The sequence below is a fragment of the Sander vitreus genome, chromosome 16 (genome assembly GCF_031162955.1).
Source record: "Sander vitreus isolate 19-12246 chromosome 16, sanVit1, whole genome shotgun sequence".
Lineage (NCBI taxonomy): Eukaryota > Metazoa > Chordata > Actinopteri > Perciformes > Percidae > Sander > Sander vitreus.
The window spans coordinates 691,539-763,627 of NC_135870.1; the positions used below are offsets into that span (position 1 = coordinate 691,539).

General features: G+C 41.0%; 3 protein-coding genes and 2 pseudogenes across 3 annotated transcripts; all 5 read right to left on the reverse strand.

The window, feature by feature from the left end:
• Nucleotides 1-4,072: 4,072 nt before the first annotated feature.
• Nucleotides 4,073-15,499, reverse strand: LOC144531633 (interferon-induced very large GTPase 1-like). Its single transcript, XM_078271881.1, is given in 3 exon segments — nucleotides 4,073-7,401; nucleotides 7,404-9,293; nucleotides 13,835-15,499. Coding segments are annotated over 3 exon segments (6,351 nt in total). The 5' UTR covers nucleotides 15,485-15,499; the 3' UTR covers nucleotides 4,073-4,590.
• Nucleotides 15,500-19,139: 3,640 nt separating this feature from the next.
• Nucleotides 19,140-20,028, reverse strand: LOC144531634 (uncharacterized; annotated as a pseudogene).
• Nucleotides 20,029-30,418: 10,390 nt separating this feature from the next.
• LOC144531250 (interferon-induced very large GTPase 1-like) lies at nucleotides 30,419-49,530 on the reverse strand. The gene is made up of 4 exons (XM_078271287.1): nucleotides 48,571-49,530; nucleotides 45,353-45,651; nucleotides 41,279-41,536; nucleotides 30,419-36,946 (listed from the first exon to the last, which is right to left on the reverse strand). The coding sequence occupies exons 2-4, from the start codon at nucleotides 45,624-45,626 to the stop codon at nucleotides 32,268-32,270; spliced, it is 5,211 nt and encodes a 1,736-aa protein (XP_078127413.1). The 5' UTR covers nucleotides 45,627-45,651; nucleotides 48,571-49,530; the 3' UTR covers nucleotides 30,419-32,267.
• A 3,445-nt stretch (nucleotides 49,531-52,975) lies between these two features.
• Nucleotides 52,976-55,601, reverse strand: LOC144531821 (uncharacterized; annotated as a pseudogene).
• A 297-nt stretch (nucleotides 55,602-55,898) lies between these two features.
• LOC144531785 (uncharacterized) lies at nucleotides 55,899-59,882 on the reverse strand. The gene is made up of 3 exons (XM_078272084.1): nucleotides 59,855-59,882; nucleotides 58,616-58,673; nucleotides 55,899-58,409 (listed from the first exon to the last, which is right to left on the reverse strand). The coding sequence occupies exons 1-3, from the start codon at nucleotides 59,865-59,867 to the stop codon at nucleotides 56,831-56,833; spliced, it is 1,650 nt and encodes a 549-aa protein (XP_078128210.1). The 5' UTR covers nucleotides 59,868-59,882; the 3' UTR covers nucleotides 55,899-56,830.
• Between the last annotated feature and the right edge of the window lie 12,207 nt (nucleotides 59,883-72,089).

Consider the following 72,089-nt stretch of genomic DNA (forward strand, 5'->3'; position numbering starts at 1 on the left):
GGTCTGAGAGACCTCCAGGTCACAGCGAGGTGTCTGTGTGTGTGTGTGTGTGTGTGTGTGTGTGTGTGTGTCCGGTCTGAGAGACCTCCAGCTCACAGCGAGGTGTGTGTGTGTGTGTGTGTGTGTGTGTGTGTGTCCGGTCTGAGAGACCTCCAGCTCACAGCAAAGCTGTGTGTGTGTGTGTGTGTGTGTGTGTGTGTGTCCGGTCTGAGAGACCTCCAGCTCACAGCAAGGTATCTGTGTGTGTGTGTGTGTGTGTGTGTGTGTGTCCGGTCTGAGAGACCTCCAGCTTACAGCAAGGTGTCTGACCATGACTGGCCCAGCGACGAGCTAGCGGCCAGGGCAGGCCCTGCTGGCTGTCGCCTCCCTTCATGGAGCTTCTCAACTCCTTTGAAGCACATTGTCAATTCAGCGACGATTTTAAGCGACTGTAAGTGTAACTTTCATCGGCTCTCTTCCAGGTTGAGTCTTTTTTCTAGAAGTGTATTGATTGGCTAAATTGATTCTGAGTAGTTTTTCCACGGCTCTGATTTGGATCAGTTCTTAAATGTAGGACCAGTAAAGTTATTTAGGCAGGAGTTCAGACACTGAACCATTGGACTAAAACCAAAAATATGGACAAAGGACACTAACACTACAAGTCTGTTCTGTGAGCTCATGCAGAACATTAGCGAGCAAAAAACAAAAGGAAATGCATGACATGATTTGGGGTGCTTAATATTGTGAGCATATAAAGAAAGAAGCAGAACATAATAACATTATAATAAATCACCTGGGGTGGGAAAAGTTTGACATAATGAACTTACCTTTTTCCACTCAGTAACATCTCATAACATTAACCTTCACAGTGATAGGAAATAGTTTTATATAAATATGTCTAATGTTTTGTGGATTGTTTGTTTAATATATTGTATTTGTTTTAAGTTTTAGGATGATCTGGTTTCATAAAGTGCTACATTTGTGTGTGTGTGTGTGTGTGTGTGTGTGTGTGTGTAGTCCTACCTCAGTTGATGAAAAAGGCGTAAAGAGATGAGGAACTCCTGTGAGAAATAGAGACACTTGTTTTTCTGTTCTCTGATGCAAAGAAGAAATGATGCTAATTTCTTGTAGTTTTCCTGACAGTTATAGTTGACATAATGTTGAAAATCAGAAGGCAGAAAACAGCTACTTTTTATGTCTATCAAAAACCAACTGACAGACAACACAAAGGTGAGATTTATGTTTTATCAGAAATGTTTTCAAACAGTTTCTTCCAGTTTTAGAAGAGAAAAGATTTCAGTGATGAAGACTATGATGGTAGTTTAGTTAAATGAACGTCTGGTATCTTCCTCACCTCCAATAAACAGCTTCTCTGTGTCAACATTCAGGACTGTCTACCATGCCGTGATGAGACTGAACAGAACATTTCCCCAAATTTACATTTACATTTCAAAAGATTTTCTTACTGACATTCTCAATGTTGTTCAATATTTAAACATTGAACTCTTCTGGATAATGTAACGATCATATAAGTTCTGAATATCTTTATAGTAGTATGTGGGGTTTTTGTTATGGGTCATGTCCGTCTCAGTTTCCCCTTCTGTGTCCTTTGGTTTGTCCTAACCAGTATATATGTCCCCTTGTGTCTGATTCAGTCAGGTCAGTTTGTTTACTTCACATCCTGTTTTGTTGTTGTTATTGTGAGTATAGTTATATTTTGTTGACATCTTTTAAAAGGCCCAGATATATTGTTTGTATTGTTTAGCATTTTTTAAGGTTAATAAAAACCCTCTTTTTCAATGAAAACTCCTGTTCTCCTCATGGCTTTGTCCCTGACATAAAGATATAAATATAACTATATATATTAAACAACAACAACAATGGACTTTGTTAAGAGTAAGACAATAGTGCCGAGTGCAAAGGCTGCTGGGATAAATATGGGATGATTAATGTAAGCGGTTTCTTTATGAGGTAGATGATATGACAGTTTATTAACTTATATTTGACAGTGATGATATTTCCATGTTATTAAACTATGGAAACTATAAAGGATGTATCATTTCCAGCTCCAGTGGGTGTTTCAGCTTCACTTAGTTTCTTTCACCACCTGCTGGTCAAAAGGAAACATCACTGCTGGTTGATCTTCTCCCTTCAAATGAAAACTTTATTGACTTTAGGACACTTTTTAATAACAACCTAGTTTAAAACTATGAAACATAATCAGCATAACAACCAATAAAATACTAAATAGAAACTCACTGAGACAAAAGGAGTCCCCAAATAAAAAATGTTCAAATCCTCTTTCTGATTGGATAATAATCTTTGTTTCACATCGTCAGTTATCAGACTCCCAAACTGATTATTTTCTGTATTTAGAATAATAATAGGAGTGTTTTCTGATTGGCTGATCATGTCTGGAGGTCCAACTGAAACAAGAAAGGAAACATTACCAAAAGGTGGCGAGTTTCTGTCTCTACGTCCTCCAATTATTTTATATCAACAATGTTTGATATCAAATACTAAACATCACAAGTTTGATTGGTTTGACCTCAACTTTATTAGACTGATTCACATTCAATGTTTCTTTTTATGTATACATGTGAATATATATCAGTGTTTCTAGCGAGGCAAGGACTAAGTCTATAAAATAAAACGGTATAACAAAGACTAATTGTCATTTCTTGAAGAAAGTTGAGCAGAAAGTTCAACAGACTCAAACAGCTGCTGATGATCAGTGAAGACACTCTGAGAAAACTCATTTCAAGCAGACATTTTATTAATATTTGACAGAAAACTGCATCATTCAGGGTGTGATTTCATGAGGAACAACAGAATATAATGAGGAAGTTATAAGTCCCCTGGGTGATTTCTTTTTTACATTGTTGTTATTTTGCTTCATTTCCACACAAAGAGAAACATATAGACATGCATCGATATGGATTAACATGCACAGCACAGCGAGCAGTTAGGTAGTTTCCAGGAGGATGACTGGTACCTCTCCAGCTACCAGTCACCACTCAGACTACCCTCTGGTCCCAATATATATATTGTAAATACATAGAATCACTCAAAAATAAAAAAAATAAAAGTACAACATGAAATGATCAACATGTTTCCACATGGCCAGGGTCTTCTGAAATATTATATCTAGTCATTAGGCATGAATACACATGAAGACACAAGGGTATATGATATATAATCACATGTATTGATTATAATATACATCAAATGAAAGTCCATTAGATTGAAGGCTGAAGTGTGAAAGTTGAGCAGAATATTTGTGTCTGAGTTCAGTTCTGTAACATCATCTGAACAAACTGATTAACAAGATGAGGAAACATTATGTTTAACAGCTTTATATGAATATGTATTAATGTCAGTGATGAGTTATGGTCCCACCACCAGTTTACTTCTGTCAACATCACATTAACATCAGAATACATCACAGCCTTTTATCAACTGAACAGCACGTTAGAAAAGCATTAAAACATTAAACTTACACAAAGAAAACTTAAGAATGATAAATGTATTTGTGATCTGACTTCAGTTTGTGATATAGAGGAGGAAGCTGCTGTACTCAACATTAAACAGCAGGGGGGTGGGGGGGGCGCGTCCTCACTGCATTTAAAACCAGAGTTGTTGTCTAATCTGTTCAGTGAAATAACTTTTGGTGATTAAACATGAAACTACAAGAACAAACAGAAACAGTTATTACACCATAGAGGGAGCTGTTTCCAGGAATTACACATTTAACATATAAAAGGTGATTACATTTGTAAATATGTGACATCTGATACGTTGCAGAACAAAAAAAACAAACATTCTAAATTCAGAATAAAAGAGATAGAACATATACTAAAAATTTTAATATTTGGAACCAGATACTTCAAAATTTTGAGCAACAAAATTGCATATTATACTATATTAGAAAGAAGAGGAGAAGGAAAGAAAAACATGTAAAACCTACATGCTGGCATTTAGACTGAATGATCTTTTGATACATTGAAAATGAATATTTTGCATCAGATACTTCACAGAAACAAACGAACGAATAAATTGCGAGTAAACAATCACATACCATTACTTAATCAGATAATAATAAAAAACAAACTGTCCGGCCTATTTTGACAATACCACATAAAGACTGAGTGGTGATTAAAAAAATATAACTGTTTGACAGAAACACTAAATAACAGATCACATAATTTGATTAACTGTGCACATCTTTTCAGTGACAATATAATGGCATTCATCTGTCCCACAAAAACCTAAATTCAAAGTCTGATTTAATCAAACTAGAAAAAATGTGCTGTGCATATTAGAAACATACTAAATGCACCTAACATGTACATTGACTCAAAGTATCAAAAAAGTATTTACGGTGTCCTCATCAACATAAACAGAGTTAAAGCAGATTATCATTTATTAAACATGTTAAATGTGATCTCAGGTAAAGGTGAGCACTAATTGCAGTGATTTTCTTATATTTTCCTCTTGTAAGCCTTAGTGGTAAAATCACTGTGTACTGATAATATCTCCAGTCTTTTCAGAAGATCTACATATCCATGTGAGGAGGACGTGCACCTCTGTAATCTCAAAGCATGAAGTCTCTTACTTGATGTTAAATGACTCTTTGATGCTTGCTTCTGCTTGGTCATGAGTGAGCTCTTCCCACATTAGAGGAATATCAGCAGGCTCTGCATTATATGCTTCAGCAAATTGCTTGTTGAACTTTGCCAGTACATATTTCCAGTAGTCTGATGCCTGAAGACTTGAATCTGGAGCGATTCTCCAGTCTGGGAAAACCTCTGTGTAACTCTTGTAAGGGTGGTATTCATCATTTGTAGCATTGCAGCGAAAACGGTTGTCACTGATCACAAGGGAAGAGCATACGTCAGTGACAAGTTTTTTTGTCTTATCCCACCTGAATCTACCCAGACCCTCTGGCCGATGAAGTGAAGTCCAGTGCTCAGTGTGGGATATTCCTCCTGCCTCACAAGGCGCTTGGCAGAACGGACACTGATTACCACATCCAATCAGTTTGGTGAAAAGCTCATCCTGAGGATTCACATGAAGTTGTTCTAGTTTCATTTGGATTTTAGTGTGTTTAAACTTTTCTCCAAGAGCATTCGCCATGTCCTTCACACACTCTGTGAGCCAGTGAGCAAACTGTTCCTGGTCTGCCTTGTTCAGGATCATGAAAGCACCAAAAGCATCCTGGGAAATGACCAGTTTATCACCAAGTTCCTGACAGACATTTTTAACGAATGTCTTCAAGTCGCCACTCTTTTCTGTTTTAGCTTTGTTGATGGTATTTTCTATGCTTCTGACACTTGACTGGAGATGTTGATCCTCAAACTTAAACAACGTAGACTGATTTGAGAAGCGTTCCACTATTTGATCGAGTGTCCATTTCTTCACATACTCCTCATATGAGCAAATATAGCTCTGATAGTTTTCAAAGTCATCCTTTGACAGCAAATCCAGTAAAACTGAATACTGGAAGAACATGCGTGTGCTGAACTGCTGGCTTGTCAACATTTCACCAATGATATCAGGACCCAAGGAACGGTTGACAAAGTCTTCGACTGCAGGCTTTAAGCAGAGGTTTGTGAATTCTTCTGCCTTCTTCTGGCACTGGTCTCGGTCATGGAACACATCTTTAAAATCAGCTCGAAACTTTTCTTTGTTTTGGTTTAGACATCTGTAGGGATCATTCATTTGTATGAAATCTTCATGCATTTTCTGAAACTCTCTTGCTGCAAATCCACAGATGTGCTGTTTCAGAGAAACTTCAAACTCGGTCTCTATCTTAACATCCTGATTGTTTTGCAGCCTCTCATCAATCATGTGTAGGATCTCCTGGATGTAAGTCTCATGGTAATTGTTCTTTTTTTTCAATTTTTCCGTCACAAACTGTGTGCAGTCCATTAAGATATGATCAGCTATGTTTTGCAAAGCCATTACGTGATCTGTAATGTTGAACATCTTGCTGAATGTGTGTTTAACCTGCTTGCAAAATCCTGCCGCTGTGTATGTAAAGGGCTTCAGTCCACAATCTTTCAGGTTTTTTTCACTTAATAATTCACAAACATGACTCCCCTTACGTACTAGATTTTCTCTCAGGTGGTAGGACACACTTGTGATGACATATGTGGCCTTTTGTTTAGGAAAGGGTAGTTCATTTACCATTTGATTCCACATCTTATCAAATTCTTTGTCAAGCTCCTTGTCTGTCATCTGGACTTTTTTCTTCCGACATTGTTCAATCAGTCCACTTACTCTCCCCTCTAAATCTTTTCTGTGGTTCTCCTTGATTCTATCAAGTTTTGTCATTCCCTGTCTGATGTCAGATGCTGCTGTGAGCTGATTAAGTACAGAGCGCTCCATTTTTCGTCTAAGGCTCTTTGCACTGTTTGCAAAGTCCTCTCTGTATTGTTCAACTAGATAGACATGACAATCTGTTTTCTTGAAGTACTGTGTCAGATTGTCAAGGAGTTTTGTCTCCCATTCAGACAGCACTGTGCAAGCTTCACTTTTCAAACGTGTGAGAAGTTCACTCATGTCAGATGCCTCAGATTTCACAGCAACTGTACCGTAGTTGGAAATTCTTGTTTCAGATTTTGTCACCCATGTGTACATTTCTTTTTTGAATTCCCATTCCCATTTGTTGAATTCTGTGCACAGTTTCATGTATGCATCAGCCACCAGGCTGTTTCTGAAGCTGAAGATGAAGTTTTCATGCTTTACTGCATTCCAGAGGCTTTTCATCCACTCTATAAACTCCAAGATATTATTAGCAGATGACTCACCACTTCCCAAAATTTGGATTATGTTCTTCTTCAGCTCATATACAGCTTCGCTGTACCCTGCATTGACTGGTGCCATTGGTGGGTTTCCATTCCACAGTCCAGGAATGTACCAGTTCCCAGTGTCTGGACTGTACTCCATCACATCAGTGAAGCGCTTGTTCTCCTCTTTCTTTTCCATTTTGGCTGCTGCCTGGGTCATCTCATTTAACTGTTGCAAGAGCAGTTTCCTGTCTCGTGAGTTCTTCTCATGGGCTGAAACATCTGACACATTCTGGTGAACAAACTGACATTTGGGCCTTTTGCCAACCTCTTTCATTCTGAGGAAGGCATGCACAACTATTTGTAGGATGTCCTTCATTTCTGTTGAATTCTCCATTGCAATGTTGATGATGGTGATATCACTCAGCCCCACAACAAGTGTTGCAAGCTCATTGTCGTGCTCATAGCTGTTGTCCAGTTGTGAAAGCTCTGGTGACTTCAAGCCCTCAGTGTCAATGATCACCATAAAGTCACAGTTGAGTTCTTTTTTAACAACTTTATTGATTCTGATGAGCAACATAAAGGCACCTCGAGTGCATCGGCCACTGCTGACTGCAAACTGCACTCCAAACGCAAAATGGTGTTGAGGAGAGTGGACTTTCCTGTGCTCTGAACTCCAAGGACTGTGACTACCAGTATCTTGCTCTCTGGAGGCACCAAGTCATTGAGCTGAGAGAGAACGTCACTCACCCATCGGAGAGGTATGTTGGATGCATCTCCATCTACAAGCTCAAGAGGAAATCCATCAAGTAACAATTCTGCACAAAGTTTGGGCAGATGCTGTAATTGTTGACGTGATTGGTCTCTTTCTGGAAGGGAAAGTGAAGCTTCATAGATCTGACCCATTTCACGGAAGAAGTGTTCAGTCCCCAGTGAGCTGTTGGAAAGTTGTCTGTCAATGTCTTTGATCTCCTCTTTGTTCTCAGAACTTCTGCATTTTTCTTTGTACTGCTCCCTGAGACCAGACAGTTTTTCTCGGGACACATTATCGAGGTTCATTCGCATCCATTTCAGGAAATAGCTCCTCTCTATCCCTGGGCTTGATATTGCGTTGATGAAACATGTCATTGCATTTGACATGTCATAAGAGTTCTGTTTTCCCCTAAGTTTTGTTTTCTGTTCCTGAAGACCACTTTTGTATTTTTCTATGTCCTCAGATCCAACTTTTCGAAGCCGGAATTCTTCCTTCTCTAAGCAAGTCAGTTCCTTCCAAATTTGGCCTTGCAAGGGTAGCTGAGCTTCTTTGTATTTAAGGATATTTTGAATTTCTGCAGTGATCCCATCTGCATTTTTCTTTGCAGCCTGGCACTCTGGAGAGTCTTCATCAACACAGATTCCCAGTTCATGGGCGATGTCAGCCATCTGCTCAATTCGCATCTTCATCTTTGAGTTCTCAACAACATTGCTAACTGTTTTCCGCAGGGTTTTGACAAAGTCTGCATCATTCATGTTCTTAGCCTTCAGAATGATGTTGCCGTTAGTTAAGCCCAACTTGGTTGCTACCTTCTTTAGAGCATTTAAGTTGAAATGCTTCCGTTGCTGGTTAACCACCATGAAAATCTGTGCATTTTGGTGTTGGTTGGTAAGTAGCTTACATTCAGAGTCCAAAGTGTCAAAGAACACAAAAACTGCTGCAGATGTCTGACACAAAAAAGAAAATTGTGTTTCAAACAAAGCAATGTCCCCACGAAGGTTAGCGACAGCTACTGGCTCACTGAAAACATCCATGTTTTTGTTCCCACATGGAAGGTACCAAGTTATTTCAGCCAGTCCATTGGATATTTTCCTTGGACTGTCCCCACACTCCATATCATGATGAACAAAGGTATCATGGTACTGCTGGGAATTGCTCAGAAGCTTATTGAGGATCTCTGACTTGGACATTGAGCTTTCACCCAGTCTCACAAAAGATATCATCGGAAGTTCAGAGAGAACAATTCTTTGTTCAATAAAGCCCTTGGATTGTAAAAGAGACTGAGGTCTGTACTTTTTAACAATATCTCTCATGGCCCAAAGCATGAGTGTGCACTGATTTGTGTCACAATTAGGAAGAAACAGAGGCACAGAAAACTGACACATGGACATTTTGAGGGCCATTTCCTGCCGTACAAAACCATCAGAACACAGAAAGAGAGCAGTGATCATGTCAAGGGGGTTTAGCATGTCACCTGAATGTAGACTGTTGATCAGATTATCAAGCTCTAACTCTATATTCCCTGATGGATCATCATAGTTGGACTCACATACTGATGCACATTTCACATTCCTGGCTGTCACATTAACCATCATCAGTTTCTTCAGAAAATACCATGGAAGATCTGAATTACACTTAGCAGGTTCATCAGTAATGGTCTTCTCATCAATCTGAAGTATTGTGCTCAGGGATAGCTTCTCTTTGTAGTGCTGCTCCAACCCCAGATCCTCCAATAGGCCTTTTAGGTGTGTCTCTGTGGACATGCAAATTAAATAATCCCATCACTGGTTATTTCAATATTCCATAGCATCGATCAAACTTAATTTGTTTACACTTTACTTGAAGGTATCTACATAAGAGTGGCATGAGACTGTCATGAACGTCTCATAAACATTATAAACAAGTCATAAACGTTGATGACATAACTCTTCGTGTCATTCATTTTTGTCACAAGTTAAGGTTAGAGTTAGGGTTCATGTGTCATGACAGTGTCATGTGTTCATGACAGTGTCATGTTACTCTTATGTAGATACCTTCAAGTAAAGTGTTACCCTTAATTTAAACATATACTCAGTTGACAGTGTATTAGGTACACCTAAAACAAACGTAGTCTAATACAACAGCCTTGCACTCTACCAACCTTCACAATGTTATGTTGTTTTGAGTGGTGTTGATTAAAATTTCATTAGATTCTAATTTATCTGTATCTTTCATTGGATTACAGTTTCAGCGAGTACTGTTCTTACTGCTGTCAACAAATAATGCTCTTCCTGAAACATTTTGGGTAACACTTTATTTGAAGGAGTTTGCATAATACTGACATGACATGGTCATAACCATGATATGACACGTCATAAACATGAAGGAGTCTTTATGAATGTTTGTGGCTGTTGTCATTAAGTGTCCTTTGATAAATTGACACTTTAAATGCTACGTTTGCATTGTTTGAGATGTTTGTGTTATGACAACTTGACGTTAAGCAATACAGCAATCTCTGTTATGACAACTGGGTTAATGTCAACCTAAATATCTCATAGCAGGCCTATTTATCAAACTGTTGTTGCTATATGTTTTAACATTACATTGAACTGTCATAAGTGGTTGGATTTTACATTGGCTGTCATGAGACCATTATAATTGTGTCAAGAAAAAATGTCATAAAAGTTACAAGACCAGTTTGACAACAGTGAATACAGTACCGAGGGGATTTACAGAGTTTTGGACAGATAACATTGCTATAACACAACTTGTGCACTCATGGTTAGCTCCTATTTATATAAGGTTAGCTTTTATTCATATATAAATGGTATTTATACATCTTATTACTTAACTTTTAGCTTATTTTATTATCTATGTTATTTTATAGTATGTTTATATATTAATATATATATTTATTTAATTGTTCCAGTACTACAGAACATCCATTTTATCACTTTTTAGTGCACGCTTGGGTTGTCACAAAGTAATCTCCTTGTGCTACGCAATGACAATAAAGTGCTTGAACTTGACAGTAGCTTCAGGCTACTTGTTGTTAAGGTAACCATTAACTGTAGTTAGCTAGTTAACTCGGTTAACTGTAAAGCTTTCCAATTAGCTAAACCCAGGGCTAATGCAAAAAGAGATGTTGATTCAACTTATTATTATATATTTCGGAGGCTGGTATTTGTGATGCAGTTTAACTGTATTACATTATACTGAGATTTCCCCCCCCCCCCCTCCACAATATTTAGTCTACCCTCATTGGTATAAATGTGGTAGACACATGTTCATGACAGCTGCCAGAATGTCACTATACAATTCAACAGCGTGACAAAAGAAAACCCCCAAAAGGATCATAACGTTTAGTTACCACAATTCAAATGGCCAAATAAACAAACCTAACAATTTACAGTGCAGAGAGTGGCAGAAATCCTGAAGGGGTTATTTGAAGCCTCCACCTAAATATTGTTTACATTTATTATAAAAATATCAAAATATTATAAAAAAAAACACAAAATAATTATATCTGGTAATTATATGAATACATATATTTGATGAAAAGGTAATAAAATATATGAAATAAGAACAATATGATTGTTTTGTGTGAGTGTATTTATGTATAATTTAGGAGGATGCAGATAAAAAGATTGACAAGTACTTTTGTAAATTAATATCTTATCTAAATAAACAATGGATGTATTTAAAGAACCAAGGAGACGTCATCATTATGTCGTGCTACTAGCTAGATACCTTAGCTAGCACTAGCTACTATGGTTAGCCTGCAGTTTCATGAACAGAGCTTCTCTTAATACATCCATGGCTCTTATCTTATATTTTAATTTAAGATAAATTAAGATAATTCATTTTAAAATAAGGTGTATAAGAAAAGGAAGTTGTGCAACACAGTGATAAAACTAAGTTAAATTGCTGCTTTTAAGTGCTTGAAAATTTCAAAAAATAAGTAGGATCTCAATCAAATACTGTATAACATAAACCAAAGTGTGTGCTGTTTTTTGGTTCTCATTGACTACCAGCTGGCCCTCAGCTGGTCAACAATCACAACATATTATGGATATACGAGTACTATATTTATATATATAAAAAAAAATGTCAATGCAGTTAACCTCAGAACACCATGGATGTGATCCCGAGCATATAGCTCCAACCACTTTCCCTGTCACACTAACGAAGTCCCCTGCAACAGACTCTCTAATAGAACTTGCTGCTAAACCTCACAGAGGAGAACGCCAGTTAAAATAAGGCCACACCAAACATTTAAGCACTACTTGTTTACCTCAACATTGTGCAAAAGAAAAGCCCACCTTTAAGGTCTTCAAGCAAAACACTTACCAACTAAAGTCACATGTGATACTCCATTGACAACAATCCCCCATCATCCTCCAGCTCTGCCTCTAACATAGAGGGCATATTAGTCGGATTCAGGAGTTCCTCAAAGTGCTCCTTCCACTATAAAATCGATCATTGACCTTCGGCCTAGGGTGCTCTGGTACCAAGTACACTTATGAGCATCCCTATGTTCGAACATGGTGTTCGTTATAGACAATCCATGACTAGCACAGAAGTCCAACAACAAACAACCACTCTGGTTTAGATCAGGGAGGCCGTTCCTCCCAATCACGCCTCTCCATGTGTCTCCATCATTACCCACGTGCGCGTTGAAGTCCCCCAGCAGAACTATGGATTCCCCGACTGAAGCCCCATGCAGGACTCCACTCAAGGTCTCCAAGAAGGCCGAATACTCCGAACCTTTGTTTTGTGCATATGCACAAACAACAGTCAGAGTTTTCCCCCCCACAACTCGCAGGCATAGGGAGGTGACACCCTGGCACCTCACACCCTGGGCAACTCCGGAGAAGAAGAGTCCAACCCCTATCCAGGAGTATGGTTCCAGAACCGAGACTGTGCGTAGAGGTAAGCCCCACCAGATCTAACCAGATCTGTAAAAATGTTGAACAAAGCCTCTTTCATCTGAAAATTGAACTTTGTGAACCTACCAATCCTTCTTTCCTCTAGTGCTTTTTTCATATACTGTATATTTACTCTCACAACATCTCAGTGAATGGATTATTAGAAAATGTATATATCTGTGTCTTATTAAACCTTTAAAACCAGATAATAGGATATGAACCACAAAACAATAAAATAATGTTATAACCAGTGTAAAAAGTAATTATCAGGACATGACAGCATTAACACACAACACATCAACATATTCAGAACTTTTAAGTTGTAAGTCTATCTAAGTTATCTTTTTTTATGTATTTCTGTGAGTATGTAGTGTATCTAGTGAGGCAAGGTCTAAGTCTATAACATAAAATGCTATAATTAACATAACAAAGACAGACGTTTCTTGAAGAAAGTTCGACAGACTCAAAAAGCTGCTGATGATCCAGTGAAAACACTCTGAGCAAACTAGTTTCATCAAGCAGACATTTTACTAATGATTCACAGAAAACTGCATCAGACAGGATGGGATTTCATGAAAACAACAGAATATAATAAATCACTCAAACTAAAGAAACAAAAGTAGTACAAAATAATCATTAAAACACATCAGAATGAATCACAGTCTTGTATTGACTGAACACCACATTAGAAAATCATTTGAAAGTAAAGAATAATGTGATATAGAAGGAGGGAGCTGCTGGACTCAACATTAAACAGCAGGGGGCGTCCTCACTGCATTTAAGACCAGAGCTGTTTAAACCAAGACATTCTCACTCCCAACTCATCAACATTCTGATGCTTGGTCAGTAGCCCTCAGTAGGTAGTAGGCACCCTGAAAGCATGAAGAGCGACAAGGGTAGGAATTACTATTAAAGACCGAAAATAAAACAAAAAACACAGGACTTTCCCCCAGGAGACCTGGGTTCGTGTTCCGTTCTTGTCCTGTGTGTCACTTAAACACACATCATATCTTTTAACCCCACCCACCATCGTTTCCCAACCCAAACTGAGTGGTTTTACCCTGCACATTGAAAATGACCCCACAGAGGTACCCAGATAGTTAAGAAGTGGCGGCAGGGGTTCCTGACCAAGCACGTTAAAAAATGACACCAAATTGGACTTGACCAAGTGTGCCAGGGGTTCCTGACCATGCGTGTTGGGAGTGAGAATGTGGTGATTAAACATGAAACTACAAGAACAAACATTACACCACAGAGGGCATTTTTTTTAGGAATTACACATTTGACATTTAAAAGGTGATCGCAATGTAATATTTATTAAATGAAATGAAACACATTTGATCATCAGTGTAGACCTTGTTTTCTACACAGTTATTTTCTCACAGGGATTCTGATCATGTAGTTCTTTGTCTCTTTGCTTTACCAGCTCCTCTTAGTTTACTAAACCCGTAGCGCAGCGCTGCTTTGATTCCTTCATCTTTATCCATTTGACCTTTCATCTCTTCCAGTTTCCTCTTCTTCCCTGTTTCCCCTTTCTCTGTCATCTTCTCAATCAGGAAGTCCAAGTGGTCATAAATGGACACTGAATTAACATTCAGGGCGATCTGCTCCAGTTTGACAACATGCTGAAAGGACTCTTCCAACAACTGATCTTTTTCTATCTGAAGTTCTTCCATGTTTTTCTTAAGAGTTTCCAAAAGGCTCAACTCGCTCTCACTTCCTGCCTTGTTCCTTTCATACTTGTCCTTCATATCTTGCAGGGTCTTTTTCACTTTTCTTGTCTTGTTCACATACTTCCACTCTTCTTTGACATGAGCTGATACAGAACAACCACATACTGTGCAACGGCCACCATTCATGATCTCACAGCCTCTTGGACTCCAGGCCACTGTGCATCCAGGATAGTGACAGTTCCTCTTACACGTTTTGCAGCAGACAGCTCCTTCATAGAACAACCCCAACCCCCACTTCCCACCCTTGATACGTTCTGTATCTATGTAGGGCTCATCAACTTCTACAGTAAAGTTCTTATTGTTCTTCATCTCTTGTTTATACTTCTTCAGACCTTCCTGAGTCTGCTGGATTTCTGTCTGTTTTAGATCAATTGACTCAATTCTGTTTTGCAGGTCTTGGATGCAGGCTGTCAGTCTGGTGTGTGTATTCAACACTTCAACAGTTGTCTCCAGCTTTTGAGGGGAATTTTCTGTCAGGAAATCAGCGAATTGGCCCAGTTGGTCCTTTGTTACTTCCCATGCACCTTTCAGAGCAACCTTATTTTTCTTTGTTTTCTGAGTGCTCTGGCAGTTATCAAACAGGAAGTGAATAGTCTCATTCTCCTCATCTTTGGCACATTTAATGTTTGCAGCCTCGAGAGCTTTCAGAACATTTTCAGGTGTCACACCATTTGAGTGTGTGATGAGAGCAACAATGTTCTTCTCTATGTCTTTTCCAAACAGAGACACCACTGAATTGAAGATGTACCTCAGTCGGTCAGTAAGTCGATTCTCACTCGCTTTCATCACCAGACCCACTGCATTAATCTCATGAACTCCATCCTTTGAGTGGAACAAGTCAAGTAATCTTTGACTGACGATGGCATCATGTTCGATCCCTCTGGTGTCTCCGTATCCAGGAGTATCGATGATGGTCAGAGAGTAGGGCAGAGTTTTACCTTCAAAACCAAAGATCTGGTACACGATCACATCTGATGTCTGACTTTCTGATTGACTTCTCTTCTGGTCTTCTACGATCTGAAACCAGACATCATCCTCCCACTCCACTCCCATGGCGTAGTTGACCAGAGCGTTGATCAGAGTAGATTTTCCTGTTCCTGTTTCACCAACAAGTAAGATGGTTTTGTTTTTCTTGTTTGGATTTTTTTCACCAAGAGTCATTCTTGTCAGAGTACCAATGTTATCTTTAATTGTTCTCTGAGGTTGAATGTTCTCCTTCTTAAGTTTCAGCTGGTAGATAGTAGGAGATCCTTGGATTAGAACTTTGCGGGGGATTTTGTCATATTTGGATGAGGTGTTCCTGTAGAAAAGTAAAGACATGAGCTCAAAAATATTGAACATAGAAGGAAATAAAATAACATCACTCTACCTACTGGGGCCAAACTATTTTACCTTGTTGAGTGCTCAAAACATGAATCTATAAAATATCCATAAGCTGTGCAGTAACAACATCTAATATTAGATTCGTAATTTAAAACAATCAGCCTCATCACCAAATAACAAAAATGGCTTAGGTCTGAGTATTTGGCGATCAATTGGTCCTCAGTGTCATCTTCAGGGGTGGCATGGGGGGCCTTAAAGGCTGTGATCAGGAGACGCATTATACAACATGCTTAATTTTATAAGAGGAATAGTGCACAGTGCAAAACACCCTGAAACAGATCAAGCAAAGAATGTCGCAGAATGGCCTGAGAGAACAGTCAGTTCAAATATCAGCTCTGCATCGGCCAACCTGCTTGCTGTTCCCTCACAGCGAGGGACATCCAATCACTCAACGAAATCCTGTTTATGTCTGTTAATACTGTTTGCTGTCCTGGCCCCTAAATCGTGGAACGAGCTCCCCATTGACATTAGGACGGCTGAAAGTCTACACATCTTCCGCCACAGGCTAAAAACACATCTCTTCCGAAGCTAATGTGCTTGCGCTTGTTTCTTTCTGTCCAGAGTTTGTACCTTCATGGTTGAAAGCACTTAATTGGGAGTTGCGTCAGCTAAATGTCATGTAATGTAATGTAACCCAGGACACTAAAACAATTACCGCCCAATTTCCTTAATGCAGTTAGACATTAAGAGTTTTTAAAACATTTTGGCGAACAGATTAAATAAGGTAATTAATGTTTCTAATTTATCACGATCAGGTGGTGTTTATTCATGTGCGAAGCTTGTCAGATAATATATTTTGCTCTTGAAAGGAGAACAACACAAGGCTTGCCCCTTACTCCTTTGTTGTGTCCATAAACGTATGCTATATGCGGAGGATACATTACTTTTTGTGTCCAATCAATACCCTGTCTACTCCGGATCACTGAGTATTTTAACATGCACGCCAACATTCCACGAATATGACAATATTCCGAGATTTGATCATGCATATTCCGGTTGAATATTCCGAATAAGGCTTTTTCGAATATCGCATTTTCCGATTAAGACGTGGGATATTCCGGTATTATTCGGGTTTTAGAGGCATTCTTTGGACATGTATACAGCGCATTTTGAATATGCATCTTAATCAGGCTTTTTACCGCAGGCTTATGGTCAGCTCTGTGCGTTGCTATGGTTGCTGTACACAAACCAACCAGCCGACAGTTTGCAGGGCTGCAGACCCGATAAGAAGGAGAAACACCGCTACTTTTAAACATTATCAAAGACTTGGATATCAACAGGAGATCAGACAACACGGACTGCTTTTCCCTCCTGAGTCGACTCTGAACTGCTCCACAAACCCTGTTGGGGTGGAGTTGTTTCGTTAACCCCTGGCCAAGTGGTTAACCCGTTTATGTTCTACGTGGAAAATCCGCTGGACAAACTTAACGGACTGAACACACAGTAAGAAGGCTTAAAGTTTCTGGGCAGAGGAATAGTGTGTTTTATTAATGTCAGTAAGGCTAATGCTGCCACTTGTTACGACATTAATGTGAATTTGGATTAATACTAATACTACTAATGATTTATTAATCTCATTTTTGTCACGATACTGTTGATATAGGTTGTGTTTGACTAACGTAGCCTGGTTTAAAACTGTAAATGCCACATTTCTTTTCTCCCGCTGGGAAGAAGTTAGCTACCGTACTGAATGAGAGTGTGATCATTGTCAGAACCTCGAAAATCAGGACTCAGGTTTTCTTTTCTTTATTCCAAGTGTGTTTTCCCTCCATTTCTCTTACTCTCTCTGTCTCTCTCTCTGTCTCTCTCTCTCTGTCTCGCTCTCTCTCTCTGTCTCTCTCTCGCTCTCTCTCTCTGTCTCTCTCTCTCTCTCTCTCTCTGTCTCTCTCTCTCTCTCTCTCTCTCTCTCTGTCTCTCTCTCTCTCTCTCTCTGTCTCTCTCTCTCTCTCTCTCTGTCTCTCTCTCTCTGTCTCTCTCTCTCTGTCTCTCTGTCGCTCTCTCTCTCTCTGTCTCTCTCTGTCTCTCTCTGTCTCGTCTCTCTCTGTCTCTCTCTCTGCTCTCTCTGTCTCTCTGCTCTCTCTCTCTCTGCTCTCTCTCTCTCTGTCTCTCTCTGCTCTCTCTCTGCTCTCTCTCTCTGTCTCTCTCTCTCTCTCTCTCTCTCGTCTCTCTCTCTCTCTCTCTCTCTCTCTCTCTCGTCTCTCTCTCTCTGTCTCGCTCTCTCTCGCTCTCTCTCTCTCTCTCTCTGTCTCTCTCTCTGCTCTCTCTCTCTCTCTCTCTGTCTCTCTCTCTCTGTCTCTCTCGTCTCTCTCTCTGCTCTCTCTCTCTCTCTCTCTGTCTCTCTCTGTCTCTCTCTCTCTGTCTCTCTCTCTCTCTCTGCTCTCTCTCTCTGTCTCTCTCTCTCTCTGCTCTCTGTCTCTCTGTCTCTCTCTCTCTCTCTCTCTCTCTCTCTCTCTCTCTCTCTCTCTCTCTATACACATACACACACACACACACAGACACGTGTGTCAAATAGCTACACAGCTAGCACATAGCAAAGTAGCTAGTGTGTCCCTTTGGTCTGTAAGACGTTAGCCTGAAAGCTAACCGGCTAGCCCTAGCCACCCGCTCTCTTGAGGCTAAATAGCTTTCGTGCAGCTAACACATAGCCTAGCTTCAATGAGCTAACGGCTAACCTGGGCGTGACCAAGCAACCCCCCCACACACACACACGCTGGTTTGTTTTTGCTTTTTTTTTGTTGTAGTTTCAAAAAGGGTATATTGGTTTTAATTGATCGAAGGATTATTGATTGGCCATTGATAATTTTGAAGTTAATAAATTCTACTATATTTTAAAAAGCAGTTGTCTGTGATTATTTGTGTATTTATTGTAATAAGCTGGTTAAACAGGTCGTTGCTTGGATTCACCCTTTCTTTTGTTCCTTTACAGAATACCAGATAGATTAACCACGTTAAGATCTGTACAGGGAACACCACCTAATGAGACTGTTTCACAGTTTGATTATTGGTCCCTGACCTTTCAGGGTGGTGTCGATTTGATAAAGTTATTAATAACCATATTCATAACTTTGTTAATATTGATAAAACATCTTTGATAATATGCCAATAATTAAATTATTCTAGCAATGCATTTATTATTCTATTAATAAATGCATTGATCTCTTACTTCAGTCAAGAGGAACAGGTCTTTAGGAAAAACCAAAGTGAAATGAATTTTATCGATTGAATATTACCTGTGATATAGACTAATACATTTTCTAATTTGTGATCTATTAGTTGCAAAATCCCAGCACTGTAATCAGGAGCAATACAAACATCAAAAGTGACTCAATAATATAGAGAACTATTGATGTATTCAATGTTAAATAAATGAATACATAAATATGCTACAAAAATGTATCCTGAAATAAATATATGAGGAAATAAATATATAAATAGGTTTTATTTTAAAAAGTTTTTAGAATCACAACTACTTCTGGTTATTTAATGTGGGCAAGCCCATAGTTGGTTGCCCACAGAAAACTAACATAGGGGCCCCTAAGGGCAACATTGCTGTGAGCCCCACACGACCAACCCACAGGAGGCCAACATGTGATTAGAGTGGGTTTACCTCTGCCCACAGTATGGGCTCACATGGGCATGTTTGCCCGGTTCTTCTAGAGGCAGTGAACAAGCAATACGTAACTGAACGAAGTAGTTCTATAGACCTAATTCTGTTTTGCAGGTTTTGGATGCAGATTGTCAGTTGGTTTCGCTCGTTCAGTACGTCCACGGTTTTCTGCATCTTTTGAGGTGCAGTTTGTGCAAGGAAGTTTGTGAACTGACTCGTTCCTTCTGTTGTTGTTTCATGTGCAAATTTAAGAGCTCTTATGTTCTCTGTCCTGTCGTCATCCTGGCAGTTATTAAACAGGAAGTGAGCAGGCTGATTCTTCTCATTTCTGGCACATTTAATCTTCGCAGCCTCAAGAGCTTGTAGAGCATTTTGTGGAGTCACACCATTTGAGTGTGTGATGAGAGCGACAATGTTCTTCTCTATGTCTTTTCCAAACGGATACACCACTGAATCAAAGATGTACCTCAGTCGGTCAGTCAGTCGATTGTCACTCGCTTTCATCACCAGACCCACTGCATTAATCTCATGAACTCCATCCTCTGACTGGAACAAGTCTAATAATCTTTTGACTGACGATGGCATCATGTTCGATCCCTCTGGTGTCTCCGTATCCAGGAGTATCGATGATGGTCAGAGAGTAGGGCAGAGTTTTACCTTCAAAACCAAAGATCTGGTACACGATCACATCTGATGTCTGACTTTCTGATTGACTTCTCTTCTCCTCCTCTACGATCTGAAACCAGACATCATCCTCCCACTCCACTCCCATGGCGTAGTTGACCAGAGCGTTGATCAGAGTAGATTTTCCTGTTCCTGTTTCACCAACAAGTAAGATGGTTTTGTTTTTCTTGTTTGGATTTTTTTTCACCAAGAGTCATTCTTGTCAGAGTACCAATGTTATCTTTAATTGTTCTCTGAGGTTGAACGTTCTCCTTCTTAAGTTTCAGCTGGTAGATAGTAGGAGATCCTTGGATTAGAACTTTGCGGGGGATTTTGTCATATTTGGATGAGGTGTTCCTGTAGAAAAGTAAAGACATGAGCTCAAAAAATATTGAACATAGAAGGAAATAAAATAACATCACTCTACCTACTGGGGCCAAACTATTTTACCTTGTTGAGTGCTCAAAACATGAATCTATAAAATATCCATAAGCTGTGCAGTAACAACATCTAATATTAGATTCGTAATTTAAAACAATCAGCCTCATCACCAAATAACAAAAATGGCTTAGGTCTGAGTATTTGGCGATCAATTGGTCCTCAGTGTCATCTTCAGGGGTGGCATGGGGGGGCCTTAAAGGCTGTGATCAGGAGACGCATTATACAACATGCTTAATTTTATAAGAGGAATAGTGCACAGTGCAAAAACACCCTGAAACAGATCAAGCAAAGAATGTCGCAGAATGGCCTGAGAGAACAGTCAGTTCAAATATCAGCTCTGCATCGGCCAACCTGCTTGCTGTTCCTCACAGCGAGGGACATCCAATCACTCAACGAAATCCTGTTTATGTCTGTTAATACTGTTTGCTGTCCTGGCCCCTAAATCGTGGAACGAGCTCCCCATTGACATTAGGGACGGCTGAAAGTCTACACATCTTCCGCCACAGGCTAAAAACACATCTCTTCCGAAGCTAATGTGCTTGCGCTTGTTTCTTTCTGTCCAGAGTTTGTACCTTCATGGTTGAAAGCACTTAATTGGGAGTTGCGTCAGCTAAATGTCATGTAATGTAATGTAACCCAGGACACTATAAACAATTACCGCCCAATTTCCTTAATGCAGTTAGACATTAAGAGTTTTTAAAACATTTTGGCGAACAGATTAAATAAGGTAATTAATGTTTTAATTTATCACGATCAGGTGGTGTTTATTCATGTGCGAAGCTTGTCAGATAATATATTTTGCTCTTGAAAGGAGAACAACACAAGGCTTGCCCCTTACTCCTTTGTTGTGTCCATAAACGTATGCTATATGCGGAGGATACATTACTTTTTGTGTCCAATCAATACCCTGTCTACTCTGGATCACTGAGTATTTTAACATGCACGCCAACATTCCACGAATATGACAATATTCCGAGATTTGATCATGCATATTCCGGTTGAATATTCCGAATAAGGCTTTTTCGAATATCGCATTTTCCGATTAAGACGTGGGATATTCCGGTATTATTCGGGTTTTAGAGGCATTCTTTGGACATGTATACAGCGCATTTTGAATATGCATCTTAATCAGGGTTTTTACCGCAGGCTTATGGTCAGCTCTGTGCGTTGCTATGGTTGCTGTACACAAACCAACCAGCCGACAGTTTGCAGGGCTGCAGACCCGATAAGAAGGAGAAACACCGCTACTTTTAAACATTATCAAAGACTTGGATATCAACAGGAGATCAGACAACACGGACTGCTTTTTCCCTCCCGAGTCGACTCTGAACTGCTCCACAAACCCTGTTGGGGTGGAGTTGTTTCGTTAACCCCTGGCCAAGTGGTTAACCCGTTTATGTTCTACGTGGAAAATCCGCTGGACAAACTTAACGGACTGAACACACAGTAAGAAGGCTTAAAGTTTCTGGGCAGAGGAATAGTGTGTTTTATTAATGTCAGTAAGGCTAATGCTGCCACTTGTTACGACATTAATGTGAATTTGGATTAATACTAATACTACTAATGATTTATTAATCTCATTTTTGTCACGATACTGTTGATATAGGTTGTGTTTGACTAACGTAGCCTGGTTTAAAACTGTAAATGCCACATTTCTTTTCTCCCGCTGGGAAGAAGTTAGCTACCGTACTGAATGAGAGTGTGATCATTGTCAGAACCTCGAAAATCAGGACTCAGGTTTCCTTTTCTTTATTCCAAGTGTGTTTTCCCTCCATTTCTCTTACTCTCTCTCTGTCTCTCTCTCTGTCTCTCTCTCTGTCTCTCTCTGTCTCTCTGTCTCTCTCTCTGTCTCTCTCTGTCTCTCTCTCTGTCTCTCTCTCTGTCTCTCTCTCTCTCTCTCTCTCTGTCTCTCTCTCTCTGTCTCTCTCTCTCTGTCTCTCTCTCTCGTCTCTCTCTCTCTGTCTCTCTCTCTGTCTCTCTCTCTCTGTCTCTCTCTCTGTCTCTCTCTCTGTCTCTCTCTCTCTCTCTCTCTCTCTCTCTCTCTGTCTCTCTCTGCTCTCTGTCTCTCTCTGTCTCTCTCTCTCGTCTCTCTCTGTCTCTCTCTCTCTCTCTCTGCTCTCTCTCTCTCTGTCTCTCTCTCTCTGTCTCTCTCTCTCTGTCTCTCTCTCTCTGTCTCTCTCTCTCTGTCTCTCTCTCTCTCTCTCTCTCTCTCTCTCTGTCTCTCTCTCTCTCTCTCTGCTCTCTCTCTCTCTCTCTGTCTCTCTCTCTGTCTCTCTCTCTGCTCTCGTCTCTCTCTCTCTCTCTCTCTCTCTGTCTCTCTCTCTCTCTCTCTGTCTCTCTCTCTCTCTCTGTCTCTCTCTCGCTTTCTTTCTCTCTCTCTCGCTCTCTCTCTCTGTCTCTCTCTCTCTCTCTCTCTCTCTCTCTCTCTCTCTCTCTCTCTCTCTCTCTCTCTCTCTCTCTCTCTCTCTCTCTCTCTATACACATACACACACACACACACACAGACACGTGTGTCAAATAGCTACACAGCTAGCACATAGCAAAGTAGCTAGTGTGTCCCTTTGGTCTGTAAGACGTTAGCCTGAAAGCTAACCGGCTAGCCCTAGCCACCCGCTCTCTTGAGGCTAAATAGCTTTCGTGCAGCTAACACATAGCCTAGCTTCAATGAGCTAACGGCTAACCTGGGCGTGACCAAGCAACCCCCCCACACACACACACGCTGGTTTGTTTTTGCTTTTTTTTTGTTGTAGTTTCAAAAAGGGTATATTGGTTTTAATTGATCGAAGGATTATTGATTGGCCATTGATAATTTTGAAGTTAATAAATTCTACTATATTTTTAAAAAGCAGTTGTCTGTGATTATTTGTGTATTTATTGTAATAAGCTGGTTAAACAGGTCGTTGCTTGGATTCACCCTTTCTTTTGTTCCTTTACAGAATACCAGATAGATTAACCACGTTAAGATCTGTACAGGGAACACCACCTAATGAGACTGTTTCACAGTTTGATTATTGGTCCCTGACCTTTCAGGGTGGTGTCGATTTGATAAAGTTATTAATAACCATATTCATAACTTTGTTAATATTGATAAAACATCTTTGATAATATGCCAATAATTAAATTATTCTTTCAATGCATTTATTATTCTATTAATAAATGCATTGATCTCTTACTTCAGTCAAGAGGAACAGGTCTTTAGGAAAAACCAAAGTGAAATGAATTTTATCGATTGAATATTACCTGTGATATAGACTAATACATTTTCTAATTTGTGATCTATTAGTTGCAAAATCCCAGCACTGTAATCAGGAGCAATACAAACATCAAAAGTGACTCAATAATATAGAGAACTATTGATGTATTCAATGTTAAATAAATGAATACATAAATATGCTACAAAAATGTATCCTGAAATAAATATATGAGGAAATAAATATATAAATAGGTTTTATTTTAAAAAGTTTTTAGAATCACAACTACTTCTGGTTATTTAATGTGGGCAAGCCCATAGTTGGTTGCCCACAGAAAACTAACATAGGGGCCCCTAAGGGCAACATTGCTGTGAGCCCCACACGACCAACCCACAGGAGGCCAACATGTGATTAGAGTGGGTTTACCTCTGCCCACAGTATGGGCTCACATGGGCATGTTTGCCCGGTTCTTCTAGAGGCAGTGAACACATGGCCGTCGGAACCATTGTATGTGGGTGGGACTCACTTTTCAGTCTGTCTCTTTTACTTTTCAGAGCGCCGTCAGTCAAATCCATTCCACTGAGGAATGCCCAAATACATTAAACTCCCTTCCACGTTTTAGCTACAGCCTTGACTTCCACGCTACTGCTTCCTCCAACCCATTCCACTTGGCTCAGTCAGAGTCCATATCAATTAAACTTCATTCCGTGTTTTCACTACTCCCGGGACACAGCAAGGTATCATGTCAGCTGCTCAGGTGGCTCTGGCTGTTAGCTCATACACTGTCACTAAACCAGGGTTTTTCCTGCATAGAGAAGGTTTTGGCTCCCCTCAAAGAGATTTTAGCCAGCACCAAAGGAAAATCACAAGCGCCAAATGTCTGATTTTCAGCAGCCAGCTGAATTCCCTCTCATCCACAGCCACTACTGTATATGCACCGGACTCTCCAGGTGACCATGCTGCTCTGGGGACCGGCGGCGCAGTGAGAAACCGCTGCTGACGGACACAGAGCTCTCCTTCTGCCGGAGCTTTGACGTCTGTCTGGGCGGGCCGCGCTGCCGTTTATCGGTGTTACATTGAGACGGTTTTATAACTTTGAACCTGTAAAAACGTCTCATAGTAGCGTTAAATAGCCTACTTTTCCCGTGTTTTAGTACAGTTTGTTTAAACCCCTGATGCAAATGAGCTACAACAGTAACAGCAGCTACCTGATGTAAGTCACTCTCTCTACACTTTCAACTAAGGACCAAAACGTGCTCCTTGGGAAAAAGATACGGTTATGCCCTGTTCATACTAATCAAAATGAACTGGACATTGTGCTCAATTGTAGTCGGATGCGAAAGCCCCCTTCCCATCCCCACTGCAGTATATTCCATTAAATTTAATATTTTGAATTGTTACCTGCAGAATTTTGTATTTCCCTTGACATAAATTATGAAGTTTTCACCATAAATTTGATCCTGAAAATGTATATCAGAATGCTAAATTTCCAGGGGGAGGACCCCCAAACCCCCCATTTCATATGTGAATGTTCATTATTATTAATATTGTTTGCCTGTTGCTTTTAAAGACATCATGTAGTCTTTGTTGCAGCATTGAATTACAGGACACTTACACATGTTGTTATAAAGCTAACAGTTATTTGACATTTTGTCAGGTGTAGTAGCTACTGTTAACATCAGTCAACCAGTGTTGGCAGCTCTTTGAATCCTGGTCAATGAGAGAAGCTAGTTGTTCTTCCAGTGCTACGTCTTTCTAAATATTAAAGCCAAGCTGCTACTGTATGGTTATCTTCACCGACCAGCAAGAGAGAGGACCACTCCCTTTTTCTTTGTGCTTCCGACGCCCATGAGTGAACACTCTGAACATATTCAGTAGTTCAGTGAAAGCAACAACAACATTTTAAATCAAATGAAACAGAATGTCACCAAGTGAAAGCATGTACTACGTTCCTGTGGCAACATGATGAATACAGTTTGTGCTTCTGTAACTGCACAGCTTCTTTCAGTGGCATTACTAACATAACTTTAAGGCTCAACAAGTTTGAATATATTACGTATTCCCTCAGCTGAGAATCTCTTTCACCCAGAGATTGAATATTGATTATAGATTGTCACGGTTTCCAAAAGATGTTGATTAGTGAAAGATTTCAATCTAAAACTCTGAACATGAACTGGTCCAGATCAGGTTGGATCTGCAGCATCAACAGGTTAAAACAGAGACAACATTGAAAACTCAAACTGAAACAACTATAACAGCTTTTAGAAATGTTGGTATTACTCACGTTGCCATGTCAACAGCTTCAGGTTGAGGACGGAGCGGTTGGAGTTGTCTGGAAGAAGGAAAAACAAGTCAGCTGTTCTGTTATTAGATAATTATGTTCTTTGGTCATTTAAAGTCAACACAGTGAGTTTCATAGCAGCTATTAACCTGCTCAGTAATGACATGAAGTGAAAGATTTGATGTTTTTAAATAAAAAACTATTTCACCTTTCACAGATGAAGGCGCAAACTAAATTCTTTAGTTAAAAGTGTTCAAAATGACAACTGTTTTCATTTCAATGTTACTGAAAGATTCATATGTTCAGTTATTAGTTATGTCAAAAACATGTTCCGCATGCATTCACATCTGATCCTTGTATCCTTGTAAAGTATTTCCAGTTCTATAGTGTTCTCACCTGTGTTGTTGGTCTGTGATGTTGGGGAGGCAGAGAGAGCAGAGAGCAGTTTATATTTTATATCAGCAGAGAAGGAGGAGGACGCTGGGCCATTTCACAGAATGCACTGAAGTCTTTTTTTCAGAGATTTTATTGTCAAGACTTTAAATCATCAATTAAAACAGGAGAGGAAGGGAGGGAGGAGACATCTTTAGATAAGATAAGGTACACCTTGATTACCTCAGACAAACTCGCAATAAAAAGTAAAGTAATCAATATTTACAGGTGTATAAAACAAAGGTAGTTGCAGGTGATAAGAGATAATTGTTAGTTGCAGCTCTAAATCTGTTCTGAAAAAATGTGTCTGAACAAAGCCTCTCTCATTTGTTTCAATTGGTATCATAAATTGTAAACACAGTTTTCCTTTCTGAAGACGTATCTCTGTGAAACTACCTTGAACCAAGACCAGAGTCAACTACCAGAGGTCCAGTCAGTAGATAGGATACAAGCCACAAAACAATCCTATCGTTTTATAACAAGTAGAAAGAGTTATCAGGATGTGACAGCAGCATTTGAACATTGACCTTAACATCATAACCCAATTATCTAATCACTGATTTCTCAAATCTGTTTGTGATGTTGCAACATTATTAAAATATAGAAAAGGCAGCACATCTCAAGTTCTCACGTCAAGGAGCACACATTACTGTCATTTCATTTTTTTTACCTCTCCAACGGAACTTGAGATGTCCTTCACTTTTTGGAACCTACCTGTTGGATTTTGGATTCAGCACTCCACCGAAAATCTCAATTGTTGAAGCAAAAAACCTCTTTCTTCCAGCCGGAATTATATTTTGCATAAAATGCTTCATCCTAACTGGTCATTCACTCAGACCTGTACATTCATTATTTTTAAATGGTTCAAACACACACATTTGTGAGAAACTCTACCGTTGTTTGTTAAATGAGAGTATCAGACATGTAGTTGGATCATATAAAGGACAAAGGGCAGATATGTGTCATAAAGTCGTTATCTCGAGCTGTAGACTGAAGATAAAGTGTAAATTCTCCTTTCACTTTCTATCTGACAGCTCACAATTTTACTATTGCTCACTGTTGGATGATTAAATATAAGAAGGTGAGAATAAACTATGATCAGGCATCTGATATACAGCGTATAAATACACGATGGAGATTACTGTTTAGAGAGCATACCCACGGAGGCAGTTGCAAGGTACCGAAGGGCCCGAAGGGCTGCAGCCTCTGCCGTGAAAGAGGCAAAGCAGCGTGTGTGGGAGAAGTTCGGAGAAGACATGGAGAAGGACTTTCGGTCGGCACCAAGGTACTTCTGGAAACCGTTCGCCACCTCAGGAGGGGGGAAGGGAACCATCCAAGCTGTGTACAGTAAGGATGGGACGCTGTTGACCCTCAACTGAGGAGGTAATAGGGCGGTGGAAGGAGCACTTTGAGGAACTCCCTAAATCTGACTAATACGCCTCTATGGTAGAGGCAGAGCTGGAGGATGAGGGGGGATTGGCATCAATTTCCTGGTGGAGGTTGCTGAGGTAGTTAAACAACTCCACAGTGGCAAAGCCCCAGGAATTGATGAGATCCGTCCAGAAATGCTTAAAGCTCTGGGTGTGGAGGGGTTGTCTTGGCTGACACGCCTTCAACATTGCGTGGAAGTCTGGGACGGTGCCTAAGGAGTGGCAGACCCGGGGTGGTGGTTCTCCCTTTAAAAAAGGGGGGACCAGAGGGTGTGTGCCACTACAGGGGTATCACACTTCTCAGCCTCCCGGTAAAGTCTACTCCAAGGTGCTGGAAAGGAGGGTTCGGGTCGATAGTCGAATCTCAGGTTGAAGAGGAACAATGCGGATTCCGTCCTGGTCGTGGAACAACGGACCAGATCTTTACTCTCGCAAGGATCCTGGAGGGAGCCTGGGAGTATGCCCAACCAGTCTACATGTGTTTTGTGGATCTGGAGAAGGCGTATGACCGGGTGCCCCGGGAGATACTGTGGGAGGTGCTGCGGGAGTACGGGGTGAGGGGGGTCCCTTCTCAGGGCCATCCAATCTCTGTACGACCAAAGCGAGAGCTGTGTCCGGGTTCTCGGCAGTAAGTCGGACTCGCTTTCAGGTGAGAGTTGGCCTCCGCCAGGGCTGCGCTTGTCACCAATCCTGTTTGTAGTATTTATGGACAGGATATCGAGGCGTAGTCGGGGTGGAGAGGGGTTGCAGTTCGGTGGGCTGGGGATCTCATCGCTGCTTTTTTGCAGATGATGTGGTCCTGATGGCATCATCGGCCCTGTGACCTTCAGCACTCACTGGATCGGTTCGCAGCCGAGTGTGAAGCGGCTGGGATGAGGATCAGCACCTCTAAATCGGAGGCCATGGTTCTCAGCAGGAAACCGATGGAGTGCCTTCTCCAGGTAGGGAATGAGTCCTTACCCCAAGTGAAGGAGTTCAAGTACCTTGGGGTCTTGTTCGCGAGTGAGGGGACAATGGAGCGGGAGATTGGTCGGAGAATCGGCACAGCAGGTGCGGTATTACATTCAATTTATCGCACCGTTAGACGAAAAGAGAGCTGAGCCAGAAGGCAAAGCTCTCAATCTACCGGTCAGTTTTTGTTCCTACCCTCACCTATGGTCATGAAGGCTGGGTCATGACCGAAAGAACAAGATCCAGGGTACAAGCGGCCGAAATGGGTTTCCTCAGGAGGGTAGCTGGCGTCTCCCTTAGAGATAGGGTGAGAAGCTCAGTTATCCGTGAGGAGCTCGGAGTAGAGCCGCTGCTCCTTTGCGCCGAAAGGAGCCAGTTGAGGTGGTTCGGGCATCTGGTAAGGATGCCCCCTGGGCGCCTCCCTAGGGAGGTGTTCCAGGCACGTCCAGCTGGGAGGAGGCCTCGGGGAGACCCAGGACTAGGTGGAGGGATTATATCTCTAACCTGGCCTGGGAACGCCTCGGGATCCCCCCAGTCGGAGCTGGTTAATGTGGCCCGGAAAGGGAAGTTTGGGGTCCCCTGCTGGAGCTGCTACCCCGCGACCCGACCCCGGATAAGCGGATGAAGATGGATGGATGGACCCACGGAAGAAGCAAAAACCCATCGATGGTCAGTAAGTAAGGGGTTAGGTTTGGTTCATGTCCGTCTCAGTTTCCCCTTCTGTGTCCTTTGGTTTGTCCTAACCAGTATATATGTCCCCTTGTGTCTGATTCAGTCAGGTCAGTTTGTTTACTTCACATCCTGTTTTGTTGTTGTTATTGTGAGTATAGTTATATTTTGTTGACATCTTTTAAAAGGCCCAGATATATTGTTTGTATTGTTTAGCATTTTTTAAGGTTAATAAAAATCCTCTTTTTCAATGAAAACTCCTGTTCTCCTCATTGCTTTGTCCCTGACATAAAGATATAAATATAACTATATATATTAAACAACAACAACAATGGACTTTGTTAAGAGTAAGACAATAGTGCCGAGTGCAAAGGCTGCTGGGATAAATATGGGATGATTAATGTAAGCGGTTTCTTTATGAGGTAGATGATATGACAGTTTATTAACTTATATTTGACAGTGATGATATTTCCATGTTATTAAACTATGGAAACTATAAAGGATGTATCATTTCCAGCTCCAGTGGGTGTTTCAGCTTCACTTAGTTTCTTTCACCACCTGCTGGTCAAAAGGAAACATCACTGCTGGTTGATCTTCTCCCTTCAAATGAAAACTTTATTGACTTTAGGACACTTTTTAATAACAACCCAGTTTAAAACTATGAAACGTAATCAGCATAACAACCAATAAAATACTAAATAGAAACTCACTGAGACAAAAGGAGTCCCCAAATAAAAAATGTTCAAATCCTCTTTCTGATTGAATAATAATCTTTGTTTCACATCGTCAGTTATCAGACTCCCAAACTGATTATCTTCTGTATTTAGAATAATAATAGGAGTGTTTTCTGATTGGCTGATCATGTCTGGAGGTCCAACTGAAACATGAAAGGAAACATTACCAAAAGGTGGCGAGTTTCTGTCTCTACGTCCTCCAATTATTTTATATCAACAATGTTTGATATCAAATACTAAACATCACAAGTTTGATTGATTTGACCTCAACTTTATTAGACTGATTCACATTCAATGTTTCTTTTTATGTATACATGTGAATATATATCAGTGTTTCTAGCGAGGCAAGGACTAAGTCTATGAAATAAAACGGTATAACAAAGACTAATTGTCATTTCTTGAAGAAAGTTGAGCAGAAAGTTCAACAGACTCAAACAGCTGCTGATGATCAGTGAAGACACTCTGAGAAAACTCATTTCAAGCAGACATTTTATTAATATTTGACAGAAAACTGCATCATTCAGGGTGTGATTTCATGAGGAACAACAGAATATAATGAGGAAGTTATAAGTCCCCTGGGTGATTTCTTTTTTACATTGTTGTTATTTTGCTTCATTTCCACACAAAGAGAAACATATAGACATGCATCGATATGGATTAACATGCACAGCACAGCGAGCAGTTAGGTAGTTTCCAGGAGGATGACTGGTACCTCTCCAGCTACCAGTCACCACTCAGACTACCCTCTGGTCCCAATATATATATTGTAAATACATAGAATCACTCAAAAATAAAAAAAATAAAAGTACAACATGAAATGATCAACATGTTTCCACATGGCCAGGGTCTTCTGAAATATTATATCTAGTCATTAGGCATGAATACACATGAAGACACAAGGGTATATAATATATAATCACATGTATTGATTATAATATACATCAAATGAAAGTCCATTAGATTGAAGGCTGAAGTGTGAAAGTTGAGCAGAATATTTGTGTCTGAGTTCAGTTCTGTAACATCATCTGAACAAACTGATTAACAAGATGAGGAAACATTATGTTTAACAGCTTTATATGAATATGTATTGATGTCAGTGATGAGTTATGGTCCCACCACCAGTTTACTTCTGTCAACATCACATTAACATCAGAATACATCACAGCCTTTTATCAACTGAACAGCACGTTAGAAAAGCATTAAAACATTAAACTTACACAAAGAAAACTTAAGAATGATAAATGTATTTGTGATCTGACTTCAGTTTGTGATATAGAGGGAGGAAGCTGCTGTACTCAACATTAAACAGCAGGGGGGTGGGGGGGCGCGTCCTCACTGTATTTAAAACCAGAGCTGTTGTCTAATCTGTTCAGTGAAATAACTTTTGGTGATTAAACATGAAACTACAAGAACAAACAGAAACAGTTATTACACCATAGAGGGAGCTGTTTCCAGGAATTACACATTTAACATATCAAAGGTGATTACATTTGTAAATATGTGACATCTGATACGTTGCAGAACAAAAAAACAAACATTCTAAATTCAGAATAAAAGAGATAGAACATATACTAAAAATTTTAATATTTGGAACCAGATACTTCAAAATTTTGAGCAACAAAATTGCATATTATACTATATTAGAAAGAAGAGAAGGAAAGAAAAACATGTCAAACCTACATGTTGGCATTTAGACTGAATGATCTTTTGATACATTGAAAATGAATATTTTGCATCAGATACTTCACAGAAACAAAAACGAATAAATTGCGGAGGCAACAATCACATACCATACTTAATCAGATAATAATAAAAAACAAACTGTCCGGCCTATTTTGACAATACCACATAAAGACTGAGTGGTGATTAAAAAAATATAACTGTTTAACAGAAACACTAAATAACAGATCACATAATTTGATTAACTGTGCACATCTTTTCAGTGACAATATAATGGCATTCATCTGTCCCACAAAAACATAAATTCAAAGTCTGATTTAATCAAACTAGAAACAATGTGCTGTGCATGTTAGAAACATACGAAATGCACCTAACATGTACATTGACTCAAGTATCAATAAAGTATTCACGGTGTCCTCATCAACATAAACAGAGTTAAAGCAGATTATCGTTTATTAAACATGTTAAATGTGATCTCAGCTAAAGGTGAGCACTGATTGCAGTGATTTTGTTATATTTTCCTCTTGTAAGCCTTAGTGGTAAAATCACTGTGTACTGATAATATCTCCAGTCTTTTCAGAAGATCTACATATCCATGTGAGGAGGACGTGCACCTCTGTAATCTCAAAGCATGAAGTCTCTTACTTGATGTTAAATGACTCTTTGATGCTTGCTTCTGCTTGGTCATGAGTGAGCTCTTCCCACATTAGCGGAATATCAGCAGGCTCTGCATTATATGCTTCAGCAAATTGCTTGTTGAACTTTGCCAGTACATATTTCCAGTAGTCTGATGCCTGAAGACTTGAATCTGGAGCGATTCTCCAGTCTGGGAAAACCTCTGTGTAACTCTTGTAAGGGTGGTATTCACCAGTTGTAGGATTGCAGCAAAAACGGTTGTCACTGATCACAAGGGAAGAGCATACGTCAGTGACAAGTTTTTTTGTGTTATCCCACCTGAATCTACCCAGACCCTCTGGCCGATGAAGTGAAGTCCAGTGCTCAGTGTGGGATATTCCTCCTGCCTCACAAGGCGCTTGGCAGAACGGACACTGATTACCACATCCAATCAGTTTGGTGAAAAGCTCATCCTGAGGATTCACATGAAGTTGTTCTAGTTTCATTTGGATTTTATTGTGTTTAAACTTTTCTCCAAGAGCATTCGCCATGTCCTTCACACACTCTGTGAGCCAGTGAGCAAACTGTTCCTGGTCTGCCTTGTTCAGGATCATGAAAGCACCAAAAGCATCCTGGGAAATGACCAGTTTATCACCAAGTTCCTGACAGACATTTTTAACGAATGTCTTCAAGTCGCCACTCTTTTCTGTTTTAGCTTTGTTGATGGTATTTTCTATGCTTCTGACACTTGACTGGAGATGTTGATCCTCAAACTTAAACAACGTAGACTGATTTGAGAAGCGTTCCACTATTTGATCGAGTGTCCATTTCTTCACATACTCCTCATATGAGCAAATATAGCTCTGATAGTTTTCAAAGTCATCCTTTGACAGCAAATCCAGTAAAACTGAATACTGGAAGAACATGCGTGTGCTGAACTGCTGGCTTGTCAACATTTCACCAATGATATCAGGACCCAAGGAACGGTTGACAAAGTCTTCGACTGCAGGCTTTAAGCAGAGGTTTGTGAATTCTTCTGCCTTCTTCTGGCACTGGTCTCGGTCATGGAACACATCTTTAAAATCAGCTCGAAACTTTTCTTTGTTTTGGTTTAGACATATGTTGGGATCATTCATTTGTATGAAATCTTCATGCATTTTCTGAAACTCTCTTGCTGCAAATCCACAGATGTGCTGTTTCAGAGAAACTTCAAACTCGGTCTCTATCTTAACATCCTGATGGTTTTGCAGCCTCTCATCAGTCATGTGTAGGATCTCCTGGATGTAAGTCTCATGGTAATTGTTCTTTTTTTTCAATTTTTCAGTCACAAACTGTGTGCAGTCCATTAAGATATGATCAGCTATGTTTTGCAAAGCCATTACGTGATCTGTAATGTTGAACATCTTGCTGAATGTGTGTTTAACCTGCTTGCTAAATCCTGCCGCTGTGTATGTAAAGGGCTTCAGTCCACAATCTTTCAGGTTTTTTTCACTTAATAATTCACAAACATGACTCCCCTTACGTACTAGATTTTCTCTCAGGTGGTAGGACACACTTGTGATGACATATGTGGCCTTTTTTTTAGGAAAGGGTAGTTCATTTACCATTTGATTCCACATCTTATCAAATTCTTTGTCAAGCTCCTTGTCTGTCATCTGGACTTTTTTCTTCCGACATTGTTCAATCAGTCCACTTACTCTCCCCTCTAAATCTTTTCTGTGGTTCTCCTTGATTCTATCAAGTTTTGTCATTCCCTGTCTGATGTCAGATGCTGCTGTGAGCTGATTAAGTACAGAGCGCTCCATTTCTCGTCTAAGGCTCTTTGCACTGTTTGCAAAGTCCTCTCTGTATTGTTCAACTAGATAGACATGACAATCAGTCTTGAAGTACTGTGTCAGATTGTCAAGGAGTTTTGTCTCCCATTCAGACAGCACTGTGCAAGCTTCACTTTTCAAACGTGTGAGAAGTTCGCTCATGTCAGATGCCTCAGATTTCACAGCAACTGTACCGTAGTTGGAAATTCTTGTTTCAGATTTTGTCACCCATGTGTACATTTCTTTTTTGAATTCCCATTCCCATTTGTTGAATTCTGTGCACAGTTTCATGTATGCATCAGCCACCAGGCTGTTTCTGAAGCTGAAGATGAAGTTTTCATGCTTTACTGCATTCCAGAGGCTTTTCATCCACTCTATAAACTCCAAGATATTATTAGCAGATGACTCACCACTTCCCAAAATTTGGATTATGTTCTTCTTCAGCTCATATGCAGCTTCGCTGTACCCTGCATTGACTGGTGCCATTGGTGGGTTTCCATTCCACAGTCCAGGAATGTACCAGTTCCCAGTGTCTGGACTGTACTCCATCACATCAGTGAAGCTCTTGTTCTCCTCTTTCTTTTCCATTTTGGCTGCTGCCTGGGTCATCTCATTTAACTGTTGCAAGAGCAGTTTCCTGTCTCGTGAGTTCTTCTCATGGGCTGAAACATCTGACACATTCTGGTGAACAAACTGACATTTGGGCCTTTTGCCAACCTCTTTCATTCTGAGGAAGGCATGCACAACTATTTGTAGGATGTCCTTCATTTCTGTTGAATTCTCCATTGCAATGTTGATGATGGTGATATCACTCAGCCCCACAACAAGTGTTGCAAGCTCATTGTCGTGCTCATAGCTGTTGTCCAGTTGTGAAAGCTCTGGTGACTTCAAGCCCTCAGTGTCAATGATCACCATAAAGTCACAGTTGAGTTCTTTTTTAACAACTTCATTGATTCTGATGAGCAACATAAAGGCACCTCGAGTGCATCGGCCACTGCTGACTGCAAACTGCACTCCAAACATGGTGTTGAGGAGAGTGGACTTTCCTGTGCTCTGAACTCCAAGGACTGTGACTACCAGTATCTTGCTCTCTGGAGGCACCAAGTCATTGAGCTGAGAGAGAACGTCACTCACCCATCGGAGAGGTATGTTGGATGCATCTCCATCTACAAGCTCAAGAGGAAATCCATCAAGTAACAATTCTGCACAAAGTTTGGGCAGATGCTGTAATTGTTGACGTGATTGGTCTGTTTCTGGAAGGGAAAGTGAAGCTTCATAGATCTGACCCATTTCACGGAAGAAGTGTTCAGTCCCCAGTGAGCTGTTGGAAAGTTGTCTGTCAATGTCTTTGATCTCCTCTTTGTTCTCAGAACTTCTGCATTTTTCTTTGTACTGCTCCCTGAGACCAGACAGTTTTTCTCGGGACACATTATCGAGGTTCATTCGCATCCATTTCAGGAAATAGCTCCTCTCTATCCCTGGGCTTGATATTGCGTTGATGAAACATGTCATTGCATTTGACATGTCATAAGAGTTCTGTTTTCCCCTAAGTTTTGTTTTCTGTTCCTGAAGACCACTTTTGTATTTTTCTATGTCCGCAGATCCAACTTTTCGAAGCCGGAATTCTTCCTTCTCTAAGCAAGTCAGTTCCTTCCAAATTTGGCCTTGCAAGGGTAGCTGAGCTTCTTTGTATTTAAGGATATTTTGAATTTCTGCAGTGATCCCATCTGCATTTTTCTTTGCAGCCTGGCACTCTGGAGAGTCTTCATCAACACAGATTCCCAGTTCATGGGCGATGTCAGCCATCTGCTCCATTCCCATCTTCATCTTTGAGTTCTCAACAACACTGCTGACTTTCTTCTGCAGGATTTTGACAAAGTCTGCATCATTCATGTGCTCAGCCTTCAAAAGGATGTTGCCGATGGTTAAGCCCAACTTGGTTGCTAACTTCTTTAGAGCATTCAAATTGAAATGCTTCCGTTGCTGGTTAACCACCATGAAAATCTGTGCATTTTGGTGTTGGTTGGTAAGTAGCTTACATTCAGAGTCCAAAGTGTCAAAGAACACAAAAACTGCTGCAGATGTCTGACACAAAAAAGAAAATTGTTTTTCAAACAAAGCAATGTCCCCACGAAGGTTAGCTACAGCTACTGGCTCACTGAAAACATCCATGTTTTTGTTCCCACATGGAAGGTACCAAGTTATTTCAGCCAGTCCATTGGATATTTTCCTTGGACTGTCCCCACACTCCATATCATGATGAACAAAGATATCATGGTATTGCTGGGAATTGCTCAGAAGCTTATTGAGGGTCTCTGACTTGGACATTGAGCTTTCACCCAGTCTGACAAAAGATATCATCGGAAGTTCAGAGAGAACAATTCTTTGTTCAATAAAGCCCTTGGATTGTAAAAGAGACTGAGGTCTGTACTTTTTAACAATATCTCTCATGGCCCAAAGCATGAGTGTGCACTGATTTGTGTCACAATTAGGAAGAAACAGAGGCACAGAAAACTGACACATGGACATTTTGAGGGCCATTTCCTGCCGTACAAAACCATCAGAACACAGAAAGAGAGCAGTGATCATGTCAAGGGGATTTAGCATGTCACCTGAATGTAGACTGTTGATCAGATTATCAAGCTCTAACTCTATATTCCCTGATGGATCATCATAGTTGGACTCACATACTGATGCACATTTCACATTCCTAGCTGTCACATTAACCATCATCAGTTTCTTCAGAAAATACCATGGAAGATCTGAATTACACTTAGCAGGTTCATCAGTAATGGTCTTCTCATCAATCTGAAGTATTGTGCTCAGGGATAGCTTCTCTTTGTAGTGCTGCTCCAACCCCAGATCCTCCAATAGGCCTTCTAGGTGTGTCTCTGTAGACATGAAAATTAAATAATCCCATCACTGCTTATTTCAATATTCCATAGCATCAATCAAACTTAATTTGTTTACACTTTACTTGAAGGTATCTACATAAGAGTGGCATGACACTGTCATGAACGTCTCATAAACATTATAAACAAGTCATAAACGTTGATGACATAACTCTTCGTGTCATTCATTTTTGTCACAAGTTAAGGTTAGAGTTAGGGTTCATGTGTCATGACAGTGTCATGTGTTCATGACAGTGTCATGTTACTCTTATGTAGATACCTTCAAGTAAAGTGTTACCCTTAATTTTAACATATACTCCGTTGACAGTGTATTAGGTACACCTTAAACAAATTTAGTCTAATACATCAGCCTTGCAATCTACCAACCTTCACAATGTTATGTTGTTTTCAGTGGTGTTGATTCAGATTTCATTAGATTCTAATTTATCTTTCATATTGGATTACAATTTGGGCGAGTACTGTTCCTACTGCTGTCAACAAATAATGCTCTTCCTGAAACATTTTGGGTAACACTTTATTTGAAGGAGTTTGCATAATACTGACATGACATGGTCATAACCATGATATGACACGTCATAAACATGAAGGAGTCTTTATGAATGTTTGTGGCTGTTGTCAGTAAGTGTCCTTTGATAAATTGACACTTTAAATGCTACGTTTGCATTGTTTGAGATGTTTGTGTTATGACAACTTGACGTTAAGCAATACAGCAATCTCTGTTATGACAACTGGGTTAATGTCAACCTAAATATCTCATAGCAGGCCTATTTATCAAACTGTTGTTGCTATATGTTTTAACATTACATTGAACTGTCATAAGTGGTTGGATTTTACATTGGCTGTCATGAGACCATTATAATTGTGTCAAGAAAAAATGTCATAAAAGTTACAAGACCAGTTTGACAACAGTGCATACAGTACCGAGGGGATTTACAGAGTTTTGGACAGATAACATTGCTATAACACAACTTGTGCACTCATGGTTAGCTCCTATTTATATAAGGTTAGCTTTTATTCATATATAAATGGTATTTATACATTTTATTACTTAACTTTTAGCTTATTTTATTATCTATGTTATTTTATAGTATGTTTATATATTAATATATATATTTATTTAATTGTTCCAGTACTACAGAACATCCATTTTATCACTTTTTAGTGCACCCTTGGGTTGTCACAAAGTAATCTCGTTGTGCTACGCAATGACAATAAAGTGCTTTAACTTGAACGTTAGCTTTAGGCTACTTGTTGTTAAGGTAACCATTAACTGTAGTTAGCTGTTGTTAGCTAGTTAACTCGGTTAGCTGTAAAGCTTTCCAATTAGCTGAGCCCAGGGCTAATGCAAAAAGAGCTGTTGATACAACTTATTATTATATATTTCGGAGGCTGGTATTTGTGATGCAGTTTAACTGTATTACATTATACTGAGATTCCCCCCCCCAATATTTAGTCTACCCTCATTGGTATAAATGTGGTGGACACATGTTCATGACAGCTGCCAGAATGTCACTATACAATTCAACAGTGTGACAAAAGAAAACCCCCAAAAGGATCATAACGTTTAGTTACCACAATTCAAATGGCCAAATAAACAAACCTAACAATTTACAGTGCAGAGAGTGGCAGAAATCCTGAAGGGGTTATTTGAAGCCTCCACCTAAATATTGTTTACATTTATTATAAAAATATTATAAAAAAACACAAAATAATTATATCTGGTAATTATATGAATACATATATATGATGAAAAGGTAATAAAATATATGAAATAAGAACAATATGATTGTTTTGTGCGAGTGTATTTATGTATAATTTAGGAGGATGCAGATAAAAAAGATTGACAAGTAAGATTTCACCTAAAAATTTGCTTTAAAGTAAGTCTTTTTTCTTCTTTAATTCACCTAGATGTATCTTATAAAGAGCAACAAAAACATTTTGAAAAATACTGACGTCATAAATAATGGCATAAGACATGAAACCAGTCTCTATTGTTTATGGCTATCGTCAATAAGTGTAATTCTATAAATGACACTTTTAATGCATTGTTTGAGATGTCTTTGTTATGACAACTTGACATTAACCTAGACAGCAACCTGTCATAAACATGTCATACAGTAGCAGGCCTAATTATCAAACTTAGAGAAACTGTTTAGCTTTATGTGTTAACATTACATTAAACTGTCATAAGTGGTTGTTCTTTACATTGGCTGCCATTAGACCATTATAATTGTGTCATAAATATTTTTCCTTGACCTCAAGTAAAGTGAAACCATTTGGACTTTTTACTATATCAGGATGTCATTAAAAGTTATAAGAACAGTTTGACAACATAGTCTTTATCGACGAAGTTTGATTTTCGGGATTTTTCTGGTACCACCTGAAATTCTGCTGAATGTTCCTAATTTTCGGCTGGATGTCTGTTACCTTCCTATTTCTTTGTGTTGGCGTTCTAACCTCTGGTGGATTTGTGAGCACTATGGTTAACTGCTCCTCAGATCTCTGCAGGGTAAATCCAGACAGCTAACTACAGTTAATGGTTACCTTAACAACAAGTAGCCTAAAGCTACTGTTATCTGTCCAAAACTCCGTAAACCACCTCAGTACTGTATTCAGTGACGTCTAGTGTCACATTGCCAGACCTTCCTCCACAGCGCTGCGTAGGAGGGTCTGGTGAATCTACACAGCATTTGGGATGGGAGAACAACATTCTCTGGTTTATTGGCATTTCTTTAAACCAATCACAATCATCTTGGGCGGTGCTAAGCTCCGGACAGAGCCACGGTGCCTCTGCTAAATAGCCTCAGGAAGGAACTTGTTTTGGTGGAACATGTGTACGTTCAAAAGTAGTTTTTTAGTCGTGCAACAGAAAACTCAGATTGGACAGATAGTCTAGCTAGCTGTCTGGATTTACCCTGCAGAGATCTGAGGAGCAGTTAACCATAGTCCTCACAAATCCACCAGAGGTTAGAACGCCAACACAAAGAAAGAGGAAGGTAACAGACATCCAGCCGAAAATTAGGAACATTCAGCAGAATTTCAGGCGGTACCAGAAAAATCCCGAAAATCAAACTTCGTCGATAAAGACTATGTTGTCAAACTGTTCTTATAACTTTTAATGACATCCTGATATAGTAAAAAGTCCAAATGGTTTCACTTTACTTGAGGTCAAGGGAATTATTCATTGTTGTTATAATACCATTTGACATTGTAATCAACCTTTATGACAACTTTTTGACAAGTTCAAATGGTTTCACTTTACTTGAGGTCAAGGAAAAATATTTATGACACAATTATAATGGTCTATTGGCAGCCAATGTAAAGAACAACCACTTATGACAGTTTAATGTAATGTTAACACATAAAGCTAAACAGTTTCTCTAAGTTTGATAATTAGGCCTGCTACTGTATGACATGTTTATGACAGGTTGCTGTCTAGGTTAATGTTAAGTTGTCATAACAAAGACATCTCAAACAATGCATTAAAAGTGTCATTTATAGAATTACACTTATTGACGATAGCCATAAACAATAGAGACTGGTTTCATGTCTTATGCCATTATTTATGACGTCAGTATTTTTCAAAATCTTTATAAGATACATCTAGGTGAATTAAAGAAGAAAAAAGACTTACTTTAAAGCAAATTTTTAGGTGAAATCTTACTTGTCAATCTTTTTATCTGCATCCTCCTAAATTATACATAAATACACTCGCACAAAACAATCATATTGTTCTTATTTCATATATTTTATTACCTTTTCATCATATATATGTATTCATATAATTACCAGATATAATTATTTTGTGTTTTGTTTATAATATTTTGATATTTTTATAATAAATGTAAACAATATTTAGGTGGAGGCTTCAAATAACCCCTTCAGGATTTCTGCCACTCTCTGCACTGTAAATTGTTAGGTTTGTTTATGTGGCCATTTGAATTGTGGTAACTAAACGTTATGATCCTTTTGGGGGTTTTCTTTTGTTTCCTTCTTTCTTTTGGCAGCTGTCATGAACATGTGTCCACCACATTTATACCAATGAGGGTAGACTAAATAGTGGGGGGGGGAGAATCTCAGTATAATGTAATACAGTTAAACTGCATCACAAATACCAGCCTCCGAAATATATAATAATAAGTTAAATCAACATCTCTTTTTGCATTAGCTCTGCCTACTCAGTCTGCCCTTGGGTCCTTATCCCTGTTGCCCTCATAGACTGTATGTTGCCCTGCATAACCAGCTGTGACTTTATTTAGAAAATTCAATCTTCATTTTTTTAAATTGCAATTATGATTTTATTTTACTTACTTGTGTGGACAGAAGTTACAGTTGACTTGCTTATTCCTTCATTCTTAAGTTGTGCAGAAACCTGGAGAGAGTAACACACTCCTGGATTCAGGTTTCTGAGAGTCAGGTTGTTGTCCATTGTCAGCTCTTTCCGAATGTCTCCCTCACTGCGACAAGTCACAATGTAACTCTCCACTTCACCAGCAGGGATGTCCCAACGCAGAGACAGGGACTCACTGCTGACATCATAGACTGTAATCTGGACAGGAAGGCTGGGCTCTGTAGGAACAATATAATGGTATCACTTATAAAATAAAAATCATGTTCCGTCATGTTTATATTTAAAAGTGCTGTTTGACTGCCAAGTTAAAGAGGTGTGGTAAAAGACAAAGCCACATATATAATCACCTAATGCCCACAATATACCACCTCTTTAGTCTGAATACACAATGTAAGAAGTACACACATTAACATTTGTTTAGGTTATGGGTCAAACGATCATTCAGACAACACTTTTTACTGTCCTACAACCAGTTTACTTTTATCAACATCACAATAACATCAGAATATTTTACAGACCAGTATTGACTGTAAAGCACAAAAAACACAAAAAACTTACACAAAAAGCTAAAGAAGCATAAAACTATTTGTGTACAACACGTTCTGACTTCAGTTTGTGATATAGAGGGAAGGAGCTGCTGACTCAACATTAAGCAGCAGGGGGGGGGGGGTCCTCACTGTATTTAAAACCAGAGCTGTTGTCTAATCTGTTCAGTGAAGTAGCTTTTGGTGATTAAACATGAAACTACAAGAACAAACAGAAAGTTATTACACCATAGAGGGAGCTGTTCCCAGGAATTAAACATTTGACATACAAAAAGTGATTACATTTTCATTTTATTGTGTATTTATTTAATCAACATCACACATAATACAACTGTAATGAAACACATGTGATCATCACTGTAGATTACACAGCTGTCTGCTCTCAGTGATTCTGTTCATCTAGTTCATTACTTCTTTGTTTTACCAGCTGCTGTTAGTTGACCACACATGTAGCGCATCACTGCTTTTATACCTTTATCTTTATCCATTTTACTTTTCATCTCTTCCAGTTTCTTCTTCTCTGTGTCTCCTCTCTCATCCATCTTCTCAATCAGGACGTCCAAGTGGACATAAGTGGAGAGTGAATTAACATTCAGGGCGATCTGCTCCAGATTGGCCAAATGCTGAAAGGACTCTTCCAACAACTGACCTTTTTCTTTCTCATGTTCTTCTTAAGAGTGTCCAAAAGGCTTGTTTCCTTTTCACTGTCTGTTTTACCCTTTTCATACTTCTTTTTCATATCTTTTTCTGTATATAGAACTTTCCTTTTCTTGTCAACATAGATCCACTTTTCTTTCACATGATCTGATGCAGGACACTTCCTGGTACATACAGTGCAGTGGCCATCTTTTATGACCACACAGTGTTCTGGATACCAGGCCAGTGTGCATGGATAGTGACAGTTCTCCTCACAGACACTACAGCAGACAGCTCCTCCATAATTTAACCACAACGCCCACCACCTCCTCTCATCGATAGGTTCTTTATCTTTGTAGGGCTCATCAACTTCTACAGTGAACTTCTCATTGTTCTTCATCTCTTCTTCATGTTTCTTCAGAAGCTGCTGAGTCTGCTTGATTTCTTCCTGTTCTAGATCAATCAACTTAATTCTCTCCTGCAGGTTGTTGATGCAGGCTGTCAGTCTGATGTGGGAATTTAATACTTCAACAGTTGTTTTCAGGTTCTGAGGTGAAGTTTCTTTCAGAAACTCAGTGAACTGATCCATTTCAGCCTTTGTCACATCCCATGCATGTCTTAGAGCAGTGTTTCTCAAACTTTTTTCAATATTGTACCCCCTTTGAATTGCTTTTTTGAGCCAAGTACCCCCTGACCAGCGCAAAACATTATTGGTAGAAAAATAAGTCTATATAAAGAGGAATAATACAGCGCCTGCAGTGATAGATTCACTGAACAACAACCTTTTTTTAACAAAAACATTTAAATGCTACATTTCAAATGTTTAGAATCCATCACTTAATTCATTCATTATTATAGTATAATTGGAACAATGCGGATTCCGTCCTGGTCATGGAACAACGGATCAGATCTTCACTCTCGCTCTCGCTCCCAGGCTCCTGGAGGGAGTATGCCCAACTGGTCTACATGTGCTTTGTGGATCTGGAGAAGGCGTATGACTGGGTCCCCTGGGAGATATTGTGCGCTTTGTCACCAATCCTGTTTGTAGTATTTATGGACAGGATATCGAGGCGTAGTCGGGGTGGGGAGGGGTTGCAGTTCGGTGGGCTGGGGATCTCATTGCTGCTTTTTGCAGATGATGTGGTCCTGATGGCATCATCGGCCTGTGACCTTCAGCACTCACTGGATCGGTTCGCAGCCGAGTGTGAAGCGGCTGGGATGAGCATCAGCACCTCTAAATCGGAGGCCATGGTTCTCAGCAGGAAACCGATGGAGTGCCTTCTCCAGGTAGGGAATGAGGCCTTACCCCAAGTGAAGGAGTTCAAGTACCTTGGGGTCTTGTTCGCGAGTGAGGGGACAATGGAGCGGGAGATTGGTCGGAGATTGGTCAGAGAATCGGCGCAGCGGGTGCGGTATTACATTCAATTTATCGCACCGTTGTGACGAAAAGAGAGCTGAGCCAGAAGGCAAAGCTCTCAATCTACCGGTCAGTTTTTGTTCCTACCCTCACCTTAGGTCATGAAGGCTGGGTCATGACCGAAAGAACAAGATCCAGGGTACAAGCGGCCGAAATGGGTTTCCTCAGGAGGGTAGCTGGCGTCTCCCTTAGAGATAGGGTGAGAAGCACAGTCATCCGTGAGGAGCTCGGAGTAGAGCCAGTTCAGGTGGTTCGGGCATCTGGTAAGGATGCCCCCTGGGCGCCTCCCTAGGGAGGTGTTCCAGGCACGTCCAGCTGGGAGGAGGCCTCTGGGAAGACCAGGACTAGGTGGAGGGACGTCCAGCTGAGAGGAGGCCTCGGGGAAGACCCAGGACTAGGTGGAGGGATTATATCTCCAACCTGGCCTGGGAACGCCTCGTGATCCCCCAGTCGGAGCTGGTTAATGTGGCTCGGGAAAGGGAAGTTTGAGGTCCCCTGCTGGAGCTGCTACCCCCGCGACACGATACCGGATAAGCGGACGGAGATGGATGGATGGATAATAGTATAATTATTTTAAGAATTATGCATGACATATTTTTAAATGAGCATTTTTGCAAAAATTTCGCGTACCCCCTGCAGTACTCCAAAGTACCCTTAGGGGTACACTTACCCCGATTTCAGAAACACTGTCTTAGAGCAACTGTAGACCTCATTTTCTTCTCTTTACTCTGGCAGTTATTAAACATAAAATAAACTGGCAGATCGTTTCTGGCACACTTAATGTTTGCAGCTTGGAGAGCTTGTAGAACATTTTCAGGTGTCAGACCATCTGAGTATGTGATGAGAGTGACAATGTTCTTCTCTATGTCTTTTCCAAACAGAGAGATCACTGAATTAAAGATGTGCCTCAGTCAATCAACCTTTGATTGCTGGGTAAGTCTGAGTATTGTTTAAAATTTGTTTCGATACCAGTACCGGTTCCAATACTGTGACTTGATATTGGCTCCTTAACGCTCCTTTTTTTGGTCAGTGCCTAGAAAGTGTTGAATCCAGTACCCTGCCCACCATGTATGTACCCATGTATGTTAATGTTGTCCAATGTCAAGTCTCTATTTGATCATATAACTAGACGATATACAGTAGCTAGTTTAGCGCCTGTCATAATATCATAACTACCTTACGCCACTGATCAGAGAGTCGTCCTCTAAAGCTGAGGTTTCATTCTGGTCAGAATTGTCCCCATCTGTTTTTTCAAACAAAGAAACTATTTACCAGGTAGCTGTTCCTGTTGCTGGGAAATGTTTGTATTTCAAGTCTACATTAAACAGTCAACAATACAAACATGTTTGATATAAACTATATGTATATATACATACTTATATGCAGCAGACTTGTGTGATCACTCAGTTTAATATGTTAGTTCTCCTACATCTTACCTTGTGTTCCTGGGCTGATGCTTGATAATTTCTCCACCAGATCATTCCTAGGAATCTCCTTTAAAACCTTCTTCACCACTTCTACAGACTGATGGCTGAAGGTCTGTATGATCTTATCGACTGTGTCCAGCCTGTCTGCGTACTCCAGTTGGTTCTTTGGGATGACTTGGAATCCTACCAGGATTTCAGGATCCTGCAGGATCCACTTGAACTTCTTGAATTGTTCATCTGACAAATCGTCCAGTATCTTCAAAATCCTCTCTTTATCAGACATTATCTCCGTCTTTGACAAGTTTTCACTGCAACACAGAAAGACTGTACATTATGGTGACCTTATCATGGGGGAAGACTTGGGTTTGTATTCACAGATAATTAAAATGTTTTAGAAGCTTCTTAAATAAAATAAAAAATATGATCAAATATCCTCCAACAAAGAATTAAATCAATCTATAATATGAGCAGGTCTCAGAGTTTTCTTTAGTGGAGGCATAGAAACGCCCCGCCTATTTTTGTCATATTTTTGAAGACAACATATTCATTTATTGTGGATATTAAAAATGTCTTCCAGTTCCAGTGTTAAATATTCTTTAGAAAAAAAAGTTTATTGATCTTTGAAAAGGTGTACCTGCATTATTATGCCATTATCAATATATTAGATGAAAATGGTCTCAGAATGATAATATTATCGTTTATCGCAATAATTTCTGAGACAATTTATCGTCCAGCAAAATTTGTTATCGTGACAGGCCTACCAAATACACAAACGCGCTGCATATACACACAACACAACCAAATACAAAAACGCGCTGCATATCAACATGTTCTCACACTCATCTCGGAAAATATGGATGCTTGGTCAGGTGCCTTTGTCGTTCTTATTGACGCTGAAAGTCTCCTTTAGCGCTTTAAGTAAACGCGCTTGGTCGGGACTATTGCCGTCCCTTTTGACGTAGTTATGTTAAGGAAAAGGTCGTGGGTGGGCTTACGGTTCCGTGACACGCGGGAACTATGGGACGGCTGGGTTTAGGAAAAGGTCGTGGGTGGGCGTACGGTTCCGTTACACGCGGGTAGAACGGGACGGTTGGGTTTAGGAAAGGGTCGTGGGTGGAAAGTCCTATGTTTGACCCATCCACCCCCCCCCCCCAACTAACCTCCTTACGCAGAAATTCGCCCTTACATACTCCTCTCTAAATCCTATGTGACTGCTGCTCTCCCCGGTGCATTACACAAACATGCTGAAAGACGCCTTTTTCGTCGCATCAGCCACTGTCCAAACATCCTTATTTTACGAGTTCGGAATGAGAATGGGTTGTGCATATACACACAACACAACCAAACATAACACAGCAGAGCAGCTGGAAGTTTAGTCTTCAAGTTCATGTTTCTGTATCTAACTAGAGTTTAAAGTCACAGTGTGTCATCTCAAAGATCTTTAGAGAGAAAACAGGACGTCTATCAGCAGGATATGAAGTCATTAACATGAGCCTAAACTTCTTCTTTTAACCAACCTATATTTTCCTAAAAAGTGTCAAAAAAAGAGTCAAAACTGTCAAAAAAGATCAAAAGTGTCAGAAAAACATAACTTTTATCTTTATTAGGGGTGGTACGGTTCATGAAAAAACATCCGATTTGTTCTTAATATGATCTCGTATTTTTTATGAAAATAGTTCACTGAAAAGTGTTTCTGAAAACATTTTAAGCGAGAAATAGTCCATACAGTTGCTGAATCTGTTTTTTTGATCGACAAAGGTCAGTTTAAAAGATTTTCGTCAGATTTTAAGAGGCGCCATGCCGACCGCTCCTCAGGTGGCGTGTGGCATGCTGCAGGTCACGTCACGTGTAGAGATGGTAAGTGGGAGAGATGAGGAAGACTGTAGAGATGTCAGGTGGGAGAGATGAGGAAGACTGTAGAGATGTCAGGTGGGAGAGATGAGGAAGGCTGTAGAGATGGTAAGTGGGAGAGATGAGATGAGGAAGACTGTAGAGATGGTAAGTGGGAGAGATGAGGAAGACTGTAGAGATGTCAGGTGGGAGAGATGAGGAAGACTGTAGAGATGTCAGGTGGGAGAGATGAGGAAGACTGTATAGATGGTAAGTGGGAGAGATGAGATGAGGAAGACTGTAGAGACGTCAGGTGGGAGAGATGAGGAAGACTGTAGAGATGGTAAGTGGGAGAGATGAGGAAGACTGTAGAGATGTCAGGTGGGAGAGATGAGACATTTAAATATCTCAGTCCAGTAGACCCTGAACACCTCATATGTAATAATTAGGTGTAGGGGGTGCGGGGGGGTACCGTGTGCAGTCATTGAAAATAAGTTACTTTTTATGTTCTTCACAGAAAATGAGCCAAGGCCAGTGAGTTTGAGTTTGAGGAAGACTGTAGAGATGGTAAGTGGGAGAGATGAGGAAGACTGTAGAGATGTCAGGTGGGAGAGATGAGGAAGACTGTAGAGATGTCAGGTGGGAGAGATGAGGAAGACTGTAGAGATGTCAGGTGGGAGAGATGAGGAAGACTGTAGAGATGTCAGGTGGGAGAGATGAGGAAGACTGTAGAGATGTCAGGTGGGAGAGATGAGGAAGACTGTAGAGATGTCAGGTGGGAGAGATGAGGAAGACTGTAGAGATGTCAGGTGGGAGAGATGAGGAAGACTGTAGAGATGTCAGGTGGGAGAGATGAGGAAGACTGCCCAGAGTTGGAGGATGCTCCAGCGTCGTATATATAGTCTGGTGTGTGATGACAGCAGAAATCAAACAACAGATAGAACTGCCACTGTGTGCATGTATTGTGCAACATGCATTCAATATGCTAAGTTTAGCTATTCATATTCATTATATACATATTCATATGCTGAAGTATATTTTTGGAGTGTTAAAGATTAAAAGAAAAAATAACAAGAACCGTACAGAACCGAAAACCGTGACCCTAAAACCGTGATACGAACCAAACCGTGGATTTTGTGAACCGTACCACCCCTAGTATATATGTGTAAATAAAGAATGTAAGCGATACAGAGAAATATATATATAGAGTATTTTGACTTTAAATCCTGTTTTCATGATGTGGACTGACAGCAGGCCTCTCTGTGTTTCAGTCTCTGTTCCAACTTCAGTCTGTCATTAACCTTAACTTGAACTAACTCTCTTTGTCTCCTCTCTGCTGATGAACACATCAAGTCTTCCTGCTGGCTGTCAGCTTTTTTAAATCAACTGATTCTTACCTTTTTGTCTGCAGGCAGCATGCTCACTCAGTCTGTCTGTCTCTCAGCTTTCTTTCTCAGAGTAGTTTCTCAGAAATCAGGAGCCAATCACAGCAGAGCCTGGACCCAGCCTGTTTCAGCTGCTCTCCTCTGGGGGGAGGGGGGGCTGTAACTCAACCACACACAGAAACCCTTTCCTCCCTCAGGACGATTTTGTTTTAAGGATGTTTACTTTGGTGTGGTCGAGCTTAAGACGGACAAGGAAGGAAAATATTTCATTATTAATCTTTTATTTATACTCTACACCATACTATATACTAAATATCACATCCATAAATGTAAGTTCAGGGGCTCTAAACCTTTCTTTCCTGCGGTTCAGAGTGAAGTCAATGAATATTTGGACTCTATACGATACTCGAAGAAGCTCTGAAGACTGTGCAGATATATTTAACACTTGTGACGTCACGTGACTGAATGATATTGGAACTCTTCTAACTGTAAGTGATGCTATGAATTGGACTGCTTGTTGATTAGCCTTGCTGGACTTTGCAGACTCCCTGGGATATGATTTGTTTATGTATTTATTTTGTAGTTGTGTGTATGTGTACTTGTATGTGGTTGTAACTGCAAATGGTCTCAATAAATTCATTGAAGGAAAAAACAACTCTGGTTTCTTCAGCCTTAAAGTGCTCATATTATACTCATTTTCAGGTTCTTAATTGTAGTTAGAGGTTGTACCAGAATAGGTTTATGTGGTTTAATTTTCAGAAACATGCGCAGTAAGTACTAATATTTTTTCATAATATGTGCACTTTAACCCTTGTGTGGTGTTCATATTTTTGTTACACAGCCAATGTTCCCGGTCTGGTGGACCCACCACATTATTAGGCTTTTAGATCAATACAGCCATAACAATTCATGTAAAAATACTTAACAGATGTTTGCTTTAGCTCAATTACCAATGATATATACATCATTTATGGTTCATATTTGCCATTTACCCCTGTGAGATCACATTTATGATCATATGATCATTTTTTGTGAGAAAATAAGAAAATCAATTATGAAACAGGTAAAAAAAAATCATTATTGGAGCTTATTTCTTAGAACTTAATCAGAACAGGTGAAAGTGCTGGAAATGTAATCATTTTGTAACTCTGTGGGAACAGCAGGTGCAGAAAGACAACATAGTTTCATAGCACCGACATTTAAATATCTCAGTCCAGTAGACCCTGAACACCTCATATGTAATAATTAGGTGTAGGGGGGGGGGTACCGTGTGCAGTCATTGAAAATAAGTTACTTTTTATGTTGTTCACAGAAAATGAGCCAAGGCCAGTGAGTTTGAGTTAGAAGAAATACTAAATAGCATCATCATCATCAAGAGCTGAATATCTCTGCTGCACTGACATGAATATAAAGTCCAACTCCAGGACCAGACTACATGAATATAAAGTCCAACTCCAGGACCAGACTCTACATGAATATAAAGTCCAACTCCAGGACCAGACTACATGAATATAAAGTCCAACTCCAGGACCAGACTACATGAATATAAAGTCCAATTACAAGACCAGACTCTACATGAATATAAAGTCCAACTCCAGGACCAGACTACATGAATATAAAGTCCAATTACAAGACCAGACTACATGAATATAAAGTCCAACTACAGGACCAGACTCTACATGAATATAAAGTCCAACTACAGGACCAGACTCTACATGAATATAAAGTCCAACTCCAGGACCAGACTCTACATAAATATAAAGTCCAACTACAGGACCAGACTACATGAATATAAAGTCCAACTACAGGACCAGACTACATGAATATAAAGTCCAAATACAGGACCAGACTACATGAATATAAAGTCCAACTACAGGACCAGACTCTACATGAATATAAAGTCCAACTCCAGGACCAGACTCTACATGTATATAAAGTCCAACTACAGGACCAGACTCTACATGAATATAAAGTCCAACTCCAGGACCAGACTACATGAATATAAAGTCCAACTCCAGGACCAGACTACATGAATATAAAGTCCAACTACAGGACCAGACTACATGAATATAAAGTCCAACTACAGGACCAGACTCTACATGAATATAAAGTCCAACTCCAGGACCAGACTCTACATGAATACAAAGTCCAACCACAGGACCAGACTCTACATGAATTTAAAGTCCAACTCCAGGACCAGACTCTACATGTATATAAAGTCCAACTACAGGACCAGACTCTACATGAATATAAAGTCTAACTACAGGACCAGACTACATGAATATAAAGTCCAACTCCAGGACCAGACTCTACATGAATATAAAGTCCAACTACAGGACCAGACTCTACATGAATATAAAGTCCAACTCCAGGACCAGACTCTACATGAATATAAAGTCCAACTACAGGACCAGACTACATGAATATAAAGTCCAACTCCAGGACCAGACTCTACGTGAATATAAAGTCCAACTACAGGACCAGACTCTACATGAATTTAAAGTCCAACTCCAGGACCAGACTACATGAATATAAAGTCCAACTACAGGACCAGACTACATGTATATAAAGTCCAACTACAGGACCAGACTACATGAATATAAAGTCCAACTACAGGACCAGACTCTACATGAATATAAAGTCCAACTCCAGGACCAGACTCTACATGAATCTATTAACTGTAGTTGAACTTCTTTAGCATGTTTTGTCTTTAAGCTTTTTTAGTATTATTTATTTATTATCTTTTCTAGCTTCTCGAACCTTTGTAGACACAGATATGGGAACAGTTTCTTGAGGGAGGACCCCTAAACAACAGTTTATCCACCATTGTGGTGTAGCACAATATTGGAAAAACTGACATTTTTTTTCCTGCGATATATATTGCAATATGAAAAAAAGACAATTTCTTATAAGATGACATAAGTAAGTAACACTTTATCTATTCTTATAGCACTTTTTCAAAACATGCAGTTACAAATTGCTTCACACATACAAATGCACAATATATATAAACAAATAAATAAAAAGAAACATGAGTTACAAAATACAAATTCAATTTAGTTTTTGCATTGTGTAAAGTACCAAGCTGTGGCCAAATTCTGACATTAATGAAAATATTAAGACCCAAGGCAGTTGTATCTTTTAACAGTATAAGGCATCAATAGAAGTATGTTAACTGGATTGTACTATTAAATATTTTTTGTTATAACGATATGGAGGATATTAGTAGTACTTGTACCAATGCTTTATCAGGTTGTTCAGAAGGACCAAGCTGAAACAGTGTGAGAGGTGTGCATTGGCAGTGTCATAAGGGAGTAGGATGAGGATCCTTTCCAGCCACCACAGGACGTCGGGATTGTATTTGAAGGTGGGGAAGTCCTTAACGAGCTGCCATCAGTTACACATGTATGTGTTATGTTGTTTGGTCTCATCTTTGCGCTAAACTTGAGCTGTCCAAGAGGGCCCCAATATACTTTTGATGTGCTGCAGAAACTATTCATGGAGATAGAACTGAACAAAATGACACAGAGTGGGCAGTATGAGTGTCAAGCTCTTAATATTGGACTAATCAAAGAAACATTTGGATACAGCATGTTTTTGCCTGTGTTATAGCTTCTATTCAAATTCCTTACAGGATAATACAAGGGATCATTGTCAAATGTACAGTAAATAAGATACAAACAGTGAGAGCAAAAGTAGACAGTAAAGTAAACAATTACAAATCTCAAGTCAAGTTCATAAAGTAACTTTCTTTGCATTCATTTGATTCCCAGTTAAGATCCACTGGTAAGAACGGCTTTCATTGTTGATATGGACTTAAAAACTGTTCTGAAATGATAAATAATAGAATTGTATTTGTGTGATAAAACATGCAATTAATCACGATTATTCAATAATTCATTAAAAAAATGAATCGTTTAACAGCCCTAGTATATTTATATTTTGTTGACATCTTTTAAAAGGCCCAGATATTAACTTCTTGGTTTATATTGTTTAGCATTTTTTAAGGTTAATAAAAACTTTTTCAATGAAAACTCCTGTTCTCCTCATTGCTTTGTCCCTGACATAAAGATATAAATATAACTATATATATTAAACAACAACAACAATGGACTTTGTTAAGAGTAAGACAATAGTGCCGAGTGCAAAGGCTGCTGGGATAAATATGGGATGATTAATGTAAGCGGTTTCTTTATGAGGTAGATGATATGACAGTTTATTAACAGCGTGTTTGACTTATGGACTAAGTCTATAAAATAAAACGGTATAACAAAGATAAACTGTCATTTCTTGAAGAAAGTTGAGCAGAAAGTTCAACAGACTCAAACAGCTGCTGATGATCAGTGAACACACTGAGAAAACTCATTCAAGCAGACATTTTATTAATATTTGACAGAATATGTTCAATCACTCAAAATAACATACAAACTAATCATGACTAAACATCTGAAAAGGACGGGTAGGGAGTAGTATTAAACACACATCTTATCTTTTAACCCTAAGTGGTTTTACCTTGCATGTTGAAAAAGACACCAGAAAGGTCTGACCAAGCATCGGCATGTTGACGAGTTGAGAGTGAGAATGTGGTGATTAAACATGAAACTACAAGAACAAACAGTCATCACAGAGGGAGCTGTTTCCATGCAACAATTACACTTTTGACAATTAAAGTGCCCATATTCTGCTCCTTTTCAGGTTCATAATTGTATTTAGAGGTTGTACCAGAACAGGTTTAAATGGTTTAATTTTCAAAAAACTCCATATTTTTGTTGTACTGCACATTGCTGCAGCTCCTCTTTTCACCCTGTGTGTTGAGCTCTCTGTTTCAGCTACAGAGTGAGACCTCTCACTTCTGTTCCATCTTTGTTGGGATAGTAGTGTTTGTTGGGAGTCGCACATGCGCAGGTAAGGACTACTAGCTAGAAGCTAGCGCTGCTAGTGGTTAGCAGTTAGCCACCTTGTTCTCAATGACAGACCACTGCTACAACACACACTAGTTCACCCTAATCTCCAGAAGAACTACTTCCATGTCCCTGTTCTGCAGGTATTCCACACAAAGGTGGAAGTGCGCCCTCGTTTAGAAGAAGTCTCCCAGCTAATCCTGCCTTGTACTACTGAAGTTGGAGAAACAGCTAGCTGATGTGGTATTAGCTAAAGTGGTTAGCACACACCAAATGTTTCGGCCGATGACGTAGAAAGCCGTGCAGATGTTGACCAGCTGACCCAGAGACTGAAGACAGGACACATTCAGAAACCGTATCTCACTCAGAACAGCATGGATGGTTTTTTTTTCCAAGTTTGTGTGTGGAAGCACCAGAGACACAAAATAACTCACCAAATCACAGAAAAAGTGATTTTTTCATAATATGGGCACTTTAAAAGGTGATTACATTTAACAGAATTATAATAAAACATATTTGATCATCAGTGTAGACCGTGTTTTCTACACAGCTGTCTGCTCTCAGTGATTCTAGTTCATCTAGTTCTTTTCCTCTTTGCGTTACAAGCTCCTGGTTCCTTCATTGTCATCAGCTCGACTTCTCATCTCTTCCAGTTTCCTCTTCTTTGCTGTGTCCTTCATCCTCTCAATCAGGAAGTCCAAGTGGTCACGAGTGGACACTGCATCAACCTTCAGGGCAATCTGCTCCAGTCTGACAACATGCTGAAAGGACTCCTCCAACAGCTGATCTTTTTCTTTCTGAAGAATTTCTATTTCCTTCTCAAGAGTTTCCAAAAGGCTTTTTGCCTGATCCAAGCCTGCCCGACCCTTTTCATACTTCTCTTTCAAAGCTTCTATGGTCACATTGCTTGTGATTACCTCCTCCACATACCTCCAGGTCTCTTTCATATGACATGAATAATGACACCCACAGGACTTGCATGTGTCATTGAAGTCTATCATCTCACAGAGTATTACGTGACGGACCAATTCGCACGGATAGTGACAGTTCTCTTCACACTTTGTACAGCAGAGAGCTCCATTTTTATTTAACCACAACGCCCACCACTTCTTTCCTCCCTTTATGTCTTTTTTAACTTTGCGGATGCTCTTATGTTCTATTGTGTGCTCCTTATTATCCTTTATGTCTTGTTCATGTTTCTTCAGGAGTGCCTGATTCTCCTTTTCAATTCTCTGTTTCAGTTCTATAGACCTAATTCTGTTTTGCAGGTTTTGGATGCAGATTGTCAGTTGGTTTCGCTCGTTCAGTACGTCCACGGTTTTCTGCATCTTTTGAGGTGCAGTTTGTGCAAGGAAGTTTGTGAACTGACTCGTTCCTTCTGTTGTTGTTTCATGTGCAAATTTAAGAGCTCTTATGTTCTCTGTCCTGTCGTCATCCTGGCAGTTATTAAACAGGAAGTGAGCAGGCTGATTCTTCTCATTTCTGGCACATTTAATCTTCGCAGCCTCAAGAGCTTGTAGAGCATTTTGTGGAGTCACACCATTTGAGTGTGTGATGAGAGCGACAATGTTCTTCTCTATGTCTTTTTCCAAACGGATACACCACTGAATCAAAGATGTACCTCAGTCGGTCAGTCAGTCGATTGTCACTCGCTTTCATCACCAGACCCACTGCATTAATCTCATGAACTCCATCCTCTGACTGGAACAAGTCTAATAATCTTTTACTGACGATGGCATCATGTTCGATCCCTCTGGTGTCTCCGTATCCAGGAGTATCGATGATGGTCAGAGAGTAGGGCAGAGTTTTACCTTCAAAACCAAAGATCTGGTACACGATCACATCTGATGTCTGACTTTCTGATTGACTTCTCTTCTCCTCCTCTACGATCTGAAACCAGACATCATCCTCCCACTCCACTCCCATGGCGTAGTTGACCAGAGCGTTGATCAGAGTAGATTTTCCTGTTCCTGTTTCACCAACAAGTAAGATGGTTTTGTTTTTCTTGTTTGGATTTTTTTCACCAAGAGTCATTCTTGTCAGAGTTCCAATGTTCTCTTTCCTTGGTATCAGCCGGTACAGAGCAGGAGATCCTGAATGGATCTGAACTTTGTAGGGGATGTGGTCATATTTGGATGAGGTGCTGGTATTCCTGTAGAAAAGTAAAGACAGACAACATCACTCTACTGACCAAGGTCTTTTAATAAGGATGAGTCCACTTCATAAAAAGCGCTCTCTTCTAATGCAACTGTGTTAATCAAACGAACATAACTCAGATATACAGACCTGAAAACACACAGCATCTGTCATTTATATCACCCAAAGAAAACTGGTAACACTTTTATTCCATCAACTTACTGAGCTTTGTCCACCGGAGGGCTCTGAAGCAGGGTGGTAGGTTTAATTAAACAGCAGAAGGGGGGGGTTCCTCACTGCATTTAAAACCAGAGCTGTTGTCTAATCTGTTCAGTGAAGTAACTTTTGGTGATTAAACATGAAACTACAAGAACAAACAGTCATCACAGAGGGAGCTGTTTCCATGCAACAATTACACTTTTGACAATTAAAGTGCCCATATTCTGCTCCTTTTCAGGTTCATAACTGTATTTAGAGGTTGTACCAGAACAGGTTTAAATGGTTTAATTTTCAGAAAACACCATATTTTTGTTGTACTGCACATTGCTGCAGCTCCTCTTTTCACCCTGTGTGTTGAGCTCTCTGTTTCAGCTACAGAGTGAGACCTCTCACTTCTGTTCCATCTTTGTTGGGATAGTAGTGTTTGTTGGGAGTCGCACATGCGCAGGTAAGGACTACTAGCTAGAAGCTAGCGCTGCTAGTGGTTAGCAGTTAGCCACCTTGTTCTCAATGACAGACCACTGCTACAACACACACTAGTTCACCCTAATCTCCAGAAGAACTACTTCCATGTCCCTGTTCTGCAGGTATTCCACACAAAGGTGGAAGTGTTCCCTCGTTTAGAAGAAGTCTCCCAGCTAATCCTGCCTTGTACTACTGAAGTTGGAGAAACAGCTAGCTGATGTGGTATTAGCTAAAGTGGTTAGCACACACCAAATGTTTCGGCCGATGACGTAGAAAGCCGTGCAGATGTTGACCAGCTGACCCAGAGACTGAAGACAGGACACATTCAGAAACCGTATCTCACTCACAACAGCATGGATGGTTTTTTTCCAAGTTTGTGTGTGGAAGCACCAGAGACACAAAATAACTCACCAAATCACAGAAAAAGTGATTTTTTCATAATATGGGCACTTTAAAAGGTGATTACATTTAACAGAATTATAATAAAACATATTTGATCATCAGTGTAGACCGTGTTTTCTACACAGCTGTCTGCTCTCAGTGATTCTAGTTCATCTAGTTCTTTTCCTCTTTGCGTTACCAGCTCCTGTGGTTCCTTCATTGTCATCAGCTCGACTTCTCATCTCTTCCAGTTTCCTCTTCTTTGCTGTGTCCTTCATCCTCTCAATCAGGAAGTCCAAGTGGTCACGAGTGGACACTGCATCAACCTTCAGGGCAATCTGCTCCAGTCTGACAACATGCTGAAAGGACTCCTCCAACAGCTGATCTTTTTCTTTCTGAAGAATTTCTATTTCCTTCTCAAGAGTTTCCAAAAGGCTTTTTGCCTGATCCAAGCCTGCCCGACCCTTTTCATACTTCTCTTTCAAAGCTTCTATGGTCACATTGCTTGTGATTACCTCCTCCACATACCTCCAGGTCTCTTTCATATGACATGAATAATGACATCCACAGGACTTGCATGTGTCATTGAAGTCTATCATCTCACAGAGTATTACGTGACGGACCAATTCGCACGGATAGTGACAGTTCTCTTCACACTTTGTACAGCAGAGAGCTCCATTTTTATTTAAGCACAACGCCCACCACTTCTTTCCTCCCTTTATGTCTTTTTTAACTTTGCGGATGCTCTTATGTTCTATTGTGTACTCCTTATTATCCTTTATGTCTTGTTCATGTTTCTTCAGGAGTGCCTGATTCTCCTTTTCAATTCTCTGTTTCAGTTCTATAGACCTAATTCTGTTTTGCAGGTTTTGGATGCAGATTGTCAGTTGGTTTCGCTCGTTCAGTACGTCCACGGTTTTCTGCATCTTTTGAGGTGCAGTTTGTGCAAGGAAGTTTGTGAACTGACTCGTTCCTTCTGTTGTTGTTTCATGTGCAAATTTAAGAGCTCTTATGTTCTCTGTCCTGTCGTCATCCTGGCAGTTATTAAACAGGAAGTGAGCAGGCTGATTCTTCTCATTTCTGGCACATTTAATCTTCGCAGCCTCAAGAGCTTGTAGAGCATTTTGTGGAGTCACACCATTTGAGTGTGTGATGAGAGCGACAATGTTCTTCTCTATGTCTTTTCCAAACGGATACACCACTGAATCAAAGATGTACCTCAGTCGGTCACTCAGTCGATTCTCACTCGCTTTCATCACCAGACCCACTGCATTAATCTCATGAACTCCATCCTCTGACTGGAACAAGTCTAATAATCTTTTACTGACGATGGCATCATGTTCGATCCCTCTGGTGTCTCCGTATCCAGGAGTATCGATGATGGTCAGAGAGTAGGGCAGAGTTTTACCTTCAAAACCAAAGATCTGGTACACGATCACATCTGATGTCTGACTTTCTGATTGACTTCTCTTCTCCTCCTCTACGATCTGAAACCAGACATCATCCTCCCACTCCACTCCCATGGCGTAGTTGACCAGAGCGTTGATCAGAGTAGATTTTCCTGTTCCTGTTTCACCAACAAGTAAGATGGTTTTGTTTTTCTTGTTTGGATCTTTTTCACCAAGAGTCATTCTTGTCAGAGTACCAATGTTCTCTTTCCTTGGTATCAGCCGGTACAGAGCAGGAGATCCTGATTGGATCTTAACTTTGCAGGTGATGTGGTCATATTTGGATGAGGTGCTGGTATTCCTGTAGAAAAGTAAAGACAAACAACATCACTCTACTGACCAAGGTCTTTTAATAAGGATGAGTCCACTTCATAAAAAGCGCTCTCTTCTAATGCAACTGTGTTAATCAAACGAACATAACTCAGATATACAGACCTGAAAACACACAGCATCTGTCATTTATATCACCCAAAGAAAACTGGTAACACTTTTATTCCATCAACTTACTGAGCTTTGTCCACCGGAGGGCTCTGAAGCAGGGTGGTAGGTTTAGATGGAGACACGCCTGTGTTCAAAGAACTCGCATTAATTTAAAAAACAGTGCCATATACTTTATATGCCCTCGAAAAGGCAAATCGTTGTCATGGTTTTCATTTTCTTTGGTGAAGTAGACAGTAAAGTAACATAGAAACTCCATAATGATAAGTGGCTCTTTAAGTAGAAAAAGATCTCAGACTAGGAGGCAGTTCACTGAGGAGTGATGGTTAAAGTCTGTGATTAGGGAAACATGGTTGTAGTATGCAGCGTCCTGATTGGTGGAAAATGCTTGCAGAAAGAAATGGCTGCTGTCAGGTAATGGTGAATGATGAATGGACTGATAAGCAGGCTACACATTCCTCATGTATGCCCCATTTACAATGAAACGATGCTGTTGCAAAATAATACAACCAGCATCATCATCAACAATGAAGAATGCGAACATAACGATCGCGTCATTCACGTGCATATTAAGTAGCCACATGCATCTGTTGTGGTCTAATAATACATCCATAGGTTTACTGCTCCAGCGGAGAGGATGGCTCGTTCAGCTAGCAGTTACATTTATAAGAATTTGTCCAAATTTCAAGATTCCCGGCAAACTCAGATAAACAGTTAGACTACAAACAGACAGCTTTTGTTTTAGCTTGTTTGTAAAAGTTCTCTATTTGCAGAGTAGAGCTGTGTTGGCGTAAACAGCGCGGTGGACAAGAGTGGACTGAGCAGACAGATCAGATTGAAATATGCTTTCTACATGTTTATGCCGGTCTATACAGGTGAGTGCATTGATAAGTGTTGACTTTTTACTCATGAAGGTTTGATTGTAGCCTACTTACAGTAACGAGACTAACGTGAGTTGATCTGCCCCAGCGGCCGTTGAATCCAGTACCCTGCCCACCATGTATGTACCCATGTATGTTAATGTTGTCCAATGTCAAGTCTCTATTTGATCATATAACTAGACGATATACAGTAGCTAGTTTAGCGCCTGTCATAATATCATAACTACCTTACGCCACTGATCAGAGAGTCGTCCTCTAAAGCTGAGGTTTCATTCTAGTCAGAATTGTCCCCATCTGTTTTTTCAAACAAAGAAACTATTTACCAGGTAGCTGTTCCTGTTGCTGGGAAATGTTTGTATTTCAAGTCTACATTAAACAGTCAACAATACAAACATGTTTGATATAAACTATATGTATATATACATACTTATATGCCACATGGGTGGCAGTGAAGGTCAGGGGCCTCGACGGACCAGACCCGGGCAGCAGAGGCTGGCTCTGGGGACGTGGAATGTCACCTCTCTGTGGGGGAAGGAGCCGGAACTTGTGCGGGAGGTGGAGCGCTACCGGTTAGATCTGGTGGGGCTTACCTCTACGCACAGTCTTGGTTCTGGAACCATACTCCTGGATAGGGGTTGGACTCTTTTCTTCTCCGGAGTTGCCCAGGGTGTGAGGCGCCGGGCGGGTGTGGGGATACTCACAAGCCCCCGGCTGAGCGCCGCTACGTTGGAGTTTAACCCGGTGGACGAGAGGGTCGCCTCCCTACGCTTGTGGGTTGTGGGGGGGAAAACTCTGACTGTTGTTTGTGCATATGCACCAAACAAGAGTTCAGAGTATTCGGCCTTCTTGGAGACCTTGAGTGGAGTCCTGCATGGGGGCTCCAGTTGGGGACTCCATAGTTCTGCTGGGGGGACTTCAACGCGCACGTGGGTAATGATGGAGACACATGGAGAGCGTGATTGGGAGGAACGGCCTCCCTGATCTAAACCAGAGTGGTTGTTTGTTGTTGGACTTCTGTGCTAGTCATGGATTGTCTATAACGAACACCATGTTCGAACATAGGGATGCTCATAAGTGTACTTGGTACCAGAGCACCCTAGGCCAAAGGTCAATGATCGATTTTATAATCGTTTCATCTGATCTGAGGCCATATGTTTTGGACACTCGGGTGAAGAGAGGGGCGGAGCTGTCAACCGATCACCATCTGGTGGTGAGTTGGGTCAGGGGGTGGGGGAAGACTCTGGACAGACCTGGTAAGCCCAAACGGGTAGTGCGGGTAAATTGGGAACGTCTGGAGGAGGCCCCTGTCCGACAGACTTTCAACTCACACCTCCGGCGGAGCTTTTCGTGCATCCCTGTGGAGGCTGGGGGCATTGAACCCGAGTGGACAATGTTCAAAGTTTCCATTGCTGAAGCTGCGGTGAGGAGCTGTGGTCTTAGCGTCTTAGGTGCCTCAAGGGGCGGTAACCCACGAACACCGTGGTGGACACCGGTGGTCAGGGAAGCCGTCCGACTGAAGAAGGAGTCTTTCCGGGATATGTTATCCCAGACGACTCCGGAGGCAGTTGCAAGGTACCGAAGGGCCCGAAGGGCTGCAGCCTCTGCCGTGAAAGAGGCAAAGCAGCGTGTGTGGGAGAAGTTCGGAGAAGACATGAAGAAGGACTTTCGGTCGGCACCAAGGTGCTTCTGGAAAACCGTTCGCCACCTCAGGAGGGGGGAAGGGGAACCATCCAAGCTGTGTACAGTAAGGATGGGACGCTGTTGACCTCAACTGAGGAGGTAATAGGGCGGTGGAAGGAGCACTTTGAGGAACTCCTAAATCCGACTAATACGCCCTCTATGGTAGAGGCAGAGCTGGAGGATGAGGGGGGGATTGGCATCAATTTCCCTGGTGGAGGTTGCTGAGGTAGTTAAACAACTCCACAGTGGCAAAGCCCCAGGAATTGATGAGATCCGTCCAGAAATGCTTAAAGCTCTGGGTGTGGAGGGGTTGTCTTGGTTGACACGCCTCTTCAACATTGCGTGGAAGTCTGGGACGGTGCCTAAGGAGTGGCAGACCGGGGTGGTGGTTCCCCTTTTAAAAAAGGGGGGGACCAGAGGGTGTGTGCCAATTGCAGGGGTATCACACTTCTCAGCCTCCCCGGTAAAGTCTACTCGAAGGTGCTGGAAAGGAGGGTTCGGTCGATAGTCGAATCTCAGGTTGAAGAGGAAAAATGCGGATTCCGTCCTGGTCGTGGAACAACGGACCAGATCTTTACTCTCGCAAGGATCCTGGAGGGAGCCTGGGAGTATGCCCAACCAGTCTACATGTGTTTTGTGGATCTGGAGAAGGCGTATGCCCCGGGAGATACTGTGGGAGGTGCTGCGGTAGTACGGGGTGAGGGGGTCCCTTCTCAGGGCCATCCAATCTCTGTACGACCAAAGCGAGAGCTGTGTCCGGTTTCTCGGCAGTAAGTCGGACTCGTTTCAGGTGAGAGTTGGCCTCCGCCAGGGCTGCGCTTTGTCACCAATCCTGTTTGTAGTATTTATGGACAGGATATCGAGGCGTAGTCGGGGTGGAGAGGGGTTGCAGTTCGGTGGGCTGGGGATCTCATCGCTGCTTTTTGCAGATGATGTGGTCCTGATGGCATCATCGGCCTGTGACCTTCAGCACTCACTGGATCGGTTCGCAGCCGAGTGTGAAGCGGCTGGGATGAGGATCAGCACCTCTAAATCGGAGGCCATGGTTCTCAGCAGGAAACCGATGGAGTGCCTTCTCCAGGTAGGGAATGAGTCCTTACCCCCAAGTGAAGGAGTTCAAGTACCTTGGGGGTCTTGTTCGCGAGTGATGGGACAATGGAGCGGGAGATTGGTCGGAGAATCGGCACAGCAGGTGCGGTATTACATTCAATTTATCGCACCGTTAGACGTAAAAGAGAGCTGAGCCAGAAGGCAAAGCTCTCAATCTACCGGTCAGTTTTTGTTCCTACCCTCACCTATGGTCATGAAAGCTGGGTCATGACCGAAAGAACAAGATCCAGGGTACAAGCGGCCGAAATGGGTTTCCTCAGGAGGGTAGCTGGCGTCTCCCTTAGAGATAGGGTGAGAAGCTCAGTTATCCGTGAGGAGCTCGGAGTAGAGCCGCTGCTCCTTTGCGTCGAAAGGAGCCAGTTGAGGTGGTTCGGGCATCTGGTAAGGATGCCCCCTGGGCGCCTCCCTAGGGAGGTGTTCCAGGCACGTCCAGCTGGGAGGAGGCCTCGGGGGAGACCCAGGACTAGGTGGAGGGATTATATCTCTAACCTGGCCTGGGAACGCCTCGGGATCCCCCAGTCGGAGCTGGTTAATGTGGCCCGGGAAAGGGAAGTTTGGGGTCCCCTGCTGGAGCTGCTACCCCCGCGACCCGACCCCGGATAAGCGGATGAAGATGGATGGATGGATGGATGGATACTTATATGCAGCAGACTTGTGTGATCACTCAGTTTAATATGTTAGTCCTCCTACATCTTACCTTGTGTTCCTGGGCTGATGCTTGATAATTTCTCCACCAGATCATTCCTAGGAATCTCCTTTAAAACCTTCTTCACCACTTCTACAGACTGATGGCTGAAGGTCTGTATGATCTTATCGACTGTGTCCAGCCTGTCTGCGTACTCCAGTTGGTTCTTTGGGATGACTTGGAATCCTACCAGGATTTCAGGATCCTGCAGGATCCACTTGAACTTCTTGAATTGTTCATCAGACAAAATCGTCCAGTATCTTCAAAATCCTCTCTTTATCAGACATTATCTCCGTCTTTGACAAGTTTTCACTGCAACACAGAAAGACTGTACATTATGGTGACCTTATCATGGGGGAAGACTTGGGTTTGTATTCACAGATAATTAAAATGTTTTAGAAGCTTCTTAAATAAAATAAAAAATATGATCAAATATCCTCCAACAAAGAATGAACAGTATAATATGATATAATATGAGCAGGTCTCAGAGTTTTCTTCAGAGGAAGCATAGAAACGCCCCACCTATTTTCCTGAGTGTAATAAAGTTTACGATTGGTGATGCAGACTTCTCTGTTGGTGGGACGTGCATGCACACATCCCTGCAAACATGATGGGAGCGAGCACTCTCCTCCACCACAGTATCAGATGCTCAGTAGAACTGCCTGTGGAGCATTATATCAGCAATGTTTATCGGGTGCTGGCTAGTCACTGTGACCCTGTGGGTCTCCTTCACTTCACCACAAGAGCCAAAGTACTCTTCTACGCCTGTGTGAAAGCCAAGATAATGGGATAACCTGCTCCTTCCTGAGGAGCTCCTGACAGCTCTGAACACCTGGGAAACCAAACTCTCCACCCTGCCACTGATAAGCCTGCCCCACTGTTACATTCCTGCTCACAAAAAACAAATGTTATTGTCACATAGGCTAATTATAACTGCTTTCACATCCATATTGTGCTACATTCCTCCTTTGTTGAAGGATACTATGAAGGAGTATGCCATTCCAACTGTTGTACGACCGCTTTCCAAACATGCGCGTTTTCCATGAAAAGATACAGGCAACGCAATTTTCTGTTCACGTTAACGGCGCATGTTAAAATCGGTGCCAGGTATCTAACGGATGAAATAGCAACACGGATTACGGTGCCACTTAAATGTCTGATGCTCCAAAACAGACGTTAGAGGCACCAGAAACATCGCTGCATGGCACGCTAGTAAACACTAATAACGCGTTACACAGCAGCTAACGTTAGCCTAGCGTTAATTACAGTAAACACTAATATAGAGTGAACAGACGTCCCCAGTTTGTCCCCGGTTTTCACTGTGACTGACAGACCCGAAATTGGAATGAAAGAAAGAAAACATTGACCAAACGTATAGTCCTGCACCCTACACATGCAGGCTCAAGACAGCCAGAGCAAGCGCTGCTCAGAGCTCAGAAATGCTTTAGAATGCCCATTTTACGATGCTAAAATTGCTGTTTATTTACATGGAGTCTGGTGGGTTCAGCGAACGCAATTTCGCGGACTTTTTTATGCTTTAAAAAAGGATCTTACTCTTTAACAGAAAGGTCGAGCTCCTTAGAAATCCTTTCCATAATGTTGTCAGACACTTAGAATATTAATCTGAGCCTGTCAGTGGCAAAAGGAGCACTTTTATGAACGTAAATACAAGCTGGGCAATTGTCCTATTAACTCACATTGTAGCTTGTTTCACCGTTGCCGACTGCAGCGATCTCGTTTAATACTGGACCAATGTCAAAGGAAAATATTTCCTCAATAGTTTTAATTGTATCCGATACTCAATGAGCTGTTGCAGAAACAAGCCCAGCGTGAAGCAATAAAGCAAAAGCTGTCAGATAAATGTAGTTCAGTAAACATTACAACATTTCCCTCTGAGGTGTAGTGGAGTACACGTATGAAGTAGCAGCAGGATCAGACCTTTAGGGGGGCTCAGCCCCTCATGAGAATGGGACACGGATACAGTGCATGCTAAAGTGTTAACCCCATTGCTGTGACAAATGGTTTGCAAGAAAATGAACATTGAACTTACATGAAATGTTATCATATTTGCATTCTGCATAAATCTCTGCACACCATTACTCTGTGAAATATCTCAAACTCTTCACTCAACACATGCATCGGTACAACAAGCGGTCCCTGAGTAATCCGGTTTTGAAATTGCAACAAAATTTCTACATGGTCTCCAGCTTTATAATGTATTCTCATGTCAACTATGCCAGCGCAGATATTTTTTGTAAATTGCTTAGCCAGTGTATCCCACCATAATGGTTATTATATTGCCAGATTCCAGACAATCCCACTTACTTATATATATCCCACTTACAAATATGAATATGTATTTCTACTGGTATGCTTCCTAGTGACATTAATGCAAAAATATGAAGAAAGTAGTTCAGGCTACAGCACAAATATTTCCATCCATAGATAAGAATAATCAAGTCTAACCTGTGAATTTCTTTTCAATGTGCACCAGATTGATGCATTAAACATTAAAATAGACAACATTTTCTTACAGGGGAGCATGTCCATGGACTAGGGGGGCTTGTGCCCCAGTGCAGCTCTAGGTCTAGTGACCCCCCTGGGGCAGTGTCCCCGTTTTAAGTTTACAAAGATAATAACATTACCTGTTTTGGAGGTATTTATGCTTCTGAGATGAAAATGTCCCCGGATTTTGTCTCAGAAATCTGGTCACTTTACACTAATAACATGTTACACAGCAGGCAACGTTAGCCTACCGTTAGCTACAGTAAACACTAATAACACGTTACACAGCAGGCAACGTTAGCCTACCGTTAGCTACAGTAAACACTAATAACACGTTACACAGCAGCCAACGTTAGCCTACCGTTAACTACAGTAAACACTAATAACACGTTACACAGCAGGCAACGTTAGCTACCGTTAGCTACAGTAAACACTAATAACACGTTACACAGCAGGTAACGTTAGCTACCGTTAGCTACAGTAAACACTAATAACACATTACACAGCAGGTAATGTGGAGTGGAGTGGTATTAGTTGGGGTATTTATTGATTTGAAAAAAGCATTTGATACAATTAATCATGAAATATGAATTAATGAATTGGAACGGCTCGGGATTAGGGGGATAGTGTTGAATTGGTTAAGCAGTTATTTAAAAGACAGGCAACAATTATGTAGACTTATTATTTTGTAGCTAACTCATTTAATAGTGTAGAAAGGGTACAAAGGGGTAAGAGTACATACGTTTTACTTCTTCCTACTCCTTTTTGCATGTGTAAATAGAGGTCTTTAAGTACTGGAAATTATGGAGTTTTATGTTTTAATTTTTTTTAAATTATTATTGTTTTCTGATGTTTTATTTTATTTACATGTTCAAAATAAAAGATATCAATCAACGTTAGCCTACCATTAGCTACAGTAGTAACTGGATTAAACACGGCTAAAATGCTGACAGAAACGGTGCAGTGTGGCTGTATTTCACTGGAGAGGATTCCAACAGCGGGACGTACAACAGTCTGCTGCTAAAGCTAAGAGCTAAAAGACACTGGTCACTGCTGTTGTCTGAAAACCAACACAGACAGGACTAAATGTTGTGTTTACTGGTAAACTGGTAAACCTTGTGACCGACTTGCTATCTGTTATCTGTTTGCCTCACGTTAAACTGTCCTCTGAGACTGTCTACATCTAAACTAAGCTGCGCGGTGCAGGGAACAACTCTGATTGGCTCGTGGAGGCATGTGATCAGACAGTGGTTTACATTGGTCTTCCAAAAAATAAAAATTGATCGTGGGAAGCCAAAATCGTGATCGTGATTAAAATTTGATTAATTGTGCAGCCCTACCTCTGGGTGGATGTTAGCGCTAAGCCCTTGGCACCATTCATGGCTGACTTGCCCCCTGCACGCCTTCATCTCTGTAGACCGCCATTACCTCTACCAGTGTGGACTGTTTTGGCCTTTTTCAGGTGAAAATAGGACGCCTGACAGAGAAAAGGTGGGGCCACATATTCTAATGCCCTCACGACCCGAGGCGTTCATCTAGACCTTCTGACTGCCTTTGACTCTGATGCCTTCCTCATGGCTCTCCGGAGGTTTACTGCTTGCACCCCTGGAGAGATCTATTTAATGAACAAAATGTCATGGTAATGAGAGGGAGTTAGCCACAGCCTTAGCGGGGGAGTACCCCAGCCTGAAACAGCTCCTTGCTGTGCTTCACCGGATTTCAATTTTAATCCACCAGCAGTCCCACACTTTGGAGGAGCATGGGAGCATGAGATTTGGTCCCTAAAGTCCACCCTGCAGGCCTCCATTGGGTCTTAGACTGTCACAGGGGAGGTCCTTCAGACGGTCTTAAAGTGCTCATATTATGCTTTTTGGCTTTTTCCCTTCCCTTTATTGTGTTATATATCTTTTTGTGCACGTTATAGGTTTACAAAGTGAAAAAGCCCAAAGTCCCCCCCAAAGGGACTTAACATGTCCAACAGAAAACACTGTTCACAAACTGCCCCAAGCAGCTCTATTGTAGTCCAGCCTTTACTTCAGAGACAAACGTGGTCACTTTGGAACACACGTTATAATGCTCGCCTAGCTGCTAGCATGGCACGCCCTCATACTCTGCTTCTGACTGGCTAGTAGTCCTTACCTAGGTACTGTCAGGGCACGCCCTCATACTCTGCTTCTGACTGGCTAGTAGTCCTTACCTAGGTACTGTCAGGGACACGCCCTCATACTCTGCTTCTGACTGGCTAGTAGTCCTTACCTAGGTACTGTCAGGGACACGCCCTCATACTCTGCTTCTGACTGGCTAGTAGTCCTTACCTAGGTACTGTCAGGGCACGCCTCATACTCTGCTTCTGACTGGCTAGTAGTCCTTACCTAGGGTACTGTCAGGGCACGCCTCATACTCTGCTTCTGACTGGCTAGTAGTCCTTACCTAGGTACTGTCAGGGCACGCCCTCATACTCTGCTTCTGACTGGCTAGTAGTCCTTACCTAGGTACTGTCAGGACACGCCCTCATACTCTGCTTCTGACTGGCTAGTAGTCCTTACCTAGGTACTGTCAGGACACGCCCTCATACTCTGCTTCTGACTGGCTAGTAGTCCTTACCTAGGTACTGTCAGGGACACGCCCTCATACTCTGCTTCTGACTGGCTAGTAGTCCTTACCTAGGTACTGTCAGGGCACGCCTCATACTCTGCTTCTGACTGGCTAGTAGTCCTTACCTAGGTACTGTCAGGGCACGCCCTCATACTCTGCTTCTGACTGGCTAGTAGTCCTTACCTAGGTACTGTCAGGGCACGCCCTCATACTCTGCTTCTGACTGGCTAGTAGTCCTTACCTAGGTACTGTCAGGGCACGCCCTCATACTCTGCTTCTGACTGGCTAGTAGTCCTTACCTAGGTACTGTCAGGGCACGCCCTCATACTCTGCTTCTGACTGGCTAGTAGTCCTTACCTAGGTACTGTCAGGGCACGCCCTCATACTCTGCTTCTGACTGGCTAGTAGTCCTTACCTAGGTACTGTCAGGGACACGCCCTCATACTCTGCTTCTGACTGGCTAGTAGTCCTTACCTAGGTACTGTCAGGGCACGCCTCATACTCTGCTTCTGACTGGCTAGTAGTCCTTACCTAGGTACTGTCAGGGCACGCCTCATACTCTGCTTCTGACTGGCTAGTAGTCCTTACCTAGGTACTGTCAGGGCACGCCCTCATACTCTGCTTCTGACTGGCTAGTAGTCCTTACCTAGGTACTGTCAGGGCACGCCCTCATACTCTGCTTCTGACTGGCTAGTAGTCCTTACCTAGGTACTGTCAGGACACGCCCTCATACTCTGCTTCTGACTGGCTAGTAGTCCTTACCTAGGTACTGTCAGGACACGCCCTCATACTCTGCTTCTGACTGGCTAGTAGTCCTTACCTAGGTACTGTCAGGGCACGCCCTCATACTCTGCTTCTGACTGGCTAGTAGTCCTTACCTAGGTACTGTCAGGGCACGCCCTCATACTCTGCTTCTGACTGGCTAGTAGTCCTTACCTAGGTACTGTCAGGGCACGCCCTCATACTCTGCTTCTGACTGGCTAGTAGTCCTTACCTAGGTACTGTCAGGGCACGCCCTCATACTCTGCTTCTGACTGGCTAGTAGTCCTTACCTAGGTACTGTCAGGGCACGCCCTCATACTCTGCTTCTGACTGGCTAGTAGTCCTTACCTAGGTACTGTCAGGGCACGCCCTCATACTCTGCTTCTGACTGGCTAGTAGTCCTTACCTAGCTACTGTCAGGGCACGCCCTCATACTCTGCTTCTGACTGGCTAGTAGTCCTTACCTAGGTACTGTCAGGGCACGCCCTCATACTCTGCTTCTGACTGGCTAGTAGTCCTTACCTAGGTACTGTCAGGGCACGCCCTCATACTCTGCTTCTGACTGGCTAGTAGTCCTTACCTAGATACTGTCAGGGCACGCCCTCATACTCTGCTTCTGACTGGCTAGTAGTCCTTACCTAGGTACTGTCAGGGCCCTCATACTCTGCTTCTGACTGGTTAGTAGTCCTTACCTAGCTACTGAGCATGTGCGACTGCCAACAAAGATGTTCCAGCAGTGAGAGGTCTCACTCTGTAGCTAAAACAGAGACCTGAACACAGGGTGAAAAGAGGAGCTGCAGCAATGTGCAGTACAACAAAAATATGGTTTTATTTTTTTAATTAAACCATGTAAACCTATTCTGATATAACCTGTAAATACAATTATGAATCTGAAAATGAACATAATATGAGCACTTTAATAGAGGTTAAAAGCATCCTGAATTGTGTCCTCCGACATTGCTGAACTCAATCCTATAACACTGAATCACCTTCTCATGGGGCGGCCCAGTAACTCCCTACCTCTCAGGTCCTACCCACAGTTGGAGCTCTTGAGGAGGCACTGGAGGAAGAGCCAGATCCTGACTGACCACTTCTGGTCTAGGTCCATCAGGTTTTATATACTATCTACTAAGTATGCTACCGTGGCAGAAATGGCAGAAGTCAACAGATTAACTCATCGTGGACATCGTCATCATGCTAACCAACAAGTCCGCCACCGCTGGGAATTTTTGAAAAAATCCTATTTTTGTGCGGTTGCATGTAAACAGGAATATTAGTGGAATATTCACTTTCATTAGCCATGAAAACAGCTCAGAGGAATATTGTCTTTTTCGGAATAAGGGGTGCATGTAAACGTAGTCAGTGTTAGAGATAACGACTTTATGACACATATCTACCCTTTGCTCCTTTATATGATCCAACTACACGTCTGATACTCTCATTTAACAAACAACCGTAGAGTTTTTCACAAAGCAGTAAATAAATACTCAGGTTTTGAAGACATTATGAAGGTCACTGTTCAAATACATATACAAATATAGCTGCAATATAATTAGAAAAAATAAGAGAATAGTTATCTAACTCGTAACATAACTTCCACTTACCAAAAACTAAAACAACTTGTTTTTGCAGATTAAGTAACCACAACTTAGAATCAGAATTGTATAGTTACCTTATAGTTTAAACATCATTTATGTCTTATTTTGACAGAACAAATCAATAACACATGTAAATAAAATGCTATTAGTAGAATTATTGAATCAATATATGTTGCTGCACATGATAGGCGACATTTTCCTCATGCATTCACATCTGGTGTCTTCTCCTGTTCTTATCATTTTAAAGTATTTCCAGTTTCAAAGAGTTCTTACCTGTGTTGTTGGTCTGTGATGCTGAGGAGGCAGAGAGCAGTTCATATATCTGCAGAGAGGGCGGGCACTCTGTGGTCACATGATTTCAGAGAAATAGTTTGACTTCAAATCCTCAAAACAGGAGGTAAAGGAGGGAGGAGAGTTCCCCCTCCTCCTCCAGTTATGTTTAGCTGAGAAAAGGTTAACCCACCAGACTCCATGTAAATAATCAGGACTTTTAGCGTGTATAGAGCCAGCATATCTCCACCAGACTCCATGTAAATAATCAGGACTTTTAGCGTGTATAGAGCCAGCATATCTCTACATGTAAATGGGTGAATTAAGGGTTTATTTCAACCAAACCAGAGTGGTGATTGTTGGAACAGTGGAAAGATGAACCAAGACGGCTTTTGGTAGTTTTATTTTGTTTCTGTCCACTTTGAATGAAGTGTGTTTTACGATGATAAAAGTCCTGATTATTTACATGGAGTCTGGTGGAGATATGCTGGCTCTATACACGCTAAAAGTCCTGATTATTTACATGGAGTCTGGTGTAGTTTGGTGATGGTGATTTCGGGGCCGTTTCATGTTAAACTAAAAGGATCTTACTCTTTAACTAAAAGGTCTATCTCTGTAGGGATCCATCCCATAATGTTGTCAGACACTTAGAATAATAATCTGAGTCTGTCAGCGGCAACAACACAACTTTTAGTCAAACTCTTAGTGGACGCTGACGCTGAACATTTGTCCAATAACTTAAATTGAAGCTTGTTCCGCCATATTTCAAAGATTGTTGTTCCCATCAGTCATTTAGACACAACATGGGAAAATAGAGTCCAGGTTGAAAAAAAAAAAGATTTATGTGGGGGTGTTACGTTCCATACTGTAAAATCTCTGAACGAAGCCTCTAGTTCATTGGAACATTAACGGATGGACTGTAGGTAACTATAAATTAACAAGTGTTATTCTGAATACTTTAAATCCGGATATTATTTCGCTGAATGAGACGCATTTATTTGATGACAAGGTAATCAGTTTGGAAGGTTATACATGGTTTGGTTATAACAGAACAAAACATGTTAAGGCACCTAAAGGCTCCGGTGGGGTTGGGTTTTTTGTTAAAAATAACTTGGTGGAATTGATGTTGTAGACAAACAGGTGGATGGTATTCTAGGTTTAAAATGTGTGCATTTGAAATCAGGTTATAGTTTTGTTGTTTTTACCTGTTACCTGCCACCTGAAAGGTCAGTATGGGGAAAGGACGCTTCTTTTTTCTTTAATCATGTTGTGAGTCAGATTTATTTATGTTCAGAAGTTGAAGCAATTTTAGTGTGTGGAGATTTCAACAGTAGGATGGGTGCTTTTGATGACTACCTAAAACGAAGTGGATGTGATGGCCCCTAGAGCCTTCTTGGATGGTTCAGTCAATAAGCATGGAGAATCAATGATTGAATTCTTAAAAGAATCTAAGTTAT

Coding starts and splice junctions, on each gene's coding strand:
- LOC144531785 (XM_078272084.1), bottom strand. Junction 58,410..58,615: donor CCTCCGGTGGACAAAGCTCA/GTAAGTTGATGG, acceptor ACTTTTCTACAG/GAATACCAGCACCTCATCCA.
- LOC144531250 (XM_078271287.1), bottom strand. CDS start 45,626: ATGTCTGATAAAGAGAGGATTTTGAAGATACTGGACGATTTGTCAGAT. Junction 41,537..45,352: donor CATCAGCCCAGGAACACAAG/GTAAGATGTAGG, acceptor TTGTTCCTACAG/AGCCCAGCCTTCCTGTCCAG. Junction 36,947..41,278: donor TGTAACTTCTGTCCACACAA/GTAAGTAAAATA, acceptor TCATGTCTACAG/AGACACACCTAGAAGGCCTA.